Source organism: Gymnoscopelus microlampas (genome assembly GCF_963454915.1).
Source record: "Gymnoscopelus microlampas genome assembly, chromosome: 24".
Lineage (NCBI taxonomy): Eukaryota > Metazoa > Chordata > Actinopteri > Myctophiformes > Myctophidae > Gymnoscopelus > Gymnoscopelus microlampas.
Window position 1 is genome coordinate 29,950,189 of NC_139961.1, and position 72,089 is coordinate 30,022,277.

At 42.4% G+C, this 72,089-nt stretch overlaps 2 protein-coding genes across 3 annotated transcripts; one reads left to right on the plus strand and one right to left on the minus strand.

The window, feature by feature from the left end:
* Window positions 1-29,723: 29,723 nt before the first annotated feature.
* LOC311040387 (DDB1- and CUL4-associated factor 6-like) lies at window positions 29,724-45,519 on the minus strand. 2 transcript variants are annotated; one of them, XM_084050640.1, is made up of 17 exons: window positions 45,262-45,519; window positions 44,591-44,652; window positions 43,565-43,657; window positions 42,286-42,471; window positions 41,619-41,732; window positions 40,892-41,027; window positions 40,184-40,398; window positions 37,550-37,634; window positions 36,872-36,988; window positions 36,356-36,545; window positions 35,019-35,162; window positions 34,614-34,655; window positions 34,049-34,187; window positions 33,761-33,917; window positions 33,408-33,496; window positions 33,115-33,223; window positions 29,724-31,299 (listed from the first exon to the last, which is right to left on the minus strand). In XM_084050640.1, exons 1-17 carry the CDS (start codon window positions 45,347-45,349, stop codon window positions 31,241-31,243), a joined length of 2,025 nt encoding a protein of 674 aa, XP_083906766.1. In that variant the 5' UTR covers window positions 45,350-45,519; the 3' UTR covers window positions 29,724-31,240. The 2 variants fall into 2 exon arrangements, with proteins under 2 accessions (XP_083906766.1, XP_083906767.1); XM_084050641.1 differs by lacking the exon at window positions 34,614-34,655.
* Window positions 45,520-54,368: 8,849 nt separating this feature from the next.
* On the plus strand, window positions 54,369-62,668 carry LOC311040391 (mitochondrial pyruvate carrier 2-like). Its single transcript, XM_084050646.1, has 5 exons — window positions 54,369-54,582; window positions 56,837-56,877; window positions 57,587-57,671; window positions 58,780-58,891; window positions 62,186-62,668. The coding sequence occupies exons 1-5, from the start codon at window positions 54,483-54,485 to the stop codon at window positions 62,238-62,240; spliced, it is 393 nt and encodes a 130-aa protein (XP_083906772.1). The 5' UTR covers window positions 54,369-54,482; the 3' UTR covers window positions 62,241-62,668.
* Window positions 62,669-72,089: the final 9,421 nt, after the last annotated feature.

The following is a 72,089-nucleotide window of genomic DNA, read 5'->3' on the forward strand; positions in this document are numbered from 1 at the left end:
AAACAAAATGACCAAATTAAATAAACAGAAAAAGGGGTTATACTACCAATCTAGAATTGAAGAAATTAAACATGATGGTGAAAAACCTATACAAGGCACTAGTCTAGTTATATTTGATTGAATTTCAATCAAAAATATATTTGAGTATAATTAACAACCCAAAAGGGCCACTTTCGGCTCTGAGGGCAAAGGGCAGGCTCAAGCCTTTGCCATTTTTCACTATTTTTAAACACATTTTCAAATAGTTCAAATAGTCAATCTACAAGCTCACAACGTGTCGATGTAGATCAGCTAGTTGAACTATTTGAAAATGTTTTTAAAAATAGTGAAAAATGGCAAAGGAGTTTTAGGGATAATGGATAAGGCACCGGAGAGAATATGGCCCTACATATTTTTTAGCACTATATTCTGATAGTAATCATTGCTATAGAGTATGAATATGAATGAATGAACCATTGTAAAGCACTTTGAGCACTTGGAAAAGCGCTATAAAAATGCAATTCATTATTATTATTATTATTATTATTATTATTATAGTTTATAGAGTGTTTGTTCAGTAATAGGGGTCTCTCCAGCTCTTTATTAAACAGAAAATAAATGTTCAGGTGGCTTGCCAATTTCAGTCAATTAGGAGAGAATACACATTTATCAGCTTTATAAAAAGAAAAATAGATTTCCACTTCCAATTTCACTTGTTTAATCTGTATCCTGTAAGTGACTCTCTCTGACTGAATAACATTGGTATTCTGACTCAAAAAGCATTTTCTGTTTAATAATGAGCTGGAGAGTCAGGGAGACCCCTGTACTATCAGAATATAGAGCTACTGTATTTAACTCTTATTTTAACAAAGCATCACTTACCCTACCTTTCATTGTTTTGTTCAACAGCTTAGCTACAGTACATCCATTTCCTTCTCGTTGAGTAAGGAGTGGCATGTGAGCGGAGAGCAGAGACAGACCATAGAAAGCTGTTTTGAGCACACAGACACTAGACTCCAGTAGAGGATCCTCATGGATCGCGCACCACAAATCCGGCATATTTCCAAGGTATTGAGGTCTGCAGTTAATCAAGACAAAGTACAATTGAATATAGGCCTGGATTTGAGAACCATAACATGATGTACTGTATATACCTTAAATGACTTTTTTAAAGCTTTTTTCAAAAATAGCCAAAGTAAATACAAGTGGTTAATGTATTATTATCATTATTATTTCAATCTGCAATGTAACTAGTAACTAAATGATTCTTTTTTTTTTCTTAGGGTAAGGGTACCTACCCAAGGGGACACAGGGAGAACATGCTGGTGCAGAGGAGAGGATACACCCCCAGACCACAGCCAGCCCCCAGGTAACTAAATGATTCTAATAATTGTAGTGGAGTTATAGAGATATAGTGGAGAAAATGCACTTTGTTACTTTCCACCACTGTCAACCACAGAATACAAGAAGACTCACCTCAAGACAAACTCACCTCAACTGAAAAAGGAATACTCACCTCGGGGGTAGGAACAGTCACCCCGGGGGGTGGGTAAACTCACCTCAGGACCTGAGAAAACTCACCTCGGAACACTCACCCCGGGGGTAGGAAAACTCACCTCGGGGGTAGGAAAACTCACCCAGAAAAACTCAATGGTGTAATGTACAGTGAGTTTTTGTTTTGTGGGTGGGTTTAACCTTTCCCCTCTACACCAAGTCTGTATGTTTAAAAAAGGCACATCTACCGGCTTGTGAGCTTTCCTTTTTCACAGAATGCTTTCATAATGAGACACGTTTAATCCATACTGGATTAAATTCTGTCTTTGAAGGTATAGAATTACCAAATTATGTTGTTCAATGATATTTTTGGGTTTAAAATATTGTCATCATTTAACAACATAATTTGACATTGGAATGTTCATTTCTCTGGGTTCCTACCTTTGTTTGTTTGTTTGATGGGGGGCACAGGAGTGATGGGGAGGAGGGGGGTTGACCACTTAACACTAATATCCCATTCCACTTAATGATTCATTGTTTGATATCTAATAGGTGGATGGGGCAAGGTGTGGAGCTGGAGACACATAGCAAATGACCATGCTATTTGCTATTTGCATTCCTTGTTCACTTTTCTGATGAAATCTACCTTGTATTTAAAGCACTTTAATTAGCTAAATACACAGACAGACAGACAGACAGACAGACAGACAGACAGACAGAGAGACACACACACACACACACACACACACACACACACACACACACACACACACACACACACACACACACACACACACACACACACACACACACACACACACACACACACACACACACACACAAAGAGTAAGGCATCAAAATGTAGCAAAAGTAATATTTCTAAAAACTAAAGTTCTCAAACAATGCATGTGTGCAATGCAATGTTCTATACTGTTATCATTTATACCAGCAAAGTAGTAGGTAACTAAATATCCTAGGTAAAAATAGGGAAAAGTGTTTAATGCATGTTTTACAATAGTGACATGTATATCTAATAGTAACTAAAGTTCAATAATGCTTACTATAGTGAAATGTATATATAATAGTAACTGAAGTTCAATAATGCTTACAATAGTGAAATGTATATCTAATAGTAACTAAAGTTCAATAATGCTTACCAAAAGCTTTTCTCACAAATGTGTTCACACAGAAAACAAAACATTATACCTGTGTTTTACCTTCACTGGAGTTTTTCTTCATTTTTCTTTGTTAAGTAAGTATTTGTTTGCATTATACACATTGGAATGTTCACTTTTCTGATGAAATCTACCTTGTATTTAAAGCACTTTAATTAGCTAAATGTAATTTAACAACATAAATTGACATTGGAATGTTCATTTCTCTGGGTTCCTACCTTTGTTTGTTTGTTTGTTTGATGGGGGCACAGGAGTGAAGGGGAGGAGGGGGGTTGACCACTTAACACTAATATCCCATTCCACTTAATGATTCATTGTTTGATATCTAATAGGTGGATGGGGCAAGGTGTGGAGCTGGAGACACATAGCAAATGACCATGCTATTTGCTATTTGCATTCCTTGTTCACTTTTCTGATGAAATCTTAAGCACTTTATAAATTCTATACCTTCAAAGAAAGAATTTAATCCAGATATGGATTAATCCAGATATGGATTAAACATCATTATGAAAGCATTCTGTGAAAATGGAAAGCTCAAATTATGAAAGCATTCTATGAAAATGGAAAGCTCACAAGCCGGTAGATCTACCTTTTTACCTTTTTTTAAACATTGGGGTGAGTATTCCTACCTCTGAGGTGAGTCTTCCGAGGTGAGTTTTCTCAGGTCATGGGGTGAGTGTTCCTACCCCCCGAAAATCTTGGGGGTGAGTATTCCTACCTCTGAGGTGAGTCTTCCGGGGTGAGTATTCCTACCTCTGAGGTGAGTTGGTTTTGAGGTGAGTCTTCTTGATACCCAACCACACAGTGTTAACTGTCACTCACATAGCATAGTTGATTAAAGGATCTACACCATGAATTAAACAAATAATAATATTTAATATCATATTGTTTATGTCCCTCAAAAGTTTTTCGAAAGGTTTGAGACTAAATCAAGCCTCAGATATACTCATTCCAACTTACTTCGCTCTGGCTTATAAAACACTTTCACCTGCAATACCACATTGTCCTGTTTGGCATGGGGTGCTATTGAGCCAGTTTGTATGCATGTTATCTCCTGGTTCGGTGTGGAAAAAGTAAAAAAAATAATGATTAAAAAAAAAAATAATAATTATATATATATATATATATATATATATATATATATATATATATATATATATATATATATATATATATATATATATATATATATAATTATTTTTTGGTTGGAACTGAAAACGGGAGGGATTGTACCCTGACGTCACGTCACGTCAGGGTGCAAATCAGTTTTGCCTGTTTTGAGAGCAATTTACAGAAAACCCCAGATTTGCTGTGAAAGCCTGAGTGTTAAAACTGGGGTATTTTTGGGGATAGAAGAGAGGTAGGGGAGACCAAAAACACACAAAAAAATAAGAAAAAGTTAAAATTCATGGTGTAGTCCCCTAAATATAAACACATCATAACATACTTCTTGAACCTCATTTGCATATCAGTATCTTATTGTGTCGTTGTACATGGATCATTTTTGTCTTTTCCAGGACGGACAAACGTTTAATTGGACAAGATGTTGAAGTTCTGCTCAAGAGTTTGGCTAAACTTACAAAAAGTCCAGAAGCCCTTTCACTGCTTCAGAAAAAGAGCAAATCCTGCATACATTCAGGAAATCTTCTCTATGACCTAATGCAAAAAGATTCAATCAGATACTGTAACGAGTCTGCATGTAGCTCACTGGAGTTTGCCTTTACAAACATCGAAGAAAATTTAAGGGCAGGTAGACTTGTCATAGTGGATATGGGGCTTCCAAGTAGATCTCCACAGCATGTGTTTACTATCGAGCCCCTCGGAGACTTGCCAACACATGCACGCATTATACCAAGTTGGCAAGATATCCACGTTATTCGGGCTGAAAGTGAGATGCCTATTGGAGAGATGGTAGAGCTTTTGAAAAAACTGACATCTTTGGACTGGGTTAATGAAAAAAAAGGGGTTCAAAATGTATTTTGTCAACTCTTTGGAGAAGATAAGCGGATAGTGTCAGAAATTGACGACAGTACAGGTAGAAGATCAGCCATTTTTAAATCGCTGCACAGTGGCGCGCTCAAAAGACCACTAGATGGCATTAGGAGACAGCAGCTAGATAGTATCATCAGTGCTGTACTTTCGCGTAAAGGTTACGCTGCTGCCGGAGCCGCTGTCGGGTTTGTGTTTGGGTTAGGTGGTGTACTGATATCTGGAGAGCATCACCCCGCAAAAGTAGCATCTGCTATACACGAATCCAGGGAGCGCAGCCCTGCGCGCAGCCATTGCTGCTGTGTCAACGCTCCGCGGACGCGACACCGCAGCAATGGCCGCCTACAGGCAGCTACAGGCAGGGCGTCTGTGGATTCGTCTATAGCTAAGCCAACAGTAGCCTATGGGACTGAGGCAGCTACAATGCAATATATGATAACAAACTGTGGACGTTCTTTGGTTCGTGACAATGCCGTGTCAGGATTAGCATTTTTTGCTGTATTTGCAATTTGGGATGTAACTGAATGGGAACTGAAAAGAATCACTGCAGTAAAGCTGCGTCAGCGTATGGCAGAAGGTTTAGGAGCAACAGCAGGTGGTTTTGAAGCTGGTATTGGAGGTGGTGCACTTGCTGGGGCAGAGGTGGGTGCAGAGGTGGGTGGATTCATAGGAAGTCTTGTTGGTGGAGTTGCAGGAGACTCGGCTGGCAAGGCAATTGATGGGGCAATATGGGATCAGAGTGAAGATTCAGTAATGAACAGCTATGAATTCTTTGGATGGCATGATGTAGAGCGAAACACACGACCAGTGAAAACTGCTGGTGAAATGAAAAAAGCATACGATAAGAAGCTGAAAAGCAAGCCACCCAAGATAAAGAAGGGTGACTGGGATAAAATCTGCAAGGCAAACCTCATGGTGCTTTTACCAGGCATGTATCCTGTGTTCACCAAGGTCATGAAAATGGCTAATAACCTGCGCAGGAAGAGAAATGCTGGAGTGTCTGCCATCGCAACAATGATGTATCACTCAGTATCTGGTGCTTTTAGTGATAGGAGGAGGAGGAGGAGGGGGGATGATGATGATGATGAGGAGGGGGAGGAGGAGGGGGATGATGATGATGAGGAGGGGGAGGAGGAGGAGGGGGAGGAGGAGGGGGTTGATGATGAGGAGGAGGGGGAGGAGGAGGGGGAGGGGGAGGGGGATGATGATGATGATGATGATGATGATGATGAGGAGGAGGAGGAGGAGGAGGAGGAGGAGGAGGAGGAGGAGGAGGAGGAGGAGGAGGAGGATGATGATGATGATGATGATGATGATGATGATGATGAGGAGGAGGGGGAAGAGGGGGAGGGGGAGGAAGAGGAGGGGAAGGAAGAGGGCGGTGATGATGAGGAGGGCGAGGAGGATGAGGGCGGTGATGATGAGGAGGGGGAGGTGGAGGAAGAGGAGGGGGAGGAAGAGGGCGGTGATGATGAGGAGGGGGAGGGGGAGGAAGAGGAGGGGGAGGTGGAGGAAGAGGGCGGTGATGATGAGGAGGGCGAGGAGGATGAGGGCAGTGCAACGCAAATTCCCGTAAGGGCAATAAAGGTTTCATTCATTCATTCATTCATTCGTGATGATGAGGAGGGGGAGGAAGAGGAGGGGGAGGAAGAGGAGGGGAAGGGGGAGGAAGAGGGCGGTGATGATGAGGAGGGGGAGGTGGAGGAAGAGGGCGGTGATGATGAGGAGGGGCAGGTGGAGGAAGAGGGCGGTGATGATGAGGAGGGGGAGGTGGAGGAAGAGGGCGGTGATGATGAGGAGGGGGAGGTGGAAGAAGAGGGCGGTGATGATGAGGAGGGGGAGGTGGAGGAAGAGGGCGGTGATGATGAGGAGGGGGAGGTGGAGGAAGAGGGCGGTGATGATGAGGAGGGGGAGGAAGAGGAGGGGAAGGGGGAGGAAGAGGGCGGTGATGATGAGGAGGGGGAGGGGGAGGAAGAGGAGGGGGAAGAAGAGGGCGGTGATGATGAGGAGGGGGAGGAAGAGGAGGGGGAGGAAGAGGGCGGTGATGATGAGGAGGGGGAGGAAGAGGAGGGGGAGGGGGAGGAAGAGGGCGGTGATGATGAGGAGGAAGAGGGGGGTGATGATGAGGAGGGGGAGGAGGAGGAGTAGGATGATGATGATGATGATGAAGAGGAGGGGGAGGAGGAGGAGTAGGATGATGATGATGATGATGAAGAGGAGGGGGATGATGATGATGATGATGATGAGGAGGGGGAGGAGGAGGGGGATGATGATGATGAGGATGATGATGAAGAGGAGGGGGAGGAGGAGGGGGATGATGATGATGAGGATGATGATGAAGAGGAGGGGGAGGAGGAGGAGTAGGATGATGATGATGATGATGATGATGATGATGATGAGGATATGAGGAGGAGTAGCAAAGACCTTTGAAGACTTTTTTAACCCGTTTCGGAGAAGGAGCCACTAGGCTCGAAACGTCACAGTAACGGTGGTTTGGAGCGTATTCCAGTGAGCGGACATTTTTTTTCACTAATGATCAGACTGTGTCATGGATATTATTCCATCTGGAGTTGATCAATGATAATATAAAATTAACCTATATGTTTAGTGGCAACGCTTTAGATTCAAGAAGAGATTTATTTGGCATGCTCATACAAATGATTTTCATTTTTCAATATATTCTTCTTTAAAGTTCTTATGTTCTTATGTACAAAAAAAAGAAAAGAAATTAAGCTTCCCATAATGTTTTTATGTCTGTGATTGAATGTATATCATGTAGACATTCCTATGTGGTGATAATTAAAATATGAAATGTTCTTCTTGGAGGGGTCTTTATTTGTAAATAACGATTAAAAAAAATGTAACGATAAAGATTAAAGTGCACCATTATTTTTCCATATAACAAATTTAAAGAACATTTAGATGCTTGTTTTATAGTTTATCATATACTGTATGTGCAAAAAAATATTAAAGATTATGATGTTATGTGCTTTCATATTTATCACTTTATTTTAAGTTTAATGTGGTATTGTTGTAGCTGAGAGCTCAAGCTCTTTGGGCCTGAATGACATCAATCAGTCAGTCAGTGAGGGTGGCATTAATCCTTGGCCTTATCATATGTGCTGACAATCTGAATATAGAATCATGAACTTGATCTTTTTTTCCAGAGAAATCCTCATGACAACTGACTTATGTGATTCTTGGAAATTAGGTCCATGTTAATATGCCATGACATCATGTTCAGTTGATTATTTTCAAGGTATAAAATAGATATCAATACATATTCATTAACGTGCATTGTCCCGTCCAACATTGTTTTTAAAGTATGTACCTTTCCAGTGAATTATTGCAATAAACATTCATCTTAAGCCTAATCATTGTTTAAGTGTCATGTGCCCAAAATAGCCAATCTGCATGCTCATGTCATGTGACATGGCTATTTTCGCCAAGCGACTCTGTATGACTATGCCTTTTTTATATAGCTAAAATAGCAGATGTACAAGCTCCCAACGTGACCCGGTTTTACACATTGATCTACTATTCTTTGCGTTTTTAAGTCATTTTGCAGATGATTATTTTTATTTTTTTTGTCTTGGTGTAGTAGCCGGTTAGAGGGCCTCAGCTTCCGTGTTCAATCCAAGGTTTGGTTCAATCATGCTCATTATTTACCCCTAAAAAGCTAAACTTGTTGGGGGTTTTGCTGCAGTGGTGGAAAGTAACTAAGTACATTTACTTACTTACTGTACCTAAGATTTGGAAGTATTTGTACTTTACTTGAGTATTTCCAATTTCCAATACTTTTACTTCTACTCCACTACATCTCAGATCCAAATATTGTACTTATACTCCACTACAATTATTTGAAAACTTGAGTTACTAGTTACTTTGTAGATTTTGATTATTATTACAAAACATACATTAACCGCTATATATTTCGGCCATTTGAAAATAGCAGATTTACAAGCTCACAATGCGACGCGATGCGACACGGCATGGGAAAGTGCTCATCTCCCATTTGTTTTGTAGAGATGTAATGCTACCGGGATAAAGCACACACTGTATCCATTTGAGGATATTAAAGTCAAGATAAGATAACAAGCCTTTATTGATCCCGTGGGGAAATTCAGATGTCACTCATTATGAATAATCAATAAATTTCAATAAATTTCAATATAGTGCCTATAAGTGTCCAGAAGCACTTATAGGTGCCTGCCCCAAACAACAGGCTCATAATCAGTGGTATAAAGTAACTAAGTATACATTTACTCAAGTACTTTAAGTACAATTTACTTTTACTTAAATGCAGTATTCCCAATACTTTTACTTCTACTCCACTACATCTCAGGGGCAAATATTGTACTTTTACTCCACTACAATTATTTGAAAACTTTTTAGTTATTATAGCGTAAGTTCCAGAATGGGACTTACTATGGGATATCATCGCCCCCTAGCGATGCTACAGAGCAAACACATCGATCTCCCGAGCAACAATCCTCCAGAAGATTGGAAAAGGGTTAGAGTGACGTAAAAAAACGGCGACCGGTTGTAGTATAAATACCTTACGTCATCACTGCTCGACCTCTTCTTCTACTCTGCAGTGACTGCTTGCACTCGGAGCTGAATGAAACATCGGAAGAAACTTAGCGAATTCCAACACAGCCTGAAGCGAGGGCACAAGTTGTTCCTTCACGGGTGCTTTCGTGATAAAATAAGTTTCTGTAATAACTCTCCTGAGTTTTCTTCTCAACTTTATTCGACCTTCCTGTCTTCTCCGTTTTTGAACCACGAGTGGCTAAGCTTGTGCTAGGCTAGGCTAGCTTAGCCTCTGTTGTTACACCTCGTGTCGGAAACAACAACAACAACAGCAATGGAGTCTCCTCGTCCCTGCAGCAAGAGGGGATGCCTTCTCCTCATCACAGCAGAAGACGAGCACACTCTGTGTTTGTCCTGCCTGGGGCTCCCACACGCCTGGGCCACGCTCCGCAGAACGGAGGCGGAGCATGGCTGTGGCCCCTGCGGCGCTTTGTCCCCGCCCCAGCTGGAGAGGCGTCTAGACAGGGCCGGAGACCTAGCGACGACAGCTAACGGCAGTGCTAGCCCCGAGGCGGGTGCAGTACGTTAGTCCGACAGCGCATTCCTCCGACAGCGCAGCGCTCCGATGTTTCCAATACTAAACCCGAACCAAACCCGCACCCTAACCCTAACCGCACGCGGATGCCACATAGTCGGATTAACGCATGCCTCCCCCCCGAGGCGCCGCCCGCCAAAGCACCAAGAGCGCAGGCGGCTAGCACTAGCAGGGGGGCTATGGGCCCTCGGCTCCACGCGCCAGTGGAGCAATCCCCAAGCGAACCGGGGAGGCCAGACTGGCTCCCCGGTCCCCCGGCAACCCTGGGACCTTCCCAGGGTAGCGATGACCTCCCCCCTACCCCCACCTCGCCCGTAGCCGACTGGGACTTTGCGGGATGCTGCTACGATTGCGACAGCGAGGAGGAGGACGACGACGAAGAAAATTCTTCAACAAAATCAACAAAGGGACTCCAAGCTAAAATAAAGTTGTTGCGGGCTCTATGCACTCTATACCTGAGTTTCTCAAGAGGTAGGAAAGACAAGACTTCTTTTAGCCATTGCGAGAAAGAGGGTGCTTTGTCGGACTTCCAATTTAAGAGAATCAGTCTACGAGCTAATAAGGAGGCAAATGCCAAAGCGTTTGCTTGTGGAGATGTGACAGTCAGGGGGAGTTATGCCAAAAATGGCCGTGTGGAAAGAGGGAGTTATTGCTTTTCCACACATATGGGAGAATACTTCAAATATTCGTCTCCAGTAGGTATTGAGGGAGGGGCACGTCCAGAACATATGGCCCAGTGAAGCTGGGGTCTGGCTGCATCTCGGGCAGCCAGGTTCTGGGATGTTAAAGAGTCTGGCCAGCTTCTCCCCTGAATAATGAAGCCGGTGTAGTACCTTAAATTGAATTAAACCATGGCGTATACACATTGAAGAAGTGTGAATACGTAGTAGACTGTCCTGCCACATCTCCTCAGGAAGCTCAACACCCAGATCCCTCTCCCAGGCAGTTCTCACTCTGTCCCAAGTTACTGGTTTTAGGTCCCCTATCAAAGCATATATCACAGACACACGTTTTTTTGCGAAGGGACCAAATTCCAAAGTGACATCCAGTTGATTTCTGGGTGGCATGTAAGGGTATGAGGAAAACATTTTCTGGGTAAAACTGCGGATTTGAAGAAACCTAAAGAAATGGGACCTGGGTATATTATGATCTGCATTGAGTGTTTCAAAAGGAATGAATGTCTCGTCTGGGAAGAGATCACAGAAAAACACCAATCCATTCCTGTGCCAATACTGAAACGCATTGTCTATCACGGATGGGGGAAATAGAGGATTATTTGTCACTGGGAAAAATCTGCTAGGTTGTTTTAAGCCAAAATGTTTTCGGAACTGTAACCATATTTTAAGTGAGGCTTTAACCACAGGGTTTGTAAGTTGTATGTTACGGCTAAATGGTAGTGGTGAGGTGAGTATTGGCAAAGGATTGGACAGCAACTCCATATGAACCCAGTCAGGTCCCTGTTCATACTCATATGTGTATCTCCAATACAAACATTTTACAATATTTGCAGCCCAATAGTACCATAGAAAGTTTGGTAAATCCAGTTCTCCAGCTTCCCTAGGAACCTCTAAGTACATTTTTTTCATCCTAGGGTTCGAATTATTCCAAATAAAAGATGAGATTAACCTATCTATTTGTTTAAATTATATTTTTGATATGAATATAGGAATCATTTGGAAGAGATAGAGAAACCTAGTGTAGCCAGTCAGGAAATGTCCCTCCTGGGCTACTGTGGAGATTGACAAGCCACAGCCTCTCCCACTTCCTGTTTTCCACATTGTTTGGTTCACTATAAAAGCCACACTTAGCAGGGGCTTCTCCCTCTTTGGTCCAGGTTGCTCCTGCTCTCTGCAATGCCCCGGGTAGGTCAATATTGTAGATAATCACTGAAAGTGCATACCTTACCTGCTTGAGACTGACCCTTTGTTTGTCACACTTTAGGCCCTGCTCCCTAGTGCCTCTGCTAACCTGTGCTGCTTCCACATGGGTTTTGTACAATAGTCAGACAGAGGTAATTGTCATTATTTTGTTTTATATATAATAGATCTGTTTTACAAAGTATTAATGTGTATCATTTGTTTCCTTTGTAGACACTGACTGCCACTGCTGTTTTGTTATGTTTGGTTTTTGTTGATTTATAATTATTATTTCAGTTATATAGTTTGTTTTGTTGACCTTTAGAATTTATTGGCTTTGTCAGTGCCACATACTTTTATGCACTTATTGTAAACTATTATCATATTTCCCCCAAGAACCATTTTAAACTTGTATCATTTTATGCTCTGTTACTGTGAATTATAACCTGTTTCTTCTGTGTTTCCGAGTGCTGCAGGACTGGTGCACGTGGCCTTCGGGACGGGTTAGGTGGCTAGGCCCACAGCGGTGCTTCTCCCCCCCCCCCTTATTCATTGGTATTTTGCACTCAACTTTCTTTGCATGCTTTCTGCTTAATGTATTGAATGCCTTAGTTTCTCTTTTGGTGTGTGTGTAGAGCACCTAGTCGTTAAGGCCATAGTTCCCCTCCCTCCCTTTGGTTACAGCTACCATCCTGTAGTACTCCCTTTCCCTTCTCGCATCACAGTCTTTTATCTTTTGTGCATCTAGAGTATATTGTCTATATTTTTATATGACCTTTAACCTATGCTATCTATTAAAGTGCTTTTGAATTATTGATTAACTGTTTAATAAAAACCATTGTAATCTTGGGGGAAGATCCTTGTCGCAGTCCATTTATTGTCACATTGTATAAAGAATCTGTTAAGTTTTGAGTATTTAAAGTGTCTGATTAAGATAAAACTTCTAAGACAAACCCGGGCCACGGCCCGGTTACACTAGGTAAAACCGTCATTTTAACTATATTAATACGCCCAGCTAATGAAATCGGTAGTGTTGACCACTTTTTGAAGTCTTGTTGTGTTGTTCGTTCAATTAATGTTTTAAAATTATAATTATATAGTTCCCCCATTGTATGGGTGACTTTCACTCCCAAATAAGTGAAAGCTTTAAGTTCAAGTTTGAATGGAAAACTGGAGTAATCTCCATCTTTATGGGTAATTGGAAAAAGCAAACTCTTTGAATAGTTCAACTTATAGCCCGACAGGTGACTAAAATTGTCCAGAGTGAGCAGTACTTTTGGTATCGAATCCGCTGGGTTGGATATGTACAGGAGTAAGTCATCTGCATACAGCGACACCTTATGAACTCTACCCCCTCTGGAGATGCCACTAATGCCATCCTCTGCCCGGATAGCTATGGCAAGAGGTTCAATTGCCAAGTCAAACAGATAGGGGGAGAGACCACAACCCTGCCTGCAGGACCTATGAAGCGGAAAGTAGCCAGAAATGTTATTATTGGTTCGTACTGCAGACACAGGTGAGTCACATATTATTTTGACCCAAGTTAAGAATGATGGACCGAAACCAAATCTCTCCAAGACCGTAAATAGGTACTGCCATTCTACCCTATCGAATGCCTTGGCCGCATCCACGAGACCACGACCTCTGTCTGACCTCCAGAGGGAGGTGTATATAAAACATTGAACAGGCGGCGCATATTATAAAACGACTGTCTGCCTGGTATAAAGCCGGTTTGGTCCTGATTGATAATAGTTGGAATTACAGCTTCGAGACGAGTGGCTAGTATTTTGGTAAGAATTTTGTAGTCACAATTCAGTAGGCTTATTGGGCGGTATGAGCCGCACAGCAGGGGGTCTTTGTCTTTTTTAAGCAATACTGATATTATGGCTTGTGTCATAGTTTGAGGCAGTTGGCATCGCTCAAATATTTCCTTATACAGTTGGCTGAGAATCGAAGCCAGTTCAGCAGCAAATTCTTTATAAATTTCAATTGAAAAGCCATCTGGCCCCGGTGCCTTGCCGCTCTGCATGGATTTAATTGCTTGTATGACTTCGCCCGTCGAAATCCCTCCATCTATCTGCTTTCGGTCCTCAGGAGTAATCTCCGGCAGAGTTAAGCCGTCTAGGAAGGCCTGGACATCTGATGGGTCAGTGGGTGTTTCTGATGTATAAAGGGCTGTATAGTATTGCTTAAATTGATCATTTATTTCTATTGGGTTAGTGGTTCTCTCCCCTGTTGACATACTGATCTCGGGAATGGCACTGGTGGCAGCTGCTTGTCTTATCTGGTGGGCCAGGAGTTTACCAGCTCTCTCCCCGTGTTCATAACATTTCTGTCTTGATTTGAAAAACAACTGCTCTGTTCGTTTGATAGAGAGGTTATCATATTCTGCTTTCAGCAGTAGTTTTTCTTTATAGAGTTCGGGTGTTGGAGAGTCAGCATATAAACGGTCCACCTCTGCTATACTATTAGACAGGTCACACAGGCGCTGTTTATGCTTCTTTCTCTTGTGTGCCGTGTAGGATATGATCTGACCCCGGAGATAGCATTTAAGAGCTTGCCAGACTGTCGATAGTGACATATCTGGTGTCTGGTTAATTTCCAAAAAATAATCAATCTGTTGAGCAATTAATTCCTTAAATGAATCTCTAGACAGCATCAAAGGATCAAAGCGCCAAGTACATTGAGGTCTGACACATTCTGGAAAATGTATGTCTAATTGTACTGGACTATGGTCAGATATGACAATGCTATTGTATTGGCTGTTTTTTACCAGAGAAAGACTCCTACTATCTAACAGAAAGAAATCGATCCTAGAATATGAGTGATGTACGGGGGAAAAGAACGAGTATTGTCTAATAGTTGGATTGTCTCTTCTCCATGGGTCAAAGAGTGCATATGTTTCTATGAATGACTGAATAACAGCACCAGCTTTTGAGATCTTACTATTTGGTCTGGGACTTGATCTATCCTGTTGCGGCCCTAAAACAAGGTTAAAATCCCCCCCCCAATATAGTTGGTAATTATTGAGGTCGGGGAGTGTTGCTATAAAGTTAGTGAAAAAAACTGGGTCTTCCCAATTTGGTCCATATATAATGGCTAATGCCACACTAGTGCCATAGAGGGTACCCATCACTATCACATATCTCCCTCTAGAGTCAGCTATAGTCTGTTGCGGGACAAATGGAACACCCTTTCGAATCAGAATAGCTGTGCCCCGTGTCCTATTTTCGTTCTTAGAGCAGAAAATTTGTCCTATCCAAGCTTTTTTTAATTTTGCATGTTCACTTGAACGTAAATGGGTCTCTTGTAAAAACATTACATCTAGAGTTGCACCGATACCGATACGGTATCGGTATCGGCTACCGATATGACTTATTTCACGTATCGGATATCGGACATGACATAACCGATCCACGTTCCGATAAAAAAAAGTTTTAAAAAAAGTTTAAAACATTTTTTTTTTTTTTTTAAAGTTTAAAAAAAAATCTCTGGTTTATAAATATATATAATATAATCGCGCAATTGTAAGACCATAACCAAACGTTTTAGCAAATTACTATTAGATAAAACGATCCAGCAAACTTTTTTTCGTCGCTTCTCCAGTCTTTTCTGACGGCCCTCACAGCATGTGAAGACTGTAGACTGAATACCAAAACGCTCGTCCCAAAACACAGTAGCCCCAGCAAACTATGCCTAAACGCCCTAAACGTAACCTCAGTAAAACGGTGCAAAAACCTAACCTTATCCCTAAACTTAACCTCAGTAATATATGCCTAACCCTAAACGTATGTATAACCTTATCCCCAGTAAAATAAATACAAGAACGACTGGTCCGTGAAAAAACAATGGGGCCATGAGTTTTGGTGCGGAGCTTCCATTTACCTACAGACACGGAGTAGCCCCGCTCAGGAAGTGTTTTCGTCTGGTGGAGCGTGGAGCCGGCACAAAGTAAACATGTCCTTAATTTGGAATTATTTCACACTTGAGACGCCAAAAAGCAGCACAGCAAAGTGCAAAGTATGTGACGTTCATGTTCCAAGGGGTGGAAAAAGTATTAAGTCGTATAATACCACCAATTTGGCCAGGCATCTACAAAAACACAAGAAAGAACACGAGGAGCTGGAGAAAGCTAATCGAGAACGAGAATGCCCGCAGCAGAAGATCACTGATGCTTTCAAGAAGAAAGACAAACTTTCAGCAGACGCCCCGAAGGCTAAAGGAATTACAGAGAAGGTGCTCAATTTCATTGTGCTGGATGATCAGCCTCTCTCTGTTGTTGATAATGTTGGCTTTCGCAGCCTGATCGAACACCTTGAGCCAAAATATAATATCCCCTCCAGAAAATACATATCAGAGACTGCTTTACCAGAACTATACGACAGAGTGTCGTCGCGGTTAGCAGCTGTGTTAAAAGATGTTAAACATCTGAGTTTCACTACTGACATCTGGTCCTCGTCCGTTAGCCCAATGTCGCTAATAAGTCTCACCGCACATTGGGTCAGTGCGGAGAATTATGCGTTTAACAGCGCGGTGCTGCAGGTTAAAGAGTGCAGGGGCTCACACACCAGCGAGTTAATTAAAAACACAATGAAGGAGATGCTGGACAACTGGAAGATCCCACTGTCTAAAGTGCATGTGGTTTTGAGAGACAATAGACTGAGAGAACGAGAGCAATCCATGGTCTCGAAGGGCGGATCCAAACCCAGGCGCCCGGAGCAGGCGCGTCCTCCGATTGCTTCACCAATCTATGTCCCCGCCTCCCCCCCCTCCCCCCTCCCCCCCCCCCCCCCGGTCTGTGCACGGAGCAGGCTGACGTCACCAAATTTAGAGCGACGCCCCTCTGCACTCTGAATGGTTAGGAGATAACAAGCTTCAAAGACCATCGTTCCTGCATCGTTCCCCCAGACTTTTTTCTTTTGTAACAAAAAAAATGGCTGGGTTTCCGAGGCTAGAGAGACAATGCCAGTAATATGAAAAAGGCGATGGATGAGGTGCCTGTTGATAGTTTGGGCTGCTTGGCACACACACTGCAGCTAGTTGTTCACGAGGGTCTGCTCTCACAGCGCAGTGTAAATGATGCCCTCGCCAATGCAAGGAGAATAGTGACTCATTTTAAACATTCACAAGTTGCACAGTCCCGCTTTCAAGACGTTCAATTAGAGCTACAGCAGGACACAAAACGTCTCCAGCAAGACGTTCAGACTAGGTGGAACAGCTCGCTATATATGATAAAAAGCATTCTGGAACAGAAACGAGCCCTCTGTGCATATCAAGCGGACCACAACCTGCCAGCAACACTGTCTGCCAACGAGTGGTCATTGTTGGAAAAAACAGTGACAGTACTGGAACCCTTCGAGGAGACAACTAACAACATCAGCTCAGCGACCTCCACTGCAGCCGATGTGATCCCAGCCATCACCGTGCTGAAGCGGCTGCTCAGTCGGGAGACCAGTGCTGACAGTGGCATAAAAACAATGAAACGTACGCTTCTGGAAGCTGTGAACAGACGCTTTAGCACCACCGAAGGTCAACCCCTCTACTCTATAGCCACTTTAGTGGACCCACGCTATAAAGATAGGTAAGACAGCATGTATTCAATTTTTTATCAATACAATGTTGTTGGCTGTTTTTAAATGTGAAATGCTGCACAAACTAGATAACATGTTGAACTGTAGTCTAAAGTGTGTGTGTGTGTGTGTATGTGTGTGTGTGTGTGTGTGTGTGTGTGTGTGTGTGTGTGTGTGTGTGTGTGTGTGTGTGTGTGTGTGTGTGTGTGTGTGTGTGTGTGTGTGTGTGTGTGAGAGAGAGAGAGAAGTAATTGTATTTACAGATTTATTTTTAACATGTTTATTTAATTCACACATGACTGGCTGGTGCTTACTGCTTAGCTACACTATAGTATAGTTGTGCTCAACCTATTTTATTTTTGTGTCAGATTCTTCACAGGTGATGTCACAGCCCAGCAAGCCAGGGATGCCCTGATGCAAGAGATCAGGAAAATAGAGCCAACACTAAATGATGGAGCAGCTTCAGTTTCAGCTACAACAGAGCCAGCAGCTACTGAAGAAGATTTAGCTTCAGAAACAACAGAGCCAGCAGAGAAGGTGCCTCGCATGGAAGCAGCTGGTCCAAGCAGACCCAAGAGCAGTTTGATGACTCTGTATGATGACATTCTGGAGGAGAAAGGTGATCCTGGAACAGGGAGTAAGATTGATGTTGGTCTAGTTCAAATGCAAAAGTATTTACAAGAGCCAACAATTCCTCGCTCTGAGTCCCCTTTCCAGTTCTGGGAAAAAAAACATGATAGCTTTCCTGCAGTTGCTGCTATTGCATTAAAATTCCTCAGTGCCCCCTCCACCTCAGTTGAAAGTGAGAGACTGTTTAGCACCACATCCAACATAGTGGATGAAAAGAGAAACCGCCTTACACCAGAGAGAGCAGAAATGATAATTTTCCTCAAGAAAAACCTGACAAAGTTCTCTTAAGTGAGATTCTTCTGGTGTTGTCTTAATTGGGTTAATCCATGTCCTAAGTTAAGATGATACCTGCCTGATAACTTTAAAAAAGCCACAATGAAAGATGTGGTTTCTTTTGTTTACACTACAGTGGTTGCTGCTAAAACAGACCTACAGTATTTTATTTATTTTCTGTTAAATACAATTTTAAGAAGCAGCTATGCACAGTGTTTTAATTTATTATTTGTAGGTATATTCTTTCGATTATGGTGTATTTGTTTTTGTTTTTTTTACTGTTGTTTCACTTTAAGATATTCTGTTAAAAAATAAGGAGTAGCCACTTTTTTGCATTTGCCAATTAAATATTTGCACTGCCAGGCACTTGTTTAACTTTTAAAAGCCACGATGAGATGTGGTTGCCTTGTTGCTGCTGCATTACAACAGACTTACATTATTTTTTTTTTTTGTGTTTAATACAACTTTAAGAAGCAGCTAATTATGCACATTGTTTTAATTTAGTATGTGTAGGTTTATTCTTTTGATGGTGTATTTGTTTTTTTCTTTACTGTTAATTGCACTTTCAAATATTCTGTTAAAAAAAATGAGGAGTAGCCACTTTTTTTGCATTTGCCAATTAAATATTTGCACTGCCAGGCACTTGTTTAACTTTAAAAAGCCACGATGAGATGTGGTTGCCTTGTTTACAGTGGTTGCTGCTGCATTACAACAGACCTACAGTATTTTTTTTATTTTGTGTTTAATACAATTTTAAGAAGCAGCTAAGTATGCACATTGTTTTAATTTATTATTTGTAGGTATTTTATTTTGGTGATAGATGATAGTGTATTTGTTTAACTTTTTTTTTCTACTGTTATTGTACTTTAAAATATGCAGTAATAAATGTCTTTAATTGAAAGGTAATGCATTTTTTCTGTATTTAAAGTTTTGCTCGGATATCGGTAGGGATGTTCGATATTATCGGCCGATATTAGCATAAAAATCGATATCGGAAAATATCGGTATCGGTTTTTGAAACAATAATCCCCGCATATATCGGTATCGGTTGATATCGGTATCGGTAATTAAGAGTTTGACTATCGGTATATCGGTTATCGGTAAGAAAGCCAATATCGGACAACCCTAGATATCGGCATATATATCGGATATCGAAAAGTATCCTAATTGATATATCGGATCGGATCGGAATTGAAAAAACCTGTATCGGTGCATCTCTAATTACATCTGAGCCCAAAGATTTTAGATGTGCAAAGACCCTACTGCGTTTTACTGGGTTATGAATTCCACTAATGTTCCAACTTATAAAGCGAAGATGTCCTGTATTTAAAGTGTCAGCCATCACGGTCTGATATAGATGAGTAAATGACTGAAAAGGTCCCTGTCCAATGTGAAAACGTGTCGAAGAAGAGAGTTAACAGTCCCTGCTTAAAAACCACATGAAAAAAACGGAGCCTAAAAAACCTATGCTGATCTACTAAACCCCTTGAGATCGCATACCCCATTGTTGCTATCTAGCTGTCAACAAAAACGCAACAAAAAGCAAGCCATGGCCTGTATTACAAATATATATATAAATCTGCCAGTAAAGTGGGCTAATTTTTCTCCTAAAAGTGGAAAAAAAACTAAAACAAATGGGGAAAACAACAACAACAACAACAAACTAAAAGACGGGCAACGGAGCCAACACAGTTATGTAGCCAAGAGCTTCATGGCAGTCTTCAGAAAGGAAACACAGTAGCAACAGCATTACAGGAAAAAAAAAACAGAGGGGGGGGCAACAGGAAAGAGAAAACTAAATAACCTTCCCTGTATTCTATATTAGGCCATATGCTGTGAGCTGTGCACAATGAATGCTTTATAATGATTGATCCACAGATATTCTGTAATAAAACTCAGTATTCCAGTATTCAAGAATTGAATTGAACAAAAAAATGTTTTTTGTTTTTTTTAAATGACATCTATAGAAATTTAGCCTGAACATTATATATATATATATATATATATATATATATATATATATATATATATATATATATATATATATATATACATACATACACACACGTACACGTACACGTACACGTACACGTACACGTACACATACACATCAGTACATACCAAACAATTAACTAAGACCAATTAAACTATTGTACATTGGTGTGGGAAGTCAATCCTATAATGTGTCAAAGCATTCAACTGCTCAATCTGCTCAGTGTAGTGAAAATGGGCAAAAAATTACAAAAAACGATTGTTAGACTGCAATGCAGCCTGGTGTCCACTAAGTGGAGCTCCCTCTCTTTAGCACGGAAACCGGAAACAGTGAACCGGAAACAGTTAACCGGAAACAGTTAACTGTTGGTTCCGCCCGTCAAACCGGAACCGGAAATCAACGCGTGTAACAGGAAAGGGAAACGAGCCATATCCGCATGTACATCCTGCACTAGTAGCCGCCCACTGTTGGGCATAATACACGGAGCCCGTGCGTAAAGGTATAGCATTAGCCATAATAGCTCCAGCTGCACGTCAAGCCAGAACGTTACAGACAATCAAACGGTCGAAAAAATATAAATAAAATAATTCAAAAATGTGAACATGAATCGCAAGTTTCAGACAGTAAAACAGTAAGTAAAAATGATAAGTAACCCCCCCCCCCTCCCCCCAACAAGGAACGAACTGAATAGTAGTAGAAGTAGCACAGTCAACAATCAGTAACCAAACATTGAAATTGAAGCGTTTTTTTTTTAAGGCTGTGCATATCCAAAGATTACCAACATTAAAGTAAAATACCTTATGTCCAAAAGAGCAAGATTAGTTATGCGTGTGGGTCAGAACAACCAAACAACTCCTTCATAGCAGTGGATCACTCTGTTGTTGGTGTTGTTGGTGTTGTTTCGGTGTCGGGTGCCAGGGGTGTCCATCGGTTTACGCACTCCATTGCTCGCTCGCAAAGCATCGGTGAAGGAACGTTCAGTTTCCCCTGGGAGGGTGACCCGGAGGGTAGCGGGGAAGTAGAGCCTGGCGACGGCTCCGTTGATCGTCTTAACCTTCGTGCGTACGTCTCCAAAAGCAGCTTCCTCACGGCGTCGGTGTAGTCGGGCCATAGTGACAGCTTTTTTCCCCGGTACATGAGGGATCCTCCTTGGGTAGCAACATATCGTCACGGACCCGAGTGTAGTGCAACTTCATGATGAACAAATGTAGCGCCCCTGTAAACAGGGGCAAAGATGAATTAATTAATTATAATGAATTCACACGACGGTGCATTCCTCTCGAACACCAGAGTATATCTAACTTTATATCAAAGTTCAACAGTGCATATAACAATCAATCACATTCACTTACAATTCAATTACTTTCTCATACAAATGCATTCTTTCAGAATGACTACAATATTTAGCAGCATCACAGTATTATGTCAAACACTAAACCACTACTGCAATAAACATGTGACCCTTTGACCATGAATTCAATAAAGTGCCATTCAGTCTGTAACTGTAGCATCATAGTATCTCACAATGACATCAAAAATAAATGCCCAATCTCACAAAATACAAAAGGCACTTGGTATGCTTAAGCATATGAATGTTGCCATTACTGGACCAGCACAAGTGCATCAAAAGTGCTTAAAGGCAAAGATTACTTAATACACCTGTAAACATGTACATTCACATTTGTTCAGTTTTTAACTAAATTACAAATGCATTCCTTGACATCACTATTTTTATCCCTTTTTAAGTTATTCTCTTCAAATAATGTATTCAAATAACACTCATTAATTGCCCGTTTTTTAACTGCATGAAATTAATCATTAATCAGTTTAAACCTTCACCAATTAATTTACTGTTCCACAAACTAATCATGACTGAAAAGATCATCAAACACAATAATACACGACGTGCAGTAGGCCTAATGCACCCATCATTATTAAAACCATGACTTGGCCATGGTTTTAACTGTATTAAATGCATCATCAATACATCATGTCTTTAAACCTTTACCACATAAATGTGCTGTTAGACAAACTAATCATGGCTCCAAAGAGCAAACACAAAGTTACACGACGCGCAGCAATGAGAACTAGTGTGGCTGCAGAATGGCGTCGTCACCATGTGGCTCAAACAATCCACTAGTAATGGTCTCAAACACACTCTTAAAGTAAACATAAAACGGTTTTGCATGTTCACATCATTAAGCATCTTTCACATTTATATTTGTTCACACTTTTCAGCCGTCTGACGACAGTTTTACCTGTAAACAGGGGCAAAGATGAATGAATGAATTATAATGAATTCACACGATGGTGCATTCCTCTTGAACACCAGAGTGTATCTGAGGAGGAAAACAGCGCCGTCCCCTCTGCACAGGACTGTGACAGACCAACATAATCGATCACCGATTCTCCAAAACACTCACTAGCCGATCACAGAGTGATAGATCAAGATTATGCTGTACAGTACTATAATCATATTAAACTCTGCAAAACGAACCCACAATGTTGCTTAAAATAAAATGAAATCACTTGAATTAGCTGGACCAAAATAAAGACATTTAAATGAAATACTTTTGACCAAAAATAGCTTAAAAGATAGTTTTTTGCTTAAATCAATAAATCAAATAATTTCAATCTACTACACATACGAGGCGGATCTCCCGGTGCCGGTTTGGCTCGTAACGACATGTGAGCTTGGTCCAGTAGGGGGGCTTCAGAAAGTTGAAATAGTTCTTTCAAAAGTTCGGAGACAAACTCTGTGGGTTGCCCCTTCTCCACCCTCTCCTCCACCCCCACCAAGCGTAAATTTTGGCGCCTACTATAACATTCTTGCTGTTCACATTTGGCTTGTGAACTTTGCATATCTTCTTTAAGCCGGTCCACCGTGAGCTGAAGTTCTGTAACATTATCCCCTGTGGAATTAGCCGATTCCTCCAATTCTACGAGGCGGCCATTATGCGAAGCTAACGTGGCTTGCAAGCCGGCAACCGAGGAGGCCAGCTCGTGTTTTACAGATTTAATTTCAGCATGCAGATCTTTGTTGGCTGACTCAATTTTAGCAAAGACAGAGTCCCTGAGTGAATTCAGTGCTTCAGTTAGAATTTTCGGAGTAAGTGTGTCAACTGAATCTTCCACCCTGTCTGGGGTTGGGGACTTAGCCTGTGGGGATGATGAAGCAGCGTCCATGTTGTTAGCATTAGCCTTAGCCACACGTTGATTCTTTGCAGACTTGCTTCTGGTGTCTGTCATTGCGACTCATTTATGTCCAAAACAAATGAATAGATGTAACGTTGTTGTTTGCTGAATCCCACTATAGTCTATGACAGATTTTAAATAAAATATTGAAAGACCTTGCGGAGCTTGCGAGAAACGCGTCTACATCCTAGGCTGTACAACAGCGCCCCCGCAGATCGACGGGGAGTCTTTCTTAACTGTGCTCCGTCGCGCCATGGTTAGGTGCGGCCTTGCCCAGCCGATGGAGCCTGCGAGGTCGTCGATGGGGCCCCCATCCCGGGTTTCCAGGGACTGGCGCCCCTCCCCTTTCGTATGGTCGACTCCAAGCTACTTCTCCTCCTCCTCCTCCACCCAGGGCCCAACGTAAGCACAACGTCGCGAAGGTAGGCAGCAGAAGTGACACTTGCCGCCCGTTTTGGTCGGGCGCTCAGCCCCCCCTCGGCTCCTCTGATAATCATGGGGGGGCGGCCCCCCCTCAGAAGGGGTAGAACTCTTAAAAATGTCGCTTTCCTTGCCCACCGGACAGAGTCAAGGACGAGTCCACTGGTGCAAAAGAGACTATGAAAGACGCTTTCGGCAATGGATACGGTTCAGAGCCATGTGTGTTCTCTCAAATGTTTGTCACAAAAATTGCCTGTATAAGAAAAAATGTGTGTGTGTGTGCCGCCTGTGTGGAATAAATCCATTGCTGAAAACACAAAATGCGAATTTTTTCCCATGCCATGAAATGCCAAGGAGACAGAATTCCCGGTGGGAACCCTTGTCCTCCGATACAATTCATGAGTCCTCAGTGTCCGCCATGTACCCCAGAAAGAATTGGGGAAACATTCCGAACACTGTAGGAACGTCCACTGTGCACGCTGTACGTATTATGATTCTATCTCAGGTAAAACACCCTGCTAATGTAATCATATGTGTGTAATGTCTTGTGTAGAACAGGGGTTTAATCTAGTCAAAACATTATTTCCATCTGCAGTTTGCAGTTCCCTCTTCCGTCCAGCAGAGGGCATCCAAACGCCTCTGCAGTTCAGAAGAGTCACAAAATGGTCGCCTCTCTCCCCTCCCAAGATGGCGGAGGAGGGGCAAATGTTGTTGACTCTGTTAAAAAACCCCGGTGTTACACCGGCGAAACTCCCCGAGGGGAACGAAAGTTTCGCTCAAGGTAAACACGTTTCACAAAAAGGCAGTCCCCCTCAACCTTCCTAAGATGGAGGCCAGGCTGAGACGGGACTTACAGCAACGGACCCCGGTGCAACCTTATCAACGCTCCCCGACGGGTATAGCGGCCCGAACAGGTACTGCACCGCAGAAAGGTCCCAATATCCCGTCACTCAGGGCAACGAGGCCTTGCGTTCCCATGGGAACAGGCGCTCGCTCGGTGACGGAGATGACATTATTCCAGCTGGCGCTAGCATAATGCTACAGGGCGGATGTCGACGGTCGATGGGAATTCCCGTCTACGTCACAAACGTCACGGGCTTCCCTCACCAGCGTACGATCGGAATCCGACAGGACGGATGACGTCAGCAGCCCCCACCCTCCCCACGAATCCTCTCGCTCGCTGTCTTTCCAGTTGGAAAGCTTGCAACCCATATCCTTAGGTGTTACGCACTGTGTAAAAAGGATGTAGGTTGCGACTCAGAAGCTCACCCCCGCTGTTCGCTTCGATAGTGTTCTCCCGGGCGTCAGGCAACGTTCAGAAGAGCGTTCTAGTTCCGCCCTAACAAACCGCCTTCCTGGGGATATCCTTGGATTCCGCCAGGATGGTCGCGCGTCTGTCACAGGACAGGGTAGCGGGTTTTCTGGCCTGCGTGAGATCTATGCGCCGGGGGAACAAGGTCACGTGCAGGACTTGCACTCATGGCCTGGGCCGTGAGCTTGTTTTCAGCTTAAACAGACTGAACAGGAAACTTTTCAGAGATGGATACAGTATCTCAAGATGTCGCATTCCAGGGGCTCTCAAAAGGTGGTAGTGTCAGCACAGTATGTGTTGTCACTCCGGCAGTAGACGCAGGCGACCCTCTTGACCAGATGTCAGGTTAGGCGCCGTAGTGTCTTGGGGCGTGACTACCACGGACGCCAGTCTCTCAGATGGGGGCTGTTCACAAGGGCTACTCAGCCCGGGATGTATGGAGCTCTTCCCAGGAGAGAGCCTGCATCAAACGCCTGGAGCTGTTGAGGGTCTTCCTGGCTCTCAGCCACTTCGGGGGCCGCATCGGAGGGTGTCATGTTCTGTTCAGAAACGGACAACACCGTAACGATGTGCTGTGTCAACAAACAAGGAGGATTGGATCCCTTTGTGTTGGACAGCGGACCAGCGACATAACGCTATGTAGCATGTAAAGCTTGGCGCAGTTGCGCTCCATTCTCGTGCAAGGCCTCCTACACAGGACCTGCTAAGTCCAGGAGGGGGCCGCGATACGGGGAATGGTTGCTCTGCCGGAGGGCAGTGGATCTCATAAGGGCCCGGTTCGGCCGGGCACAAATCGACCTATTCGCATCCGGAGAGAACAAGTAGTGCCAGCGCTTCTTTTCGCTCAGGATGGAGGGCCAGTCCCTGGGAATAGTCGCTCTAGCTCACGCTTGACTAAGCGTACTGCTTTATGCGTTTTTTCCACCCCTGGTACCGATCCGCCCAGCTTTGGTTCGGATCAGGGTTCAGGGGGAGAGGATTTTCTGCTGGTGGCACCAGCGTGGGGCGCACGCAGGCCGGGGCTGACTCCCCTGCTCTATGACGCGCCGTGGCGGATTCCGCCGCTCAGGACCTTCCTGACACGGGGAGGGAAAGAGGTGTTCCACGAGAACCCCAAGGATCTCGACCTGTGGGTTTACCCCGTGTAACGTTGAGTCTAGTCTCTCAGAGCCTTTCCCCTGTGGTAGTAACCACTATAGGAGGGCCAGGGCGATGTCCACTTGGAGTCAGTGTGACACTCAGTGGACTATGTTCGAGACTTGGTGAGTGGAACGGTCTCCTCAGGCGGAAGCTTCTTCAAGCTTCAGTGGTGGCCGGTCTGACTTATCTGCATGACAGACTAGATCAGGGTTTGGCTTTTCTCCACTGTAACGGTGTACTTAAACTACTATCTCCGCGTGCCATAAAGGTTACCTTGGAGAATCGGTGGGAAAGCACCGGCTGGTGCACCGTCTTATGTACGGTACCAAGCGGACTAGGCCAGTGAACAGACCTTTGGTTCCACATGGGACCTGGTCTTAGTGCTGACGCACGGTGCAGGCCTCCATTTGAGCCGCTTGAAACGACGTGCCTGCGCACTTTCAGTTTCAGGTCGACGCTCCTTTTGGGGAGCTAGGGGGGGTTGTTTAACCCTCCACCGCTTGGCTCAACAGAGGATAAAACGGTGACAGTGTCTCTGTCCAGTGATGTCCTTGAGGCTCTACTGTCAGGTATTGGAGGCTGGTCGGGTGTCGCCTCAGCTTTTCGTCTCCTACGGCCGAGGCTGTAGGATGGCGATGGCTAAACCGATTCTGTCCAGATGAGTCATGGTGGCGAGTCGGTTCGCATATGGGAGTAGTGGCACTGCGGTCCCGGTGGGACTGCGGGCGCGTTCTCCTCGGAGTGTGTCTTCATCAGGGGCCCTTTATAAGGGGGTATTGATGCAGGACATATGCTCGGGTGTCACCTGGTCGTCATAAGTTGACATTCATCTCTTTCTACAGCTTGGACGTGGCGGCATCGGAGATGGCGCACACAGTCCTGGGTGTGGTGGTTGCGCAGTGGTTGGCCGGGGATGCAGGGCCTAAGGGCGTGCGTTTTTCGGCACCTTTGCGCAGTGGTTGGTTCAGGGCATTCAGGTGACAAGACAAGCCAGGGGCTTGGTCTCTCTGAATGGCCCTGATGAACAAAGGTCCTGAGAGGAGGAGGCCTTGGTTTCCCTGCCTTATCTGGTCAGACTGGAATTGTCTGGACTGGTGGCTGGGGTCAGGACTTAATGTCTGCCAAGGTCTTGCCTTACATCCTCCTGATACATGGTCCTGTGGGATCATGAGCTGCCTGATGGCCGTGGTCGGGTCGGGAACTTGACCTGTGGCCTTGGGTGGTGTTGGATGGGGTTGGTGGAACTGTAGCTCCCCCGGGGGACGTGTATGTGTCCCATAGTAAGTCCCATTCTGGAACTTACGCTATAATAACCCTAGGTTACAACTGTAACCCAGGTTTTATTAGTAATGTAAGAGTGGGACTTACGTTAGAACCCCCTCTGAGTGCAATCTAGCATGCAGAGTAGAAGGTTCCGAGGTCGAGCAGTGATGACGTAAGGTATTTATACTACAACCGTTCGCCGTTTTTTTACGTCACTCTAACCCTTTTCCAATGTTCTGGAGGATTGTTGCTCGGGAGATCGATGTGTTTGCTCTGTAGCATCGCTAGGGGGCGATGATATCCCATAGTAAGTCCCATTCTTACATTACTAATAAAACCTGGGTTACAGTTGTAACCTAGGGTTACTAGTTGCTTTAAAGATATAAATTATTATATAATAAAACATACATGAACCACTTTAGCCCTATTTTATACATAAGCTATGCTCAAACATTTTAGCATTAATTTTGGTAAATAAAGGTACATTTTTATGCCAATACTTTTGTACTTTTACTCAAGTAACATTTTTAACACGGGCCTTTTATTTGTAACAAAGTATATACATTGCAGTATTGACACTTTTACTTAAGTAGAAAATGTGAGAACTTTTACCACCACTGCTCATAATGTATTGTGAGCCTGTAGATTGACCTTTACCACAAATTTTCTGAGCTTGTTGAGTCTTGCCACTAGCCCATATAAAAAAAATGCATATAAGCATTTACAAAACTAAAACCCACATTAAAAACGAAAGTAAAATAACATAGTAAAAATTAAATAAAAAACTAAGGACAACTACAAAACTATCACCTTGCTGTCTGAGTATGTGGACCCTGGTGTTGGTAGGACACCTAGTGGTTAACAAGTAGTACTGCCTGAGGCTTGTGTGCAAGTTCAGTAGTGAACTTGTGTGCAAGTTCAGTAGCATGCCCCACTACTTCATCAGGTGGGACAGTGCAGGGGTCCAATTGATCCATTAAGACTGGGAACGCACCTGTGTATTTTTTATTTATTTCTTCAGGCTATTCAAAAATAGCAGATCTACAAGCTTGTAGATCTGCTATTTATGAAAAATCGTGACAATTTGTGTGCATCTTTAAATATATATATATATATATATATATATTTTTTTTTTAAAGCGATCATTTGTAACGCAAATCTTCATCATTTTGGGAGGTCCTTGACATCCTTGACATGAAACAGTTGAGAACCACAGATTTATAGCAACATAATTTTTTTCAAAAAACTGTTAGGATTTAAAAGACATTTGTAGAATCCCCCAGAAGCATAAGAATGGATTTAAAAATGTTCGCTTTTAAAAAAAAAATATATATATATATATTCAAAGATGTGCACACATGTTCACTATTTTTCAAAAACAGCAGATCTACAGCTCTATAGTGCGGCTCTCGGTGCCGCACTATGAGCTGTAGATCTGCTATTTTTGAATAGCCCAAAGACATCTAAAATGACACTGATGTGTTCCCGGATTTAATGGGTTAAAGGAGAATTTTGGACTAAAATTACCTTTTCTATGATGTTATGATATCTTAGGATGAATGGTACAGTAGAACAATTTCATAACTCCACCCCTGGTCCGCCACAGCTTAAAAGGTGCGCGGATAGGCCTTGGTTAGATCACATATTTTAATAGCTTGCTTTTTTTTTTTTTTGTGAGAGATCTGACGTTCATAGTGACAGAACACTGTCCAATAAAAGAAACAGAAAAAAAAAACAGAAGTCTCGCTAGACGAGATTGAAATCAGGAGATTTCAGTCTCATCTAGCGAGACTTAGGTTTGTTTTTTTGTTTGTTTTTGGTTGCCTAGTGTTCTGTCACTATGAACATCAGAGCTCACCAAAAAAAAAAAAGCTATTAAAATATGTGATCTAACCTATCCGCGCACCTTTTAAACTGTGGCGGACCGGGGTGGAGTTATGAAAATCCTCATCCTAAGATATAACATCATAGAAAAGGTAATAAAACTTTAGTCCAAAATTCTCCTTTAAGGGGGAGATCAGTTCAACCACTTTAAGCCCACTTTAAGCCCATTTTATTATTTGACTATTCAATTTTATCCATACATTTTTGGGGCGGTGTAGCCGCCCCCTATAAGTGAGTTTTGGACTCCGACCAAAAAAAATTGTGTACCCCCTAACCCTTCCATTGTTAACAGCGGCCAGCCAACTTTTGGTGAGAGCGCGCCCGTACATATGGTGCTTGTACAGGAGGAAGCCAACTATTTAAGTATTTTGATTTGTGTATTTGTGGAAAAAATAAAAGAAAGACAAACATTTCTTGTGATCTCAGACACACAATATTGCCTATATTTTCACACACATTGTTTATGTTTCTCAAAATACACTCACATACATCCACTCACAAAATCTACAGTATTTATCCACACAGTAACTAAACAAGCTATTATCTTTGGCCTTTTGAGTTCTCACGACTATATTATCCCATTTAGACCTGAGGCCGATTCTAAAAACGCCTTCTAAAACCTAACCATAGTTTTCTGAAACCGTTCAAATTCTTGCTAGAAATAAAAAATAAAAAATGATTACTATATTATAGCAACAACTAATGAGACACAGAGGTGGCTTTCGGATTGAAAGGTATAACAACGTATAGGTAGCAACAGGTCTCAATGGATTAAACACAAACACAACAGTCACAAGCAGAATTATGACAAATTATGATATAAACAATACAGTCATAAAGAAACAGACCATACTGTACATATGTTACATACTGTACAAAAAAAGTATAAATAGGTATAAAATCTTCACTTTGCGCAGAGCTACAGTAACAGTAAAGGTCTTTACACACTGGGAGCGTAACGAATAAACAATCGTAAAATGCGTCTGCGAATATTTTGCATCAAACTATTCATACATTACAGCTGATGCCTCCTTCATACTGGTTGATGCTTGCATTCACTATGAAAAATAGACCTTGTTCCAAATAAAAAGTGTCAATTAATCACTGTGTGTGATTCATGTATTCATGAAACAAACACCAGCTCAAAAATATATATTTTAGGACATAATAATTGCACGAAAACAACGCCCCCAATGTGTAAGTTCCTTGACACACAATACATCGTTGTACAGAAAATATCAAAGTCCCAAACTGCTACTTTTCAGAAAATGGAAAAAAGAAGCTGTGCTCCAATGAATCAAATGTAGTCACAAATGAATACGTGTCATTGGTTCTTGTCAATATTTATAAAACCCACAGATAGACTTAACCACTTTCACTTAAAAACCTATGTTAAATAGTAGGGATGTCCGATTTTATCGGCCTCCCGATATTATCGGCCGATATTAGCATAAAAATTGATATCGGGAAAATATCGGTATCGGTTTTTGAAAAAAAAAAAAAAAATTTTTTTTTTTTTTTTTTTTTTTTGCTTTATAAATAAGTTACAGGAGTTCTTACTGTATATGGTGTGTGTGATATGAAATTTGAGCTTACCCTAATCACAATAATCCCCGCATATATCGGTATCGGTTGATATCGGTATCGGTAATTAAGAGTTGGACAATATCGGTATATCGGTTATCGGTAAAAAAGCCAATATCGGACAACCCTATTAAATAGTAAAAAATAGCAGATCTACTTTACAATTTTTGAAAGACACATACACACACACACACACACACACACACACACAAACACACTGCTATTTGTGGTACTTTTGTGAGCCACCGTAGTATGACTCAGTAGGGCATTCATTTAAAAAATCGTAAAAAGTTGAAATATGGAGATAGGCTACAAGGTTTCTTGCCCCGCAACAACGATATACAGTACGTAGAAGCTACTGGTCATCCTCATTCTCTGCTCCGGAGCCTTCGGAGCGATCCACCTCAGACTGATCTGTAAGAGAAAGGTCAAATCATTGAACAGTTTATCACAGTTCACTGTTACATCTGCTCCCATGCCATCTACCCAGTGGTGGAAAAGGTACTCACATTTTTGACTTAAGTAAAAGTATCAATACTGCTGTGTAGAAATACTCTGTTACAAGTAAACATTTGGAATTCAAAATGTACTTGAAAAAGCACAAAAGTATTGGCATCAAAATATACTTAAAGTACCAAAAGTAAAAGTACTCAAATGTTTGAAGATAGCAGATCTACAAGCTCACAACGCGCCGCGATGCGACGCGTTGTGAGCTTGTAGATCGGCTATTTTCAAATAGCCTATGTATGAAATAGGGCTGAAGTGGTTACTGTATGTTTTATAATATAATAATTTATATCTGCAAAGTAACCCTTAAACCCTTAAATAATTGTAGTGGAGTAGAAGTAAAAGTACTGAAAACTGGAAATACCCCAGTAAAGTAAAGAATACCTAAAAAATGTACCCAAGTGCAGTACTTGAGTACATGTACTTAGTTACTTTCCACCACTGCATCTAATCTACCTTTTCCTAATTTCTCTATCTGTGTGTGTGATTGTCTGACTAGAGACAGGTGTGTGGTGACTGCGTTTGGAGCCTCTTCTGAGAACAGTGGCGAGAATGGTCCCTAAGAAATGAGTCTCGCGTGGCCAGACTGTTGCCTCCCACAATTTTCAAATGTTTCCAGTCATACAGTCTGGGACTTAGAAGCTCTGATCATGATTAAAATATAAACCGGATGTGAAGCCTCCTCCCCACATCAGTTTCGTCTTTACAGTCACGCAAATCTATCCTAGATATAAATCAAAATCATCTAAGTATATTTAGCTCGCTGCTTAGCAGAAATGGAAATTAAAAAATGTAATGTAAAGATATTTTTAAATATATTTTCGTGAACGGAGGTGCCAGTTGTAGTTCCAGACTCTATATGGCATTCGGAGATTGTGGAATAGTTGTCTGGCTACGCGAGACTACTAAGAAATCTACACATTACTTCTTTGACAAAAAAAATCATATCATCATCCCAAGGTGAAGGACCATCCTAAAGCCTTTGGATTGGTTCTGCAATCTTTTTTGAATCTCCAAATTGTTTCCACCCAGTTCTGGCCACTACATTGAACTGAGCTGTCACCAGATATATCGATAGGCAGCAGTGCTGGGAAAAGGTACTCTGTTTAACTTAAGTAAAAGTATCAATACTGCAATGTAGAAATACTCTGTTACAAGTAAAAGTCAGGAATTCAAAATTGACTTGAGTAAAAGTACAAAAGTATTGGTATAAAAATGTACTTAAAGTACCAAAAGTAGAAAAGTATGCAGAATGTCCCATTTCTCAAATATGCAGTTTTCAAATGTATCAAATGTAAAAGATCTTTTGAAAATAGCCGATCTACAAGCTCATAATGCGTCGCATCGCAACGCATTGTGAGCTTATAGATCGTCTATTTTCAAATGGCCGAAATGTATATAGGGCTGAAGTGGTTAATGTATGTTTTGTTGTAATAATCAAAATCTACAAAGTAACTAAATAAAGTGTTCAAATAATTGTAGTGGATTAAAAGTGCAATATTTGCCTCTGAGATGTAGTGGAGTAGAAATAAAAGTACTGACATTTTTAAAATACTCCAGTGAAGTTAAAATGCCTAAACATTTTACTTAAGTATAGTACTTGAGTAAATGTACTTTAAGTTACTTTCCACCACTGTCGATAGGCAGAGATGGTCTGGCTATGCAAGACTACTCCACGCTCAAACACAAACATACACAAGAGGGCGCCAGAGACTCTCATACCTGGCCTGAAGGAGTGGTTGAGAGAGGCCAACATGCGCAGCATGAAGGATGCTGGGACAGTAATGGTGTTCCTGGTTTCCTCCAACATCAGCTCATTACGGCAAATCACCTGTAAGCATATCACGTGCACGCACACGCACACGCACACACACACACACACACACACACACACACACACACACACACACACACACACACACACACACACACTTAGTTAGAAAGTGCTTTATTGTTGAGCAAACAGATTAAATAACATTTAACATTTAAGATAATAAACAAAACAAGTATTTGACCTCTTCAGCCAGCTTCCTGTTAAAGGATGGATGCTCTTCCATGGGAGACCAAAGCTTGATGTTGGAATCTATCCCTGAAGTGGCCAGAACTAAAAATAACACAAACACAATGTTAAAAATAAATATTTTCCATTATGCCTGCTTGTTTCCTCCCGCGATAATTCTAGGGGCATTTTGTCAGTGAGGAGAGATTGAGAGAGAAGGCTTCTGGTTGTTGGGAGAGTGAGAGAGAAAGAGAGAGAGAGAGAGAGAGAGAGAGAGAGAGAGAGAGAGAGAGAGAGAGAGAGAGAGAGAGAGAGAGAGAGAGAGAGAGAGAGAGAGAGAGAGAGAGAGAGAGAGAGAGGTGTACTGACGTGGTTCATAGGGGTGTGGTTGTAGGCAGTTGACTACATGGTTGTCGGCCTCCAGCACCATCAGGTGCTCGGCGGTAGTCCGGTCCCAGATGAAGATGTGTCCACAATCGGAGCCGCTCAGAACAAACCTGTCCCCCCAGAAGCACGCGTCCTTGGTCTGAGAAACAAAGGACAACAAACCATGATATCATTGAAACATTGAGCATCTCCCCTATTCGCTCATACTAGGACATGACGTATGTGAAGGCAGAAGAATATACAGGTATATGAACATGTGTTGTTTCTTACCATGGTCCTGGAGTTACGGTGGCCTTTGTAGACCATTTGGACTGCAGGCTTCCTGACTAGCCGTAACTCACTCTCTTCCAGCTCACGTCTCTCTTTACGACTGCGGAAGATCTCCTGAATGCGCGCTGCAGCAGAGCGCCTTGACCAAAACCAACCAATACATTATTTTCTTTCTCTGGTTCTCATTGTCTTAGAGGTTGATCTAATCATGATCAATTTCAGATTTCATGACAACAACAAAAAGACTGCCTTGTGTGTTACATGTATCACTGTCACTGAGACACAACACTTCTTTATTGGTATGGGGCCATGCAATGCACAACAAGGGAGATTAAAACAAACAATTGAATCCAAAACACGATAAGGAACACACCAGGGTGGCTTGCACAAATCCAACTGCACAACTTTGATGAAGATCAAAATAACTGTTGAACCTCTTCAAACTTTTAAAAATCATGCTTGTCCAAGCTCATCTCCAACCCGTTAACGTTGTTAATGACATGTGTTTCCAATCGCAACTCCAAACACCGTTAGTGACTTGAGTTAGCAGGGGTCAAACAATTACCTTAGCACTCGTTCTCCTATGACTAATCCTCTGAGATTAATCCTACAGGAAGAAACAAGCAAATGAGTAAAGTAATATAATTCTCTTTTACTGAACTAGCGCTTAAAAAAGACGTTCTGACACTGAAGTGCAACACTAAAGAGGTTACATTGGTTTGTGGGTTATCTATTTGATAGGATCTCTTGTAATCGTAATCAGGGCTTATGGGCAGAAGTGGGCATTACATTCTCCTCCTCCGAGTGGCTGGGTGCTCAAACATAAATAATGTAGGTCTGCGGTTCTACTGGTCAGCTCCAAGGTAGGTAATCAATGCAACTGTGTACATGTGAAGTGGGAGGCTGTTGAAATACGGCATGTGCAATCACCTGGATAAATAAATAAATGTTAGAAAAACTAAATGCCCACCTGTCCCCCCAGTGCAGTGGAGGCTGTGTAGGAGCCACCTCATCCTCTCTATCATCCCTGTCCGCCTGCTGTGACCTCACACCTGACAGGCCCGTTTCTTCACCTGAACCAGTCGACTGGGTTCGGCTTGGTTCTCCACCCGTCCTGGCCCGAAAACAAAACAACAAGTGGTTGGTTCCACAGGTCTTCTTTTAATTCAAGGTGGGTGCACATTGTAGAGACTCAGTCCACCCCACCAAAACGTGATTCTTTTTTCTCGTCGCACAAAGTAGAACAAAGCGTAATTTCTACTTTTGTTCATTAATATTATTGGTGCTGTATTTTATACACTTTGTTTCTCATACTAATTATAAAACACATGTTTTTTTAATTGACAAATCATTCTACAGCTTTGTCTACATGACTCAATAAATAAATATATACAAATATATATATATATATATATATATACATACATACATACATACATACATATATATATACATACATACTTATACATGTACTATGTACTGTGTACCTTACAAGTAAAAACCTATATCTTTAAAGGAGACATCCGGACATTTTAAGTGTTATCTTTGATGTGTCGCTAATCACTCACCAACATTGAAAGGGGTGCAGTAGGTTAGTCCGACAGCGCATTCCTCCGACAGCGCAGCGCTCCGACGTTTCCAATACTAAACCCGAACCAAACCCTCACCCTAACCCTAACCGCACGCGGACGCCACATAGTCGGAGAAAAGGTCTGTCGGATTAACGCATGCCTCCCCATTGAAAGGGTCGTTGAGTTATTCCTAGAGAGTCCCCTTCGTCCCGTCTAACGACCCCCTCCGTTGGCATAATGGGAGCCCGTGGAAAGCAGAAATTCGCCTATTTTAACAAATGTAAAGTCTGTTTTTTTTCTCCTAGTACTCATTGTGAAGTCTCATGATACCCTAACAGGCACTGAAAGTCACCGACGAGCTAACGCTAATGCAGAACGAGCTAACGCTAGTTGCTTGTTTCTCTCCCAGAACCTGGCAACTCTGTGTTGCCAGGTATCATGAGACTCCACAATGAGTACTAGGAGAAAAAAAACAGACTTTGCATTTGTTAAAATAGGCGAATTTCTGCTTTCCACGGGCTCCCATTATGCCAACGGAGGGGGTCGTTAGACGGGACGAAGGGGACTCTCTGGGAATAACTCAACGACCCTTTCAATGTTGGTGAGTGATTAGCGACACATCAAAGATAACACTTAAAATGTCCGGATGTCTCCTTTAAGGCTAATAAAGCTAATAAGTAAGCTTGTCGCCCAAATCATGTTTGTCTTTGATTTGCTGGGATCGGGGCAGTGGTACCAGTTCAGTTGAATGGTGCTGGCCGTGGTGCCCTGGGTGCTGTAGTGGAGGCTCAACACTGGCTCCGCTGGCAGTGGCTGATGGCTCCCGCCCAACCTGGTGGATGGGGGGCCAGGAGGAGAACCTGCCGACGGTCCCTGATGAGGGGGTTCGCTTTGCGGGGGGGCTCCAGCAGCAGGAGTTACATTGACTGGAAGAGATTGTTTTGTGTGTGTGTGTGCACACAGAAAAAGAATAAGGTTATTAAATGGTTCTTTAAAAGGCTATATGGTTTCACAAAGGACCATCACCTACAAAACAACCATGTTATTTAGTGAATGGTTCTTCATGTTCCTCGCGCACGTGTGTGTGTGTGTGTGTGTGTGTGTGTGTGTGTGTGTGTGTGTGTGTGTGTGTGTGTGTGTGTGTGTGTGTGTGTGTGTGTGTGTGTGTGTGTGTGTGTGTGTGCGTGTGCGTGTTTTATTTTGCAGACCTACAGAAGTAAGAGAATAGATACAAGGGTTATAACTATGTTACCTCTGGCCTGTGCTCGCTCACGTATTCGGCTGTTCTGAGCCTCGCTGGCTTCCTCAAACCAGCGTGACATCATGTCTGAGATGCGCTGCAGCAGGGACACGTCAGACTGGGCCTCTCCTGAAGGGTAAAGCGTTACATTTCATTTTTGCAGAGAGAATGGAGCATATCAGACACACACACACATGCACAAGCACATTCTCAGCGTTGATTTAACTCTGAGCGTAGCCTACACATGGAACAAAATGTAGCCATAAGCATTTTTAGCATTTCTAGTTACAGACCCGTAACGCTCCATTTGGTTCCTAACTATCAATCATTTAGCTGGGGACCGCCTAGGCCTAGAACACCCTCAACGATGCCTGGGTATCCACAGACCCCACACTGAGAACCAGTGATGTACAGTAGTTCATGTCTGCATGAATATGAACCCTTCTTGTACTGTCACAATGTTGAGAAGTTCAGGCCCTTCAAGGAGCTAATATCGCCATCTAGTGGATCTTTTCCACTGTGTTTCAGTAGTGAATTCACATCACTTTCCTTTTGATTGGGAATAGGGGTAAAGCGATAAAGACAGGAACTCATGTTAGTGAGCGAGTAAGTGTAGATCTTTTTAAATGTTGACATTTGGGGGTCCCTGATCCACACTGATCCTGGCTCAGTGGTGTGTGTGCGTCTTACCGTCACGCCCCCTCTCGCTCTCGGGCCGTGCCAAGGGTCCCGTGTCAGACCAGTCTCCTCTCAGGCGGAGGCGCTTGACAGGGAGCTGAGAGAGAGATAGGGAGAGAAGTGGGGGAAGGGAGAGAGAGAGAGAGAGAGAGACACAGAGGAAGTGAGAGAGAGAGGGGATACCGGGGGAGAACGGAGAGAGAGAGAGAGAGGCCCACACACATCAGTCACAGCACAGGCTGGTCTTTAAATAACCCATCCAATCTCCATGAACAACCCCCCCCCCACACACACACACACACACACACACACACTCTCTCTCTTTGCCTGATTTGATCCCATCACTTAAACACTCCGTTACAGGTTTCAAATATATCACACAGGTTGAAAATGTCTTAAGGACATTCACGTGACATTCACACGCGCGCGCGTGTGTGTGTGTGTGTGTGTGTGTGTGTGTGCTCGTGTGCGTGCGTGCGTGTTTGTGTGAACACATGCTCATGTCGGTGTGCATAGATACGTGCACCTAAGTAGGGGGGAACATTGTGTTGCTCTATCTGAATCTATTTCTGGTCTGTCAATCACCGCACACTCTGGATGTGTGTACAGAAAGCCATCTGCTCTCCCTCTCTTTCTCTCCCTCCCTCTCAAGCATGCACACACATGCATGCTGACATGAAAAACGCAATGGTTTCTCCACACACACATACACACACACACACACACACACACACACACACACACACACACACACACACACACACACACACACACACACACACACACACACACACACACACACACACACACACACACACACACACACAGTAGACTACTGGTGGCAGGGAATGGTTAGGATTGAGGAAGCACATTCCGTCCCACAAAGGACTCTCGCATTCAGACCTTAGAAAATAGTTTAAAAACCAATACCAGTGATATTAAATGTCATTGTCCACTGTCAACATCACATAAACCTTGACCATTTTTTCCATATTGAGATGTCATGTTTGTTTACATGTTGACCTTATTCAATAATTATTACAGAAAATGTTTCTATAAATGTTATCGGTAACTCACTATACTGTTAAAGGACCTCTTCAAGTTAAAACTAATTTATATTTGAGATGCAGCACTTGATACACCAATGCGTACATTTTAATGGCTTGTATTAGAGTAATAATACAGTCATTTTAGATCAAATAAAAGGTATAGTGGGTTGTTATAGCCAAAGCAAATTCCTTGTTGGCCTATGCTATCATAACATGCTAATGTTGTGATTATGCTTTGTTTCTTAACTTGCCGGTCTAGGCTGTTAACGGCCTCTAATGACAGCTTGTTGGCCAGAGACGATGAAAAAGGAACTATGTTGGATGACGGATGCTTTGCCAATAACAATGGCCCTCTAATTCTACTTTGTACCTTGTCCTCCTCTAGGGAGGATGTTTATGTTTTTTTGGACATTCATGACAACAATGTAGAAATCACTCCTGTTTTCCGTCTGTATCAGATAATAGGATGCGGCAGTGGTCTGTCACCATTTTGTAAATGTCATACTGGTGGAAGGGACTGGTCCCATTACGGAAGTGTCATCAAATATGTAATGTACCCTATTATACAGTGTTATATGTTAAATCTTGTCTTGGTCAGTTGATCCTATACCGCTATATGCCGTGTCAACTCTGCTGCAGCAATCTTATCATAAAGCTTCACTTCACTGAAGATTCTGTGATCCTGATTAAACAGTTTATTTTCTTTTTATCTAAAATATTAGCCAAGGTCAGTAAACACGCGGCTTCTACAATGGATATAATAAATACGTTTAGTCAAGGTTAGGCACTGTTTGTGGGGTAAGTAAAGGCATGGGTTAAATTAAGTACATTTAGTTAAGTTTAGGCATTGTTAGTAGGTAAGTTAGACATGGATTTGGTGTGGTTATGGTTAGGGTTGGTATCAAGGGTTTATGCCTACTCTTCCTTGGATGTACAGCACTACATCATCAAGAAACCTATGTGGGATGTAACGTATGCTTCCTACTGTACGGAAACAGTTCTAAGCAGCCACATTTCCTAACAATAGCTCTAGCAGGAAGCTTCCTTGCAAATGAGAGAGAGCAGTGTTTCTGATTCTGATTCCATTTCCCACCAGTGTTGCCAGATTATGTGAAAGAAACCAGGTCTAGGAAAACAAGCCCAAAAGAAGCGATTAGGCCACAGCATTTTATATATACATATATACTGTATACATCGACTATTTGAACATAGCCGTTCTACAAGCTCACAACACGTCACGATGCGACACGTTGTGAGCTTGAAGATCTGCTATTTTCAAGAAATCTTGAAATAAAATGTGGAATATTTGGAAGATTTTTTAAACAATACAAATCTGGTACGGGGCTCCCTGGCACAAAACCTTTTCAGATGGGGATTAGGGACAAATACATATTAATTTGGGGGGTCCATTATATGAAAATATTTGAGACCCACTGGTTTAAATAATAATTAAAACATTTGGAAGCAAGCACAAATAAGCAACTACACTTTAGAAGCAAGCCCCCAAAAACCTGCAACCCGCAACTACCAATATTTACAAGCAACTTTACAGAAAAACAAGCCCAAAGTAGCTTATAATAAGCAGACAATCACCCACCTCACGCTTAGTGTCCTGGGAGGGTCCCTTGATCTCACGGGCGGTGTCGTCCTGTGGGTTGAACAGGTAGAGGTAGTCACAGGCGAAGCTGGCCAGAATCTCCCGCCCGTCCGCACTGTAGCACAGAGAGGTCACGCGGTTCGACTTGTTGTTGATGAGGTGAGGCGGCGTGAAGCGCACGCACATGCCCGACGCTCCACTTCCGGAAAGGCAGCCTGTAGGTGGGGGGGGAGGAGATGGCATGTCAGCCAGCAAAACACATCCCCATGTCTATTGTCTATATTGGGAACGTTCTGTCAGATTTGAATGCAGCAGCAGGCGTGGAAATGATTGAGTGTGTTTGCATCCTAGAGCTGCGGTAGCTTCCCAGGTCAAGTGGGGACCCGGGTTCGAATCCAGGGTAGGACATCAAATGTACGGATTGCACCTTAATATATTAACTGTGAAAGTTGAAGCAGAATGTTTCTTATAATAATTGCTTGTATGGTTTAATAGGTTAATAGGTGTTAAGAATATTTTGTTGAGCAAACCATGTGAATAGCATAAGCCTTTGTTTGCTTCAGAGCTTAAGCCTATTGCCTTAATTCCTCCAAAAAACGAATCAAAACAGACACCAAAAATTGGAAATTGGAAAACTGCTGTGGGAACCCACTGGGTAACTTCCGGGTTGGCCTACAAAAAAACATCATCTCATTGAACATTCTTTACCTGTGGCTATTGTTCCCAGCATGCGTCTGTCGTAGATGCGCACTGAGTTGTCAGAGCAGCCTGCGGCGAGGTAGAACGGGTCAAGAGGGGAGATAGCCATGGACGTCACTGCTCTCCGACAGTCAATGAGAATGTCCTGAGAATAGCACCACAACAACAACAACACTTCACTCCACAGTGTAGGTCCTTGAGTGGGATAAAATAGTGAGTGGAAAATAGGCAACTATTCAACAAAAGAAGTAAAGAGAACAGAGAGAATGTGGCTCACAACACTCCACATTACGCATTGTGAGCTTGTAGATTGGCTGTTTTAGAGGGAGGGGGGGCCATGGATAGAGCCCTGGTCAACGTACTTAACGTACGTTGGGTTTAAGTGGTTAACGGTTGCAAAAGGAGAATTCTTGAATGATAACAACAAAGATCAAGGACATTCGGTCTTCCAGTTATGTCTACTGTACTATAGCTGACAGCTGGATCTGTGTTTGAATGGCACAGACGTACATCTCAGACAGACACAGTGAATAAATCAGATTTTTAATTCCTGGTCTTGGGTCAAAAGTGTCATATTACATTTTCAACCTTGGTTAACCACTTAAGCCCTATTTAAAATGTCAACACGTTGACAAGATGACATGCCCAAAATAGTGATGCCAGGGTTAAAGTGGGTGAACTGTAACCTAAATTACATCCATCCACCTCTGTTCCACAGAAGACACCTGTTCCGTACCTGTTTACAGTTGCTTTCTATGCAGCTGGGCGAGATGCGCACATCGAACCAGCGGATGTTCCCATCCTCTCCACAGGAAAGGAAGGAGTGTGGATCGTTGGGTACTGTCAGTATCTAAAGGAAAACCAAAGCACCATTACAGAAATAAACTTTTGAGCTTTAAACCATTATCGTGTTTCATGTCCTTTCATGTCATGACTCATGACGAAATTTTAAAGGAACTTAAATCAATCAATCAATCAATCAATCCATCAATCAGTCTATCTACAGTCTATCTAAATGTGGTGGGTAAGACGAATTCAGGTGGATTTATCCTGCACTACACTGTTGATAATAACCTTCATCCCACCAACACTGTTTTGGACTAATGTCACCCCACTGATACTTTAAAAAATAAAGTAATTCATTCATTCACACCCAAACACCCACTCTACAGCGGAAAAACGGATTCATACAGTATGCTTCATAGTAAGAAAGAAGGTACACTAATAAATCATTGAACCACTTTTGGCATATTTTGAAACATACAGTATGTATGTGAAATACATTTTTTAAATATATTTTCGCACACTCACACACACACACACACACACACACACACACACACACACACACACACACACACACACACACACACACACACACACACACACACACACACACACACCTTGTATGCGGCTCCATTGTGACAGTGATATTGGTACTGCGTGGCAGCGCTGGGTCCTTTGGTGATGTTGGTATAGAAGATCTTGCCGTCTGCCGCTGCTGAGACCACCACATGATCCCCGGTTTGGGGCATGAACTTAGCACTGTGAATGCTAGACTGATGCCTGGATGTCACTATGGCCTTCACCTGAGGAATGATAACATGAACTTAGCACTTTGAATGATATAGAGCAAAGTATGCTGATCGCTCCTAGTAGCAAGGGAGGTGCAATGATGGCAGTACAGTGATAAACTAACTGAGTCCAGTGTTTTCATCATCATCATCATCATCATCATCATCATCATCATTTATTTAACTCACGACCATGTTCACATGGTATGGAGCACAGATATCATACATTTACATTACATAGTATTCATACAGACATAGCAAAAGGCATGGCAAGCCTTATTTAAACAGAGGGAGAACGTTTCTCAGAAAAGCACCTAGTTTGTAGATAACTCTTTGCTTGTCAGATTGCAGTAGTAAAATTAGTTTCAGCATAGATGGGCGAGTTATATACCGTAATACTTTGGCAGATATTTTTGTCTGAAATTCATAATGATAGTATTTATACACTCAAACATAACGTGAAACTCATCTCCAACTTGATTTTCATTACATAAATTGCAGAACCTCTGGCTTCTTTCAAGTGTTCTTTTTAGTGTGATAGCTGACGCATTTCTGTAAATGATGTCCCCATAATCCAGAACAGAAAGGAAAAGTGCCTCAATTTGTCTTTTTTTTGTAGGCCATGGAAAGCAGGATCTATGACGGTAGTATTTAAAAGGAACTAGTTCAATAGATGTACCATTTAAGGTGCATAACTGAAGATCAGTTTCATCAATAGCTCTTCCTCTGGTAAAAAGCATACATTTGGGCTTCAGCATTTAAAAAACAATTTCAAATCTTCGGCATCTGGCCTTCGGTCGTCCGGCCTGGCAGAGACAATGAAAAGTTTATCCAAGGCTGATACAATATAATTTAAAACTAACAACATAGCAGATACTGTACTATGTTTGGCCCAGAAGCCAGACTGATAAGGACTAAGAACAGAATAGAGATGCCTTGATTTCACTACAGCCTTCACCTGAGGAATGATCATGGGATACAGGATGGATCGTGTCAAAGTTCGAATAATAATAATGAGAGAAAACTGAACAGCTGTAAATATATAGATATATATAGGTAGGAAGTTGGTAGGTAGATACATGGACAGAAATACAGTACAAATACTTACTATTTCGGTGTATGGGTTTGTGACAACCAAATTGCCATCGTCTGATCCTGACAAGATGTATTCTCCTGTTTCGTTCCAGCATAACGAGTTGACCTGTCACCACAGGGCAAACATAAGAGTTATTCTCAGAGGGAGGCTACCAGAAGATTGCATACATCTCCAACAGGTTTTCCTGTGGGATAAAAGCCATGCCAAAGATCATAAATGTTAAAGCAATAGGACACTTTGGTAGAGGTTTGGGTTGTGTAGTTACCTTGCCATGATGTAGCTCTGGTCCATAGCGTTAGAAGGAGTTGAGAACTCCTTCTAACGCTATGGACCAGAGCTAGCCATGATGCAACTACAAAGGTGGGCGAGATACTAAAAATAGATTAGAAACTGATAATTCAAAATATTCTCCTCAATGACTTACATTGCTCTCAATGTCACTCATTATGCTCTTTTGTAAACAAATACAAACAAAGCTCATTCTTATATAACATATAACACAAAAGCCGGTTCTGCGTTTTTATTTAAATAATACTTTCAACTTCCTGTTCATTTAGCTATTTTCATATGGATCCATGGTTCCGTATCTTCAAATAGTAATGCAATGAGGAGCATATTTTGAGTAATCAATTTCTAATCAATGGAGCAACTGTTTTTGATATCTCGATCCCCTTTGGTGTTACATCATGGCAACCCATTTAAACCAAACCTAAGTGTCCTATTGCTGTACAAATGCTTTTGCCAGCTTAGGTAAATGCCATTCTTTTTTGGAGGGAATTAAAACACAAAAAGAGTGGTTTATTATCACACAATTAGAATTATCATGACTAAATGACATAAATAAAATACAATTAAAAGGTGAAATGAACTGTATTGTAACATAAAGAAAATGTATACAAAAAAGCATTTAGGGGGAAATAAGAACTGTGTATTTTAATTGATTGTTTCATCTTATACACTGTGACTGGAAAAAAACAAAACAAAAACAAATGATGACTGATCCAAGTGACTGGACTTGTCTCTCCACTTCATACTTACAGAGCCTTCATGCACATCTAATGTAGACTGAAGTCTGAGACGCTGTATAAAGTCTTTACTTCCTGAAAAGGGGATTCATAAATAAATACAGAGGTACAGTATTACATAATTACATTTACATAGAACTTTATGTGTGCCTTATTATAGGCTACTAAATGTATAATACACACATAAAAAATATAGATTTCCTTCCTAGACAGTCGAGTAGCCCTACAATTGCTTAACATTTATATTATTTTTATTTCATTTGATCTAGACAAGCTCATAGTGCCACGAATGAATTAAATAGCCAAAAGTATAAAATATGGATAAAGGGGTTACAATTATTGTAAAGTTTTATCAACAAATTTAGCTGGGGACCCCCTGGTATCCCCCCAACTACACCCCTGGGGGTCCCCGGACCCCACTTTGAGACCCATTGCACAGCTGATGAGGATCGGGATCCTAACAAATCAACAAATCTCCAATCCGAATTGGCACGAGGCAATGTTGTTTACAAGATGACTTGCACAATCAACTCTGTGGAAACTAAGCATTCTATAAATACAAATAGCTATGACGTAGCCTATTCAACATACAATATTAATGAAAATCAATAGCCTATATATGTGGAAGGATCAAGAAAACTTGATTTGAATCAATTGAATGTATAATGACGTATTTGTTCTTACTTAAAAAGTTGCTCCTGGTGAAGTTTGTGTCGCTGGAGCCGATGGAGCGTCTCCTGATGTCCCAGATTAGACCTCTGGAGCGGGGCATGTTGTCACAGGAAAGACCCTGATCCTTTGGCTGTTATTATAAAGTAGGCTACTGGTGCTAAATTGTAAGTACATTTACGGGCATGTTAACATTTTGTGTTAATGTGGTTCCTTCAGATCGCGATCGAAGTTGAAGCAGTTGTTGTAGATCGCATGGGTTCTTCTGACGTTGTTGTCAGCCCTCTGACAGCCGTCTGTCTGGGGGGCTGTCTGTTGGTTGGGAGGGGGAGAGGTGGGGGCAAGGGGCAGTGCCAGGGGCGTCACGGCCACTGTGCGTACGACGCGACACCCTCGCTCTCACAGATCCGTGATTTCATGCCCCCCACTTTTTGAAAAAATATTTTCTTTTAGAAAAAATAATAAATCGGTAAAATCAGGCAAAACTAAGAATGAAATAACCTAAACCTAACCCCAAAACCGAAATAAAGTAACCAAAACACGAAAAAAACTAACAAAATCTGCCCAAAAAACGCAAAATATTGAAAATACAAAATTTGTTTACATTTGACAGTTACAAATGTTTTTCACGATTTAAAAAAAAAAATAGCAGATCTACAAGCTCATAGCACGGCACTCGGTGCCGCGCTATGAGCTTGTATATCTGCTATTTTTGAATAGCCAAAGTGTAAAATAAAATAAGACTGTCCAAGAGATGTCGGCATGTCGCCATAAAAAACAGAGAGATGTCACCATATCGTTTTGTTTACCGTTAGTCAGTCATTCCCACGTGTCCTTGCTTTCCCTCAACGTTGTGAAGGTGGAACAGGCCAGTGGTAAAAGTCCAAATGTTCTTAAAGTACCAAAAGTAGAAAGTACTCATTATCCCATTTCACAAGTATAAAATGTATATGTGACGGTGGCCAGGTTGTCACATGTAACTTGCCACTTCTTTTTAGAATGCTGACACTCTTTACTTTGTCTCAATAATAAATAAATAACAATACACATTAAACTCACAACAATAAAATATCAGTTGCACGGTAAAGTGCGGGGTGCGTAATTACTGTGAGAATAATACTGTTTGTTAGGTACTGCAAGACTACGCCACCTTTTTATTTAAGAGGTAGGGTCCTCTGTAACACTCTTTCTTAGGCTATTCACAGGTTCGAGTTTACCCAGGTAAGTACAATACTTTTAAATGAGAACAACACTTCAACACATATCCCTTGGAGAAAGCTGGACGGAAACAGGTTTGTATAAAAAGGTAATCTATTTTATTAAGCTAATACAGTGGCGTCTATAAGCCATAAAATATTGAAAAGCATAAACAAAATATAACACTAATTCTAAAACCTCAACCTCCTAATGCGCCCACTAACTAACTAAAATACAGGAATACAGACAATCACCAAACACTAAAAACAGACAGGGCTTGTGCAAACTATAGCAAATAAATAATGAATTTAGCGTTAAAGTGCCAACTATTACTGAAGCAGTAAAGTGCCAAGTGCCAATTCAATTGCTATATGTCATATACTCATCACGGTTCAATGCAAAAGGTGGGAATGTCCTTATATGGGGTTTAACTGGAGCGGGGGTTTAGGCCAGGAATCACTGTCTCTTCTTGTCTTCGTGCGTATTGCCTGCAATCATAGAAACTAGAACCAGTTCATCTGTTCAGGTATATTTCACATATGAGGTTTAGGACCGTGGGTTTATAAAGGTAACGTTGCATAGAAGGACACTTACTCGCCCGCCAGACTGTACGTCTGGCTTTGAGGGTGTGAAGCGCGCAACGTTATCGCCACTGGACCTCTCCTCCGTTCCTTGGTTCGTCTGTCTGTCCTCCCCGTCTCTGCTGCTACTGCGCCGTCTGCTCACCGTCCGCTGCTGGTGGCTTGGTACGTGCCGCGATCACTGTATTCCCCACCTCTGCTCCGTGGTATGTCTGCTCCTCCTGTGCACAACCGTCCCTTCTGGCTGTCACTTCCACACTGCCCTGTATGCCTGTCTCTCTGCTGTCCAAGTGGCTCGCGCTCACTTTTGAATAAGGTGGGCCACACCCTACTCCGCCCTCATTCGCTCTGCCACCAGCGTGACCTGGGGACATTGGCCGTCCGCTGTCACAAGGCCAATGTCACACAGCCTATAGGGGAGTCCAATGTCAAGTGGCTCGGGGACCGGGGGGAAATACATTGTCAACCATAAAACATGCAGTGCAGAAATATAGTTAAGAGAATGATGTTTTTAAGTGCGTAATACAGGTTTTTCATCATCAATAAAAAATGTTACAATTTGGTTTCACCCCCCTGCTTTGACCCTGTCACATCCCCCCCCCACTTTTCCGTTGCCAGTCCCTGCAACTGTCCCTAATCATGTCCATACCTCTGGGGTGGCTGGCCTATATTTGCTCTTCCCGAGCGCCGTGGCTCATCTGGTGCTCTCGGGACGGAGAGAAACCCATAATACTGCGGCGTTGTTGCTTCTACCTGCTCGGGCTGCACTACAGCTGGGGGGTCCTCGTGGGGCGACCTGGGGGCTACACACACTTTCAACGCATTTCTATGTATGGTCTTTTCTCGCCCCCCCTTCTCGGGTCTGACTCGGTACACCAACCCCGTAGCTCCCACCTGTTCCATCACTGCGTAAGGCTCGGGGTCCCACCACGTACTCAATTTCCCCTGGCCATCTCTCTTCCTATTTCGAATCCACACTCTCTCTCCTGGTAATAGGGGTGTAATACCGGCCCTACGGTCATAAACCTGCTTTCTCCTCTTGGCCGTTTCTCCCATCCTCTCCCCTGCGGTCCTATAAGCTGTCGCCATTCTCTGTTGGTGGTCCTGTACCCAGCCACCCACTCCCATGCGCTCTTGCGCTGACTGCACTCCTAACTGGACATCTATAGGGCGCCTCAAATGTCGGCCAAACATTAAGTAGGCGGGGGCATAACCCGTAGCACTATGGATCGTGTTGTTATAAGCATGAACTAACTCGGGTAAGTGCTCATTCCATCTTCCTTGTTTATCAGTGTCTAATGATCGCAACATGTTCAGTAATGTCTGATTAAATCGTTCCACTCCACCGTTCCCAGCCGGGTGGTACGGAGTGGTGCGACTTTTTGCAATACCATAAGTCTGACATAAATGGTGCATTAACTCGGACTCGAAGTTGGGGCCTCGATCTGAGTGGAACCGGGCCGGACAGCCGAACGGCTGGATAATATGCGTCCATAACGCACGGACAGTGGTGTGCGCAGTCTGGTCTCGGGTGGCAATAGCCCAACTATAACGGGTGAATAAGTCAGTAGCTACCAGAATGTTTTGCCACGCATCAGCAGGCCTACCTAATGTGAGGAAATCAATGGCTATTACTTCTAGTGGATATGAGACTTCAAAGGGTTGTAAGGGGGCCCGAGGCTCTGACCTGTTCCTCTGCAGGCTGCAGGCGACACAACCCTGTTGTAACTGACGCACCGCTCCCTCCATGCCTGGCCAATAGAACCGACGTCGCAGCTGGGCCAAGGTCCTCTCCAACCCAGCATGCGCCGCGGCCGTGTGGATTCCTCTCCATACCTCCTCTCTGCGTGAACCTGGACAAATGATCTGTGAGTATTGTTCTTTGGTATAAGGATCGGTCACCTTCCTATATAACACATGATTTCGTATAATCAGTTTGTTCCACTGGCGTAACAGTTGCCGCGCTCCCCGAGTCCAATTCTTCCTCTCCACCATATTAGGGGCTCTCCCCCGTTCCACGCACCTCTTCACCACCTGCACATCTGGATCCCGATCCTGCGTCTCTCTCCACTCATCCTCCCGGGCTGCTGGCGTCGATTGTACAGCCGCCACATCTACAGGCTGCACTGGGAACCGCGATAGGGCATCAGCGTTGGCGTTGTTTTTGCCCGGTCGATACTTGATGTCGAAAGTAAACGACGCAAGTTGAGCAGCCCACCGTTGTTCCACAGCTCCCAATCTAGCCGTTTGGAGATGCGCAACAGGGTTATTGTCCGTGAATATTGTGAATCGAGCGCCAGTGAGATAATCTTTAAACTTCTCGGTCACGGCCCATTTAAGGGCCAAAAGCTCCAATTTGAACGAGCTATAATTTGCGTCATTCTGCTCGGTCGGGTGGAGACTGCGGCTTGCATAAGCTATTACACGTTCGTGACCGTCTTGGACCTGGGCTAGAACCGCTCCCAACCCACGGCCACTCGCATCAGTGTAAACCACAAAAGGCTGTGTATAATCCGCATACGCTAACACCGGGGCTTGTGTGAGGGCACTCTTTAACGCATCAAACGCCCGCTGGCACTCCGAAGTCCACTCGACTTTACACTGGTGGGATTTTACGTCATTTGGGATTCCTATCAATAAGTTGTTTAAGGGTCGTGCTATAGCAGCAAAAGAGGACACGAAACGCCTATAGTAACCCGCTAGACCTAGAAACGCGCGGACCTCGCGGACCGTTGAGGGTGGTGTCCAGTCCCGCACTGCCACCACTTTCTCCGGATCGGGCCGCACTCCCTCTTTGTCCACGACATGGCCCAGAAATTGCACTTCCCTCCGCAGAAGTTTGCATTTGTCTAACCGCAGCTTCAGTCCATGTCTCCACAGGCGTTGGAAGACGAGCTCGAGGTGCTGTAGATGAGAGGAGAAGTCAGGTGAATATACTATAATGTCATCAAGATATACCAGCAAGGATTCTGTCACCTGACCACTCAGACACTGCTGCATCAGCCTCTGGAACGTCGCGGGCGCATTACAAAGCCCGAACGGCATGCGTTGAAACTCGAACAGGCCCAGCGGGGTCGTAAAGGCGGTCTTCTCCCGGTCCCGGGGATCCATTCCTACTTGCCAATACCCGCTGGCCAGGTCTAACGTGGAGAACCATTGCGCCTTCGTCAGGCTGGTGAGCGTCTCTTCTATCCTGGGTAGGGGGAAGGCGTCCTTGTGCGTCACGGCGTTAAGTTTCCTGTAGTCGACGCAGAACCTCCAGCTGCCATCTTTCTTCTTGACCAGTACGATAGGTGCCGCCCACGGACTGCAACTCTCCTTGATGACTCCCTTCTCCAGCATCTCATTCAGGAGGGTCTTCATCTCCCGGTACATGGAGGGCGGCAACGGCCGGTGTCGCTCTCGTATGGGTGCCGCGTCTCCGGTCGGTATCTGGTGTTGCACGGCGTCCGTCCGTCCGAAATCCTCGTCATGGATGGCGAACACCTTCTTCCACCGACACAACATCTCGTGTAACTCTCTCTTCTGCGCCTCCGGCAGGTCATCACGCTCCGTCAACACTTCCATCTCTTCGGGCAGGGTCTTCAGTGGTCCATCATCTTCCACACTGATTACGGCCACTTCCACCTCTCCGTCGGTCCCCAGGGACAGGCTCAGGTCCCTGCCGCCTCGGACATCCGCTTCTTCCACCGGGTACAGCCTCCCCAGCTTCTGGTGGCGGTCCAGGACCAGACTATATGCGTGTGGGTTGCACACTCGTATGGGAACACGTCCGTGGCGCACCGTGACGAGGGCACGGGCCACTCCCAAATCTTTTCCATCCGGCAAGGCTTCCATCAAGGCCTCGTAGTCCGCTCCATTTGGTCCTCTCCAAGCGCGGCCCCAGATCATCACTTCACTCTGCGCGGGGATTCGAATCTTCCGCCGGCCGACCGGCCACACATAACTGATGGACCCATCTTCGTTCGTCACTGCCTCCACCCTCCTACAGGTGGCGAATGCGTCCTTCCACAGCGTCCTTCCCTGCTGACATGGAAACACAGGCCTCCCAGGCCATTTAAAGAGGGCATGCCATACAGCGTTCACGACATTCATCCCAATAATCAGCGGTTGAGTACAATGTTCATCTTTCACGATTACAACTCCTCTCCCTGGGATCTTCATTCCCTCCAGCTCTAGGTCCAATATGGCATAGCCAGTGTACGGTAAGTCAAGACCATTAGCGGCGCGTAATTTAAAAACAAGGGGCCCATTTCCCAACGTTAGGTGTGAGAATTTTTCCTCAAATAAGCTTTGCTGCATTAATGTGACTTGTGACCCAGTATCCAGTAACCCCCTTAAGTGGACTCCTCCCATAGTGATCCCAATAGTCGGACAGTCCCCAATAAACACTTCATTAGCCCTTGATCTGGCGAGTGCGCGCTGCACCCCTGTCTCCCGGACCTCGGCGACAGGGCGTACTAGTTTAAATGATTGGGGTCAGATTTACAAAAGCGAGCAATGTGCCCAGACTGCCTACAGCTCCTACAGATCGGCCTACCTCCCTCATCCCACTCGTTGCGTTGGTACGGCTCCCGGCGTCGTTCAGATGGAGGCGAACCGCGAGGTCGTGTATCGGTGGTGTTGGGTCGAAGGAGCGGTCTGATCTCTTTCATGAGCTCCTGCGTAAACCCCTGCATTTGCGATTTGACGTCTTCCATAATCTCCTGTTTCAGTTTCTCTCTCCATTCAGATTCCTGTGAGGGTGTTGGGATAGAGACAGGTTTAACAGCATGGCACAAGATTTCAGCAGTCCCTTCTCTTCTATGTTCAGTGTCTAGTAGGAAGGCCTCATTTTTTAGGGCGGCGAAGTCTTCTGTGGGGTTTCGACGGGCATATATTCTTAAGGCTTGACCCAGAGGGCCTTCAGACAGTCCTACAAGTAACTGCTCTCGCAGAATGGCATCGGAGGGAGCGGTGTCTGGGTCGAGCCGCCGCAGCCCGCAGAACAACTCTCTAAGCCTCAAAATATAAGCCTGCACACTTTCGCCTGCGCGTTGCGCACAGCCATAGAACAAGGCACGAGCTTGGGAAGCAGAAACAGATGTTTTATACAACGTGTCTAAACATTTAAAGACTTTGGCCACTGTATTGCGATCTTCCTTGTCAATTACACTAATTTGTCGCTTAGCTTCCTCAGTAAGGGTCTGTACTACAAAAGCAACTTTTTTCTCCTCTGTTAAATCCTGAGTGCCCAATAATCCTTTAATCTGTTCTCTCCATTCCCTGTATTTCTCCTCACCTTCTATGCCCGAAAACTTAGGTAGCCACGGTGCCCCTGGATACACTGGCATCATCATCATTACTTTCTTGATTCAACCAAACAAAACAAAACAAAAAGCAGCAAAACAGCAAAATTTCAATACAGTTTCTCTTAGGGATTTTGTGTTGTTCTCTACCCAGTCCTGCCGCGCTACGCCAAATATGTGACGGTGGCCAGGTTGTCACATGTAACTTGCCACTTCTTTTTAGAATGCTGACACTCTTTACTTTGTCTCAATAATAAATAAATAACAATACACATTAAACTCACAACAATAAAATATCAGTTGCACGGTAAAGTGCGGGGTGCGTAATTACTGTGAGAATAATACTGTTTGTTAGGTACTGCAAGACTACGCCACCTTTTTATTTAAGAGGTAGGGTCCTCTGTAACACTCTTTCTTAGGCTATTCACAGGTTCGAGTTTACCCAGGTAAGTACAATACTTTTAAATGAGAACAACACTTCAACACATATCCCTTGGAGAAAGCTGGACGGAAACAGGTTTGTATAAAAAGGTAATCTATTTTATTAAGCTAATACAGTGGCGTCTATAAGCCATAAAATATTGAAAAGCATAAACAAAATATAACACTAATTCTAAAACCTCAACCTCCTAATGCGCCCACTAACTAACTAAAATACAGGAATACAGACAATCACCAAACACTAAAAACAGACAGGGCTTGTGCAAACTATAGCAAATAAATAATGAATTTAGCGTTAAAGTGCCAACTATTACTGAAGCAGTAAAGTGCCAAGTGCCAATTCAATTGCTATATGTCATATACTCATCACGGTTCAATGCAAAAGGTGGGAATGTCCTTATATGGGGTTTAACTGGAGCGGGGGTTTAGGCCAGGAATCACTGTCTCTTCTTGTCTTCGTGCGTATTGCCTGCAATCATAGAAACTAGAACCAGTTCATCTGTTCAGGTATATTTCACATATGAGGTTTAGGACCGTGGGTTTATAAAGGTAACGTTGCATAGAAGGACACTTACTCGCCCGCCAGACTGTACGTCTGGCTTTGAGGGTGTGAAGCGCGCAACGTTATCGCCACTGGACCTCTCCTCCGTTCCTTGGTTCGTCTGTCTGTCCTCCCCGTCTCTGCTGCTACTGCGCCGTCTGCTCACCGTCCGCTGCTGGTGGCTTGGTACGTGCCGCGATCACTGTATTCCCCACCTCTGCTCCGTGGTATGTCTGCTCCTCCTGTGCACAACCGTCCCTTCTGGCTGTCACTTCCACACTGCCCTGTATGCCTGTCTCTCTGCTGTCCAAGTGGCTCGCGCTCACTTTTGAATAAGGTGGGCCACACCCTACTCCGCCCTCATTCGCTCTGCCACCAGCGTGACCTGGGGACATTGGCCGTCCGCTGTCACAAGGCCAATGTCACACAGCCTATAGGGGAGTCCAATGTCAAGTGGCTCGGGGACCGGGGGGAAATACATTGTCAACCATAAAACATGCAGTGCAGAAATATAGTTAAGAGAATGATGTTTTTAAGTGCGTAATACAGGTTTTTCATCATCAATAAAAAATGTTACAATTTGGTTTCACCCCCCTGCTTTGACCCTGTCACATATACAAATATTTTTAAAATATTAGATAAAGCTCAGTCACAATGGCTGTGCGCTTGTAGATTGGCTATTTTCAAATGGCCGAAATGTATATAGCCTTATTAGGGCTGAATTGGATAATGTACCATATGTTTTGTAATAATAATCATCTCCAAAGTAACTAGGCTAAAGTTTTCAAAAAAGTAACTAAAGTTTTCAAATAATTGTAGTGGAGTAAAAAGTTCAATATTTGCCTCTGAGATGAGATGTAGTGGAGTAGAAGTAAAAGTACTGAAAACTGGAAATACTCCAGTAAAGTAAAAGAAAATACCTCATAATTGTACTTAAGTGCAGTACTTGAGTAAATGTACTTAGTTACTTTACACCACTGCGTAACAGCCAATCACAGTGACCGAGGGGCGGAGCTAGCAGTAGTGCGCTACTCTCAGGTGACACCATAGGCATAGGGTGACACCATAATGACATTCTGTGGATATCACTAGTTTGTGAGACAGCAGACATTATTGTCTTGATGCACTTTTCCAATTAATTTATTATAAACGTGTTATTATTAGCCTACATAGGAGAAACTACACACAATGGCTTTGTTTGGGGCCAGAGCCACATACCACAGGGTATTGGACCGAATTGAGCTTTTATTGCCTGCAAAAATGAGACCTTTTTACAACCACCAAGCAGGTTAGTAATTATTGTGCTAATTAGCCCAAATTGGGGGCTTTTTTTCATACATTGTAACATGTTTTTTTAACTAACAGTGTAAAGATCATCAGTGCACTGAAGTTCGCCATTTATTAAATATTGTTTTATCAGTTTCATAGAGCTGCTATGGCTCTGCACGGTTTGACTGAAGTGTTATATTAACCCTGATGATGTGAATTCACAGATATAGACACATCTTCATTCTTGATTCATTAGCACAATGTTTATAGTAGCCCTGTGTCTTATTGAATATTGATTTGAATGAATGCTTTATTAACATTTTGCCAAAAAAAAAGCACAGAAAGTACAGTTCATACAAAAGGATGCTAAGTAGGATTAAAACCCAAGACAGCACTATGGCTTGTTTCCATTGGGGTCCTGTGTATTCAATTCATCGAAACATTTAATGACAGACAAATATACAATACTATACAAAAACGAGTAGTAATAAAGATTTGAAGTCTGTGGATCTGCTATTCTTGATTACCTTCTGTATTTATTTGTTTATTTTACATTATTTTAGCCTAATGACATGCCCAAAAGGCCACTAGGCCAGGTTGAAAGTGGTTAAAAGTTCAGTATGTGATTTCACATTGACAAGAATAACACAGCTCTGTGGACTTTGAATTTGTCTCTGTTCAGCCTACCAGAGCCCTGAACAATGACCCAGCTTCCAGCTCAACATGGTTAACCTGTAATTCTCACTCACCCACAAGCACACACTATATTTTGTGGACTAAACTCTTTGCACATCTCTTGCAAAGAATCACATGTCCTTTGGATTGTAATATAGCTAAGAATTGCTTTGGTTAAAAAATAGGACAAACAATAGTATGTCCTCAGTAACCCAGAGAAGATGCAATTCCAAATTCTTGTGTCATTTTTTACACCAATGTCTATTGGTGCTGTCTTTTGTTTGTTTTGCACAACCATAAGGTTATTTAAAATGTTCTACACACTTTACACTTTATTACTTATTACTGCTTAATACTCTTGTCGTATAACTTCATACCTTATTTTTAATATGTATGTTAATATATGTTGGACATTATTAGCACAGTCTGGTGGAGTCACAGCAATTCGCTGCACATACTTGCATGCGCACATGTGATGATCATGTGACTGACAAATAAAACCTCTTGAATCTTGGGTTAGTGAAATGGCCCTTGGCCAAGACAACTTAAGTCAGTTGTTTTCAAAGTGGGGTCCGGGGACCCCCAGGGGTCCATGAGAGGGTTCCAAAGGGTCCCCAGCTAAATTAGTTAATAGAACATAAACATTTTACCATGTTAACCTTGGGCTGTTTGAATGAAAATAGCAGATCTACAAACTCTTAACGCGTTACATCACGTTGCGTTGTGAGCTTGTAGATTGGCTATTTAAAAAATGTCTTTTAAAACATTTTAACGACACAAATCTTGTATATGTATATGTTGTACCCTGGCACAACATATTTTCAGATGGGGTTCTGTGGCCAAATACATATTAATTTGGGGTCCTTGACATGAAAACGTTTGAGAACCACTGACCAAGTAACCCAAAAATCTACATTTAGGTTATTTTAAACCCATACATCGAAGTTTTATAGGAGTTGCAAATTGGGTCTGTGAGTGAGACCAATGAAGAATGAGGCCACTCTTAGTGTATCATTCCAACCAATCTGAAACATCTAAGTTGTTTACAACAGTTGTCAGAGAGATCTGTGTGTTGGAAGGGAGGGTTAAGCCTAATTTGAGCTTTGAATATGATGGTATCTGTCACTCACCAAAATACTGTAACTCATTTTCAATTACCTGAAAAATCTGTTATTTTTGTGACACATTGTACGATTAATGAACAGGCTTTACAGGCATAGTACACACACATGACATGGGAGCTGCTCATTGCTAACACAATCTTGTACTGTTCAGAGCAGCTCAAATGGAACAGTTGGGTGGTCAGCACTTTGCTCAAGGTCACTGGGATAGTACATTGTACACTGTCCATTTCTCAGAGTTGGATAATGGATTATTTAATACTGAGGATTTAACTGTGTAGTTCAAGATTCAGGAAGCCCTTGGATGTGTTCGAATCTATTTAAAAGTAAATGGATTGTGATAGGGTAAACATTTACGTGGGATGTAATTACTGTTACATGTGTCAGTTAATCATGCCTTTGAAGAATGTGCTTTCGGTATTGCGCAATATATATATATCTTTATAGGCCAAGTTATCTTTTGCTTTGTTCCTATAGGTCCAAAGACAGTGTTCTTCTGGGCTCCTATATGCAAATGGGTGAGGGACAATTATTTTCTACACATTTTTCAGGCCCTTCCTTTTATCACCAATTTGTTGTAGAAGCTAGATGTTGGTTACTTGTTATGTTGTATAGACATATTCTGTTTACTTGTCCACAAATGCTAAGAATGTTATAGCATTTTATTTAGACAGATGTTAGGTCTGATGCTTAGCTGCTATCCAATTCATTTGAAGGACGTGGTCTTTGATAACAGTAATTGTTCAGCTGTATAGCTCCGATATAATCACTCACTGCTACAGTATGTTTGTTCAGTAACAGGGACCTAACTGTCTCTCCAGCTCTTAAGTAGACATAAAATAGATTTTTTTTAGGGCAGCATACCAATTTTATCCAATATAGAGCTTTAGTTTTTTTACAAAAACTTTTACAAATCAAAAGCACTTACAGCACCTATAATTGTTTGCCCCTGCAAGCTACTGTATGTGCCCATTTTAACCTGTCATTTGTTGACAAGGTTTCATCTTGACTGAAATTTAAAATGTACACACACACACACACACACACACACACACACACACACACACACACACACACACACACACACACACACACACACACACACGCTGTGTGTACAGCTCTCTCTCAATCTCTTTCTCTCCCTCTTCTCTCCCTCTCTGTCTCTCTGTCTCTCTGTCTCTCTGTCTCTCTGTCTCTCTGTCTCTCTGTCTCTCTGTCTCTCTCTAGGGTTTGGTTGTAGCAGGTATGTCTGACTTTACCCGGCCCGCTGAGAAACTTAGCACGTCTCAGTCTGCTGTTCTCATGACAACAGGTACTTAAAACATTGTTTTAAGTGTGTGTGTGTGTGTGTGTGTGTGTGTGTGTGTGTGTGTGTGTGTGTGTGTGTGTGTGTGTGTGTGTGTGTGTGTGTGTGTGTGTGTGTGTGTGTGTGTGTGTGTGTGTGTGCGTGCGCGTGCGCGTGTGCGTGTGTGTGTGTGTGTGTAAGAAAAGAAAAAAAGAAAGAAATCCCTCATAAAATGGGTTTGTGAGAACCCATACACCATAAATATAATGTTTTATTGTCAACTGGTGCACCAACATACAATATCAAATAGCTTGTTTTCAAATGTAGTAGAAGCATGTGCTTCAGCACAGTTACAGCCATATAGAACCTACGCTTTAACATACTTCATTGCACATCAAATAGCACAAATAGCCAATCTGCTATTTTTACTTAATGTCCACCTATTTGTGCCAAATGTTGATCCATTTTCACCAAATGTTGCATTATAATAAGCCCAGAATATGGATGCTAGGGTTCATGTGGTTAAGGCTTACATTATAAGAGACTAAATCAAGATGGTATCATGTTTGCTGTCTAAGCGTTCAGCAGACCTGATGGTAAAAGCACAGACCTTTAGCCTTTGATTTAGACTGCAGAGGGACCATGACCAGAGGTCTCAGGCCCACAGGAGATATAAGAGGATAGCATTTAGTGTAGCTTTAAAAAGCAATGGCACCAGGGGTTATACCAATCAGAATGACTGTAAGTTTCGTATGATTGTGTACTTCAGGCAGAGTTACTCTGCTCCACAGGCATGTGTGTGTTTGTACTGTATGTGCATGCTCTGCCTCCATCTCTCCTACCAGCATCCGTCACCATGGCTTGTTTACAGACGCATTAAGTGACATGATGAATTTCCATTTGGAAAAGAACAACCTTTGGTTTAATTTGTCTCAAGTAATGTGCAAAACCATGGGTGTCATAACAATATGCAAGCTTATTCATATTCCAAAATCTGGCACCATTTTGTTTCCTCTGAGTCATGTGCATGTGTCAAATTTAGTGATAGATATATTTGTATTATATCTTTTTTTCATAATACCATTTTCTCTTTTTTTCTCTTTTTCCTACTCTTTTTTAACCTGCCATTTCGTAGGTGCCATTTGGTCTCGATATTGTCTGGTCATCACTCCAAGAGTCTGGAATTTGTTTGCAGTTAACTTATTCCTTGGTATCGCAGGTGCCACACAGCTCATTAGAATCTGGAGGTGAGCGGGATTTCAAGAATCTGATTGTTGATTTGAATTGCTAAAATTATTGTCCTATAAAAGTGGTTCTCAAAGTGGGGTCTCAGAGTTATGAGGGTCCTTGAAATGAAAAAGTTTGATAACCACCGTTCTAGTACAAATGAATTTGGTCAACACCTTCCCAGTAGTGCTCCTCATTGAGTCTTTTATTCAATTGAAAACAATTCAAACCTTTATTTATTATTGAAGAGACACTGAGGTTGCCCTTCTTTGCAGTGTCGTCGTGATACATTACAGTTCAAATACTCTCATATACATCAATAATAAAACAAAACAAAACAAAAACGTCCCCATACGTATACAACACAAGTTAAAAACAGTTGCACACATTTGTGGGTTGGTCTGCAAACAAAGTTTTAAATTGACTGTATGTTCTAGGAGAACAGATCTTTAGTTTAAGCTGTAGGTCTTTCCAAGCGCCAAAACAAAAGGCTGTTTTTTCCCAGTTCAGTCTTTACTCGGGGGCCCTTTAGCGTGAGCCAATCATTTGAGAGTGTCCTAATATGATCCATGGTCCCACTCTAGCAGAGATTTAATATACTGTACAGTGGTAGTGTCCCGTCAACTGCCTTAAAAATAAACAGGTACCAATGCTTATTTCACCTGTCAGTCAGTCAAGGAAGGCCAACCCACTCTATTTAGAAAACACTATATTTCATGTTTGTCATTTTACTTGTGTACAGTAACACAACATGGAGTATAATTCATCACAATTCAAAGCAACAAACCCTGAGGCAAATAAATGAGTGGAATGTGGTTTATAGTGTTGGGGGTGATATATGCAGAATAAACTGAATCTGGTGAAATAACCCTATAACTGATACATAGTATAGTAAAGCTTTGATTAATTTGGGCTCAGAATCTCTTATTTGATCAGATTCCCAATGTCAGGTTCAGGACCCATATCTACTCTCAATAACCTACTATTTGTCTACATAATTTTTATACATAAAAAAAAATATCTATAACAAAAACAAACATTACATTAGAGAGAGTAAGTATTACATACAACAAACAACTAATTAAAACTATTAATTGTATTAATATATTAATAATTGTATAATTCACAGCTGCCGGTGTGGAAGTCTCAATCGTAAAAAAAGCCATTGATAATGTCAATTATTAATGCTATTGTCTCTAACAAAAGTCTTGGGAAACACTTGACCATAAGCACAAGGCTGTTATGGTTAAAATAGGTCAATGACAGCTCCTTATCTGTCGTCATGTCATGTTTGTTTTGGTTTCACGTTGGCACAATAGTCGGGCATGTCATTCTCTCTCACGTGTTCCATCTTAAATGAGGTGAGAAGTCAAGTGGAGCGGGTGTTCTGCAGTGCAGAGCTCGTGTTTTTGTGGACATGTTAGCCTATGCTTAATTCATATTTTGTCGTAAATAATACGCGACTTGAGCTTGTAGATCAGGCATTACTTTTATTTTCTATAGACTCCTTTTATGTTTAGGGAAGGATGTCCTTCACTGCTCATTCCATGACCACATGACATGTTCCCTTTTTATCAGCTTATCGTTCATCAAATTAATAATTCGACTTTTTGCTGTTTCTTATTTGTTTGTTTGTTTGTTTTTACCCCACGCTATTTTCACACTGGCACATTTTTTATTTTATTATTTACTAAATTAATACTATATTAAAATATTACTTTAGTAATTGTTATTACCAAAGTAATATTACATAATGTGTTTCTTACTGTATGTACAGTAAGTACCCCAATACTGTGTTTGATCCTCCGCTGCACTCTCAATTACAAAATTGGCCTAGAGCTTCACCAAGCCGCAATAAAAAAATGGGAAAGTTAGCAGTAAAACATATTTATGAGAGAAGCACAATGAACAAAGACATTTGACACAACATCGTACCACATCTCTTCTTGTGCAAATTGAGCAATGTCGATTCTCTGACATACAAGATTCCCTGATTCTGTTACTGATAAAAGTTCAAATAAAGGTCAAGGGTTTCCCATGATTACTTGAAGTTATGACACTGTGGAAAGTCTGAGGTCAAGCCGGCTCAGTGCTGTTGGAATACAAATGAGAGCCTGGCTACTTTATAACCTGGGCTGTGTTTTTTATGTTCATCATACTTAAAGATGCACTATTTTAAAGCTAGGTCTAGTCACTCTATAACCATTTATTCATTTATATTTTCTCTAAACAGAACCACATTGTTTTCACTGTTTTAAATTAACCTCGGACTGTCTGTGTCTGACGCGACTCAGGAATCTATTTCCTTGAACTCAGAGACACCTACAGAGTAAGACAAAGCCCTAACCTATTGCAAAATTGATGTAAACTGAGATTTGCATTCAAGTTTACTAACTTTACTTTTACTAACTAACTTCAGCCTGGAATGAATATGTACGTTTGACTGAAATTATAAATTAAATCCCAGATATCTTGACATAAACAACACGCTGCCATGCTGGGATTTTTATTCCATACTTAGCCTACTTGATCAGATATAAGGTTTGTAGAAGACATTCTAGAAGTTCCCCTTTCATCAATGCTCTGTTGATGTTGAAGCTACATGCAAACTGAAATCTGCATCTTGTACAAAATAGGACTTCTACGACTGTTCTTGGGACATAATAGCAATGCTTGTCTCGTACATTGTTATTGTTTTGTCTCGTACATTCTTTTTTGTATAATCGATGTAAAACCTTATCCATGTGGAACTTGAGCCCAACTATTTAACCACTTAAAGCAGGACTATGTAACTTTCTATTTCTATCCTGGATTTGAACCTGGTTTCCTGCTTAAGTGCTGACATTCTTACCATTGAGCTAATAGAGCCAGCCTGCTTGCACAGGGGATACATTGAATCTTGACCAAGTGAGACATGCCCTTTGAGACAATCTAAATGTCTCAATAGAAGAGCAGGGAGACAAAACACAACCACCCGAATTGTATGCGTTATATTGTATCAACATACTCTACCATACAGATTGGACAACATCACATTTTGTTCATTAACAAAAGTTACATAGTGAGGCTTTAAACCCTCTATACTTAAAAAACAACTAACTGTACACTCCTTTTTCACTCTACACCAAATCTCTTTACCAAAAATAGCTGTTCTACAAACGTACAACCTTGTGAGCTTGTAGAGCTGCTATTTTTGGCAAATGTTCCATTTATGTTCCCAGAATAGGGATGCTGGGGCTCAAGTGGTTAAACTTGTATTAACCGTTTGCATGCATGACTAACAGGAGCTAAAAGTGATCCCGTTCTGTTTGTAGGTACAACCAGGGATTAAAGAATGGGGCAGTGCTGTCCAGTGTTGAGACGGACTAAACATGATGCCACCATGTGAGCATGGCTGATATCCACCAACCCTTTTGTACAGCATGACGCACAGCTGAGAACACGCAGATCACAGTCACACTCTATGAGCATAGGCTGTATGTGCATACAGGTACTGTATATGTGCATATATGCATATATATGCATAAATACCAAATATTTTGACCAGATAAAACAATAAAGGGAACAGTAAAAGATCAATTCAGTTTTTGGGATATCATACTATAGTACATAATGATTGTAAGGTTCAAGGATGCAAAGTTGTACAGTATTATGTTGTTTGTGACTACACTACACAGACTACACGACACACTCTTGAATTAAGATAGAAAACCACACACATTTCTGCCTTTGTGTTGTTGTATTAGACACATTCAGGGGTAGGCTACCGTTTATTTTCTAATAAATATTTGGATATTCTTTTGTGTATTCATTTCAAAAACAGACTTAAAGGGATGATTAAGGGGGTTATCATCAGTCACCAGATGAAGAGGATATATACCTTTTTCTGTGAATCTCAGAACAACAAAATGAAGTTTATTTTTAAATGGAAAATTAAGATTGAACTTGGTGAATCTCCCAAACTAAACTCTGCTCCACGTGTGATACTGGCACAGGCAGCTCCACATACAAACAGTGGATAGTTATTTTGCAGGTGAGCAATTAAGAAGCATATATTATCAGCTGAAGTTCAACTTGAACTTCACTCTTTTTACTGCAATCTACCCACAAATTGTAGTTACATTTTAATATCATATAGCCTAATACAATATTATGATATATTTGTATAATTATATGATATGAATTACATGATTACATATTATTGTATGAAGTTAGTATCATTTTATTTGTCTCCGGGATATCAGCACTGGTTAAAAGGCCTATTACATCACAACCAAACCAATGTAATGGTGCATGTTCCTACTTATTTCTTTTACCACCGGGTGGTGCTACAGTACAATTTGTTTTTCCTTAGCCCTCAGATTAAATGACATTAGTTAAATCACAACCAAGCCAATGACATTTAAGGTGGTTCGTTCCTATTTTGTACCACCGGGAGGTGCTAGAGTATAATTATTTCCACAAGCCGTCAGATGAAATGCCTTTTACTGTATCTTTTTAAAGCCAGGAGTAGAGCCAGCTCTCGATCAATAACAACCACATCATCGGCATTTTAAACAGCTTTGTGTCAAAATGAAGTGGCTCATTTGAAAGAAATAGACACCCACCCTTTGGAAAAATGTACATCTGCTCAGACAAAGCTTTCATTTAAGATGCTTCAGCAGATATGTGAGCAAAAAGGAAACAAATATATACGAGTGAACTATGTTTGAATGAGAGAATCGCCCCTTATGGGGTCCATTTGGGTTATTTGTACACTGTCAGAGTTAAATTAACACTAAGGATTTTACAGGGTAGAGTGGGGTACCAACAGATCTTATGAAATGGGGGTCTGTGGCCTGCAGTACATCCTTGAAATTCAAAAGGTTGAGAATCTCAGCAGGTGTAGCTGTTAACGAGAGAGAGAGAGAGAGAGAGAGAGAGAGAGAGAGAGAGAGAGAGAGAGAGAGAGAGAGAGAGAGAGAGAGAGACTGAAGGGGAGTTGTCTTATCAACTCCATTATGATCAGAGGTGTGTCTTGTCATTGGGAGTGATCCCAAAGTTCTTGCTGCAGTGAGAAGGAAGTGACATCATCATGACATCATCATGACGCACCAAATCTCAGTTTTTCCTGCATCCGTGATGCATGGTAGTGGTGAACACCACCATGTTCTGGTTTCCATGGCAACAGAGCACGGTACAGTCACAGAGGTGTTCTTATGTTTCACACACACAGACACTCCTGAGCGCACGAACACACATGCACATACACATGCACGCACGCACACATACACACACACAGATAGCTGTATTATGTAATACCTTCACACCATGTTCACCTTGATACTGAGACACGCTTGCAGTTTTGCAGCAGTATACAAATTTACATAACCGTCACACTCAACATAGATTTAGACGCACACACACACACACACACACACACACACACACACACACACACACACACACACACACACACACACACACACACACACACACACACACACACACACACACACACAGATTAACACTGAGCATTTACAGTGTAGCCTAGCCCACCGTTCTCCAACATACTGATACTGTAGGTGTGAACTGTGGTCTGTCTTGGACCAGATTAGCTACCCTGCTGCTTATTCTGGTGCTTTTCTCACAGTCGCTCATTAATCACTTGCGGTGATAAATTGTGCGTGCGTGCGTGAGTGCGCTCACGCGTGCATGTGTGTGTGTGTGTGTGTGTGTGTGTGTGTGTGTGTGTGTGTGTGTGTGTGTGTGTGTGTGTGTGTGTGTGTGTGTGTGTGTGTGTGTGTGTGTGTGTGTGTGTGTGTGTGTGTGTTTGAGAAAGTGAGAGAGAGAGAGAGCAGAGCATGGTCTCCCACTGACCTTATGTGCTCATTGCCTTTCCACCTGCTGGGTGAAAACACATCCATACATCAACATCACTGTGCATGTGTGTGCATGTGTGCATGCGCGTCAGGGTGTGTGCGTGTACTGGTAGGCTTTGAGAGAACCAAATTTGCTCACTCAAGGATAGAAAGAGGGAAACAACACAGAAAGTGATATGCTGTTTCAGGGTTAAGGTTTGAGTTATAGGTCAAGGCCAGGGTTAAGATTAAGATTAGGCATGTACTGATTGCCTAATTGCCTAAAAGATTAGGGAAGAGAATATCCTCACAAGTAAAGCAGTCAAAAATGTGTGTATACTCTATATGACAATGTTACATTTTTAAAGAATCCAGCTAAATAACATTTTAACTCAGTAGCCTACAGTACTGAACGACGTACCAAACCATGCCCCCCCCACACACACACACGTGCACGCACGCACGCACGCACGCACGCACGCACGCACACACACACACACACACACACACACACACACACACACACACACACACACACACACACAATGTTAGTTCAGAGAAAGGATATTGCTCATGCACGTGCACGCTCTATATTCAGCCTCACTGCGTGTTCCTGTGCATCCCCTTCAATGTCTGTCATCAGAGTGTAATATAATCGTAATTATTCATTGAGCAGATGAAAACGTTATGATTCTCATTAGTATAACGCCCCATACTGTATTTTGTTTCTCAATTCTGTATCATAAAGATTGAAAAAGCTTAACATGGAAAGGTAATTAACTCAAACTCCGCTGTACGATGATGTTGCGCAATGAAAATAGCCAGTCTACAAGCTCACAACACATCACTCGCATTGTGTCGTGAGCTTGCAGATTGCTATTTTGGCGTACAACTCCGTCGTACAGTGAAGTATAAGTCAGGCTTATGGCTACTTTAACTATACATACATTTTTATTTGACATATTTTTTCCATTATGACCATATTTGACCGTTTTAGCCTATGCCCAAAATAGGCATAGGGGTAAAAATTCCCTCCCCTTCATCTCTGATGTCAGCATACGGGCCCTGTCCCATTTCCTGTTCCTGCATGCCACCCATGGCCGTCTCCCTGCTCCGGTTCCTGCCGAGGTGTCTCAATTACATGTTGGATCGCGGCCGAGGAAGAGATTGGCTGCCTGTGATGGCTCTGAAGGTGACTTTGGATTACTGGCAGAGCCCTCCTCTGTGTGTTTGTGTGTTTATGTGTGTGTGTGTGTGTGTGTGTGTGTGTGTGTGTGTGTGTGTGTGTGTGTGTGTGTGTGTGTGTGTGTGTGTGTGTGTGTGTGTGTGTGTGTGTGTGTGTGTGCACGAACAAGTGGACACATGCATGTTCCATGTGCACACCCTTGTGGTTAACCATGCATGTCACGTGCACTGTAACAGACAGGAATGAGCCAAATCATATACAGTACAGTGAAGTCGGGAGTGCTGGGAATGTAAAAACGGACCCTTCTAGAATCTATCAGAGTTAACACTCCAGATTTTACTGTGGATATCTCCAACAGTACACACAGTGGTTAATGCTGACAGCGAGGAAATCGTGTGTGTGCGTGTGTTATCTTGTACAAAAGCACAATATCTGATATCAAGAGTTTTTGTGTCACATACGTGCAGACGCAGCACAAACGAAGCAAAAGGACACGACAATAGGAAATGGTACAGTATGTCTGCAGCGTCTCCTATATCACTCTCTCTCAGACACACACACACGCGCGCGCGCGCACACGCACGCACGCACGCACGCACACACACACACACACACACACATGCTATACTTAAAGCCTTATTCTGAAAATAGCCAATCTACAAGCTCACAACTGGAACCGCGTTGAGAGCTTGTAGATCGTCTATTTTTGGTGCACGACACTGGCACACGACTAAGTATAAATCAGGCATAACTCCAAACCTAACCCCTATCTCCCTAATGTATAATCCTAACCATAACCCCAACCTGAGCCTAACAACCCCAAATGTATTTTCTTTTACCATAAAACCACCATTGCTCTTCCTGCTCGAGGATCAGTACACACGCATGCATGCACGCACGCACGCACGCACGCACGCACGCACGCACGCACACACACACACACACACACACACACACACACACACACACACACATACACAGCTCTGCTCTCCCCTGTCCGATGTCTGCTAAGTCATACCTTGTGCTTTTGTTGCTTGGCAACGGGCTTCCATTGTTCGGACGCGTTGTCAGGCCACCGGGGAGTCTGCTATACATCCAACAAGGGACTTATTGAAACATAATCACTGTAATGACAGCTTGAGCTCGAACTGCCTATAGAGAGCTGTCCCTCTGCTTTCAAATGGCCATGTGTAGGCCCAATGGAAACCTTGGTCTGTCAACAGTAGGTCTTTTGTATACTGTAGTCTATCTTGTCTATTTACAGCCCAAGTCGTCATTTATGTGTATGTATCCAAATACCACCTGTATGGTTACTAATTCACAGGGTTTGGAAAGAGTAGTAGAATAATATCCTACTCAAGTAGAAGTACTGTTACTGTCACTGAGCTTTCAGGCTATTCCAGAATCTAGGCTAAAAACTAAGGTGCTTTTTTATTGTAGCTCCCCTCTTACTGAAATTCTCTTCCCTTAGCTATATAAAGTCAGTGAATAGAAGCTGTTAAAAACTCACTGGTTTTGTGAGCATTAGTTTTGTAACGTTGTTTGCCGTCTGTGTAGTTTTAATATTCTTTATATCATTTTCCGTTTTTCCGTTTTCCATATCCTATTTTAAATGTAATGTTTTCATTGTACAGCACTTAGTGTTGTTTCGAAAGGTGCTTCATAAATAAAGTTGACCTCACCTAACCTTGCCATCCACACATCCCACAGCTAAAAGTTGTATATAACTCTTGAGACTCTTCACTGAGAACAGGGGAGGCGGAGAGTGGCTATACAGTAGCTATAACTAGGACACTGTGTACCGTCTTAATACTCAATTGTTTTCTGTGTCAACATAGCAGCCAGCTCAACAGACAGGACGGTGATCTTTCCACGCGGCATACAGCAGGATGTAATCCAAGCATTAGCAGAATGTCAGCGACGTAAATCTCCTCACGTGTGACCTGCAAGGTTGCGATGTCAAACAGAAAGATTTTGTCAGGCGTATAAGCGCTACTGAATTCAGTTGTTGGTGGCAGGAGACGAGCCAGACACCGGGTATGCCATGACCGATTTTGACATCCAGTGCAAGAGTCAAAATGCAAAACCGAAAGGCTTAGGCCTGAGTACTCTAGCATGGTCCAGTGTGCGGACACTATTTTTCTGTTTGGACAATCAGTCTATACACACAAGGCCAAAGATAATCGCTTAGTCATTTATGTAACATATTCATTGTCTGACCGTGGAGAGAACTGCTACTATGGCCCTGGCAGTGCTATACTGATGAACAGCAATCAATGCGAGGGCCGAGACCGTCATAAACATCTGGTGGAGGTTTCTACTGTGCCATGGCTCAACCCTGTGACATGCCACACCACAGAGCACACTGAAAGGCTATTAAATGCTACTATTCAAGGCCACATTTTACTGATTCACAGTCACACCGTTTGTTCTGAACTACGAGGCCATTTTATTAGGTGTCTTGGCAGAGGCAGGGACTTTATGGTGAAGAGGTGTCCGAAAATGTAGTCCTAAATGACGCAACCGGGCAGTGATTTCAAGCGCTGGTCTTATAGGGACCCAGACTGCTGCTACACGGTAAAATCCAGAGCTTTAATTGAACTAGGTCCCTAGATGGCATAGGGCCAGTCACTTGTTTGTAACGTGTGGAATTCACACATGTGAGGCTCTATTAAGGCACTCTATGTATGGATTCATGTCTCGCCTGGATGAGTCCCGGAACAGTATTATTGAGGATATAGTCAATCCTGGGAAGAGCTGTGTCCGGTACTCGTCCAGGCTGCGTAAAGACTGGAGAGTCAGCCTCTATTTATGATTTTATGTTTTTTTATCATTGTTTAATGTGTTGTGTGATGTTGATGATTTGTATGTACTCTATGGACCCCTGTGTGTCTGGAATAAAGTTTTAATTGAATTGAATAACTGTGAGAAATACATTAACACTCCGAAGTTCACCGTGTAATAGTGTACTCTATTATAATAATTGAGTCCCCTTTTAGTTGTTGGTGGGGTATTTGTCACTGTACATTTGGACATACAGTGCGTGAAATTCGTTCTCTGCATTTATCCATCCTAGCTATTAGGAGCAGTGGGTTCTATTAATACAGCATCCAGGGAGCAGTGTCTTGCTCAGGGACACTTCGACAGATAGACTGGGCAGACCGGGGAGCGGACTGGGGAGCGGACCAGGTACCGTTCGATTCCCAGGCAGCCCCTCTACCCACTCGGCTACTGCCACTACAGTATATTATGATGAAAACCAGAAAGATAACCATTGACTTATGTACATGTACAGTACAGTATGCCTAATAGATAATAACAGATACATATTTGATACATGCACGTATTACATCTATCCATCTGCAATATGTATATATTGTATCTAAATGGTGCATTTATATTGCGTTTTTATTCAAAGCGCATTCACGGCGTGCATTACATTCACCCATTCACACACACAGATGGAGGAGGAAACCACGTACTGTATATACATGTACAGTGAGTGTACAGTACACTAAAAGGCTAATACAACAATGCAGTGCAGTGCATCACTATATCCGGTATGTAACATGAAACATGAAAACAATGTGCTGTATGGATTTTCAGTGTGGCCTGTGCTGACATTTAATGTATGCACAGATACACTGATAGCTACTGCAACATAATGGGAACTGCAATCTTCAGACCACTGACTGTGGCTTCCTACATTGTCCTACTCTGCCAAAGGGTGCAGCAGAATTGGCCTGTCAAGTCATCCATGATATATAATCACTCCAGAGACTCATTATGCTAACCTCTGTTTGACCTCCCCTCCACACTCTAAAAACAGTGATGCTTCTCAGTGGGCTAAATGTGGCTGTATTCTGGACCTCTGCTATTTGAGGAACAACTTGAGCTTTGAAATAGACTGTAGAAACTAATTATAGAAATACGAAAGGGGAATATAGCTCCATGCAGTCCCGCGTGCATTACACTGGCTCCCTGTGTCTTTTGGCCACTTGCACTAGCGTCCCTATTCTGGGGGGGCAAACTTTCAGCAAAAATAGCAGTTGTGACATGTTGTGAGCTTGTACTGTAGATTGGCTATTTCTGGAAAAGATATTTAGTCTCGAGCAAAAACAGCAGCCTAATCCATGAATTCAAGGCTTCATGGGGTGTGTAATTGATAGAAATAAGTCATTTTTGGGGTGAACTACTCCTTTAAAGTGATCTTCAGATCATTGATTTTTTAAACTATTAATAGCACTCTGTCTACTTAGCAGAACGTCTCAGATCTTCTTTGCAGGCATTCTAACAGTACCAAAGCGTTTCATGTTACACCTCTAAACAGTGAAATGCTCTGCTCTGCTGATGTTAAAGAGACATGTTTTAAAAAGCGACTCTGTTTTATGTGAGAGTCAACTCTCACGCGAGATAATGTAGTCTAAACATCTGTCTCAGGAACTTGTTTCATCGTCTATTCATGTCATTGTAGTACATTTATAACTTCAGCCACATATTGTATCTAAATGTAGACAATTTCTCCCTTATAAGATCTTTGTTTTTTATATTTACTTACTGTAAGGTACCCTATTCACTGCCATTGAAAATATGTAGCAAAACACTCCATAAGATATAGCCTACAGTAAAACTTACTATGCATACATTTTAAGTGCTGCATTATATCTTGACGGCACAGTGAGTGAACTGATTTAACTCGTTTCATACAGTATATTCTTCAGTGCTTCATTGCAGCACTGTGAACATTCCGCATTGTGTTGGGAAAAAAAGTGAAAGCAAGCACTTCCAATGATAAATGTGGTGTACATGGTGCTAGGTGCTAGGCAGAAGAACACTATGAAAAGAAAAGAGAAACATCTGCAAACTAGAAAATGCTTTCCATAGTAATTATGTGACTCCTTTCTCCCCATTATGTTCTGGAGGTTCTGTAAAGAACCTCTCTAAAGCACTTCTACAGTGTGTGGCACCCGACTCATTTATCTAAATGGGGAAATTATAATTATTCCCTGGCTCTTCAAAAGGAAGTTAAGTGATTTTGGAGCACTCAATTAGGTGAGGTTCCAAGAATAGCTCAATAATGGCATGAGAGTGAACATGTTGTACCTTTGAGCAAAGTGTCACATTGTTAATATTTTTCAATGCGATCATTTAAACTGGCACTGCAAAAGTGCAGTGCACCATGGGCTGGAAGGACTAAAACCCCATGGGCTGCTAGGCTAAAACCCTAACATCCCTATTCTGGGGCAAACAATCATCAAAAACATCCGTTCTACAAGAAAGAAAGCAAACGCAGAAATTAGCTGAGATTCTTTCTGTTAGTGTTCCAATAGATAAATGTGAATAGATCTGGGCATATCTGTGAATGTTTTATGAATTTTAGGAAGAGAAGACTGGGGTAATGTGGAACCCAAAAAAGTAATATGTTCAGATTTGCGGATACAGTAACACCTTGTTCTAGTAATAGAACAACAGAACACAATATGCTGCAACTGCACTTTGAATCTGAAGAATGCAGCTGGGCCGTTGTGTTACCGCCTATGAGGCAGATTACTGTACAGTAGCTCAGACAGAGACAGAGCTCTGGTTGAAAGTCAGCACTTAATTTTCACAGAGCACCACTGGTTTCTGTTCTGTACTCTGTGATATTTTTTTTCTGCAGCGCTCATTTTCTGTGCATGCAAGTTACAGAAGTGCCAGCAGAATCCCAAATTTGTAGGTATCTTTCAGGGATTTCCTTTTTCTTTTATCATGGAAACATTTCACTGGCTCCAATACAGTATGTTCAAACACGTCTGTGAGTTTGTGCGCTGTGACAAACCCAAAACAACAATTTTCCAAAGGAATGCCATCTGTTGATTTGTTTTGTTTTGGTGAAGAACATGCTGGCATCTACGTAAGTTCATCCTTGCATGCCTGGTACAAAACAGGACCTCACACGTAAAAACCCATACCACACTACACATGCGTGATATGCACTTCAACTGTGGCTGTCAGGCTTATACAGGCACTGTATAATTGACTAAATAATTATTTTGGGGGAGTTGGAATTGAACTTCATACCAGCTCCTTAATAATCTGAACATCAATATGTTACATACAATCAAATATAAGGTGGTATAAATCATAGATAGCGCCGCCCATGGCTGCTGTGGTGTTGGGGAGTGTTGTTTCTGTCTGTGCTCCGCTGTACCA

Coding starts and splice junctions, on each gene's coding strand:
- LOC311040391 (XM_084050646.1), top strand. CDS start 54,483: ATGGCTTTGTTTGGGGCCAGAGCCACATACCACAGGGTATTGGACCGA. Junction 56,878..57,586: donor GGGCTCCTATATGCAAATGG/GTGAGGGACAAT, acceptor GTCTCTCTCTAG/GGTTTGGTTGTAGCAGGTAT. Junction 57,672..58,779: donor TGCTGTTCTCATGACAACAG/GTACTTAAAACA, acceptor GCCATTTCGTAG/GTGCCATTTGGTCTCGATAT.
- LOC311040387 (XM_084050640.1), bottom strand. CDS start 45,349: ATGCCCCGCTCCAGAGGTCTAATCTGGGACATCAGGAGACGCTCCATC. Junction 41,028..41,618: donor TAGAAAGCAACTGTAAACAG/GTACGGAACAGG, acceptor TGCTATTCTCAG/GACATTCTCATTGACTGTCG. Junction 33,918..34,048: donor ACCGTAACTCCAGGACCATG/GTAAGAAACAAC, acceptor TTTGTTTCTCAG/ACCAAGGACGCGTGCTTCTG.